General features: G+C 39.9%; 2 protein-coding genes across 3 annotated transcripts; one reads left to right on the forward strand and one right to left on the reverse strand.

Annotated features, from left to right (window-relative positions):
• The first annotated feature begins 5,251 nt into the window (after positions 1–5,251).
• Positions 5,252–52,503, forward strand: PKN2 (protein kinase N2). 2 transcript variants are annotated; one of them, XM_053469176.1, is made up of 22 exons: positions 5,252–5,605; positions 32,611–32,908; positions 34,680–34,834; positions 37,804–37,924; positions 38,516–38,661; positions 39,082–39,295; positions 39,592–39,777; positions 40,448–40,557; positions 41,152–41,295; positions 41,839–41,914; positions 42,204–42,378; positions 42,969–43,098; positions 45,164–45,300; positions 45,385–45,460; positions 45,552–45,643; positions 47,021–47,197; positions 47,318–47,380; positions 47,681–47,757; positions 49,235–49,377; positions 50,165–50,272; positions 51,221–51,301; positions 51,810–52,503. In XM_053469176.1, exons 1-22 carry the CDS (start codon positions 5,561–5,563, stop codon positions 52,011–52,013), a joined length of 2,958 nt encoding a protein of 985 aa, XP_053325151.1. In that variant the 5' UTR covers positions 5,252–5,560; the 3' UTR covers positions 52,014–52,503. The 2 variants fall into 2 exon arrangements, with proteins under 2 accessions (XP_053325151.1, XP_053325152.1); XM_053469177.1 differs by lacking the exon at positions 5,252–5,605 and adding an exon at positions 18,750–18,881.
• An 8,784-nt stretch (positions 52,504–61,287) lies between these two features.
• Positions 61,288–70,976, reverse strand: GTF2B (general transcription factor IIB). Its single transcript, XM_053469253.1, has 7 exons — positions 70,815–70,976; positions 64,751–64,857; positions 63,771–63,904; positions 63,157–63,303; positions 62,917–63,046; positions 62,489–62,770; positions 61,288–62,050 (listed from the first exon to the last, which is right to left on the reverse strand). Exons 1-7 carry the CDS (start codon positions 70,829–70,831, stop codon positions 61,917–61,919), a joined length of 951 nt encoding a protein of 316 aa, XP_053325228.1. The 5' UTR covers positions 70,832–70,976; the 3' UTR covers positions 61,288–61,916.
• Positions 70,977–72,089: the final 1,113 nt, after the last annotated feature.

Here is a 72,089-nt window from a genome sequence, read left to right on the forward strand (position 1 = left end):
AGGAAAGGAGTCACTTTGTATTGGTGACTTGGGTGGGTAATAAGCAAGTTGGCTACTGGCACCATAGATAGGCTCTGTTCCAGTGGCAATGGGGTATAGATTTGGGGTGGTTAAGGATTTGGTTTTTTTATAGCAGGCCTGTCATTTAAACTAAAACCTCAAGAATCTTGACGAATCCTTACAAGTTAGAATCTTGCTTTCTGGAAAGTGTCGCACTGAAGACTATAGTTGGTTGTTCACCATTTTGTAGTGGCTTCTGATTCTGCCAGGACATTAAGATACAAGGCTCAAGGTCCATCATAATCTAATGATTAGGCCAGCCTCAAATATTATCTGAAATGTGTTGAAAGCCTTGATTGCTAATTTGCATTATTTTATGGAAGTCACAGTTTTGGCCAATCATGTCTTTTTATGGAGGTTCCCGTTCTGTTTGGATTTTTACAAAATTAGATGGACTGTTTAGATACAAATGGAAAGACTGGTATCTGTATCTGGGTGGAGAATAAATGTCCCAAATGATCTGTTACTAGGAGTGAATAATCAGGAACACTATGTGTCATTAGCACATCCTCACATGAAAGAATATTGTGTCACTAGTTAACACATTTTCAGAATACTCGCAACTGGCATTTCCGCATTAACCTAAAGTTTACACTAGTCAATTGTAATCATCAAATTAAATGCACACTGTTGATGTGGTGGTGCAGACCATGCAAATGCAAAGGTAAATGGGAATTATGGCAAAAACATTTATTATGCATATTACCTTAATATTATGAAGAGGCGTCAGCCATTAGAAATGTTATAATTATAAAGGTATAATTATAATTGTGCAATGTTCTATGTATTTGAATAAATAAGGTCATTAGAAGTAGATTATATTTTGTAGACAACTATAGCTTTGGAATTTTGATTGCTTATTAAAATCATGTATTCTATTTTGTGGTGAGATTAGATACTAAACTGTATGTTCAGTGTACTTAATACACAGCCCCATATTATAAAAAGTAATTACCTCCTCTGCCTCTTATTCCATTACCTTCCCTAACCTTTCTGCACAGAAGGGATCCAGTGGGTACCATTTCTGGAAATCTAGTTAGGGAGCACGACTACCAGAACCTCCTCTTGTGCTCTGTTGCTGGGTTTGGCCCAGAGTTTTCTCCCCAGGTCTCTTGGCCAGTTTCTTCTTTCTCCAGGAACGAGCACTACCTTTGGACAAGCCCACTTCCCTCCCATTAAAGGCTGTACTCCTACACTAGCCCTGTCCCATCATATAGACAGTCCCCAGGGGAGGGAGCGCTCTAGGTAGCCTACCCTGGCAAGATCCCATGTAACTATGAGGAGCACAATGATATATGTACAGATTCTCACCTGGGGTGGGAGACCCAGATTACCAGTCTCCAAGAAAGGTAATTAGCAAATTTGTTGCACAGCATACAGTTTCCACATCTGATTGCAGAAAAGCATTTGGATGCCTCTTTAAAATAAGCCAAACTAATAGGTATTGGATGGGACTGGCCATCATATATGAAGATGAATTCTTAACCTGTAGAATTAATTGCATTTTTGGGTTGCCACAATTCACTTTGTTGTGCCCCAGGTAAAATAAGTGTAATAATAAGATTAATTAGGATTATAAAAAGAATGTCAGCTTCCCTTTAAGAGACAGAAGAAAAGGGAGGATTGTCAAAGACGCCACCATTCGAGCTTCTAGCACCCAAGGGATATGTAATTCAGAGCAGGATTCTTTAAGTACATAATTAGAGAAACAACTTAGTACAGGCTTGGGAAACATGGAAATGAATCGCATAATGCATTGCAACTCCCTTCATTCTCATCCACCTATAGGTTAGGCAATAGGACTTTCAGCTGGGAGTCCAATTCTAGTTTTGCGCAAATGGGCAAAACCATATTAATCAATCTGAAGAATAAATATCTCAAATTAAATAGTGTATGCAGGTGTTAGGCGTTACAATTCACATGAAATAAACAGAATGTTTTGCATATTCCCCAGGTTATTAGGAAAATGAAATCTATCTTAATTAATGAAAAGCTCACAAGTTCCATTAGTGATACCAATCAGATATTTAAATACACTTGGGAGCCGTGGTTGAACTCATGGTTTGGCTTCTAACACACCATTGCTACAGGCATTTAACTCTGCTTTTCCATTTGTATGAATAATTCACATATTATTTTCCCTTCACTAACCGTGTAACTGTGGTATAATATATTAGAAGTATTTATTTTGTTATTACATTTATGTTAAATTGGTTTACATACATAAAGAATGTGTCTCTATTGAGCAGGGACATTTTACTGCTGGGTCAGCTAAATTACAATGCAGGGATACTACAGGTAAAAATACTACTTGGACACCTATGCTACCATAGGGGAAACTTTACACCGAAGAGTAGTTCTGGTCTAACCGTACCATCGCCCCCTCAATATAACATTTAGTACTATGGATACATTTGTATCACTGGAATATTCAAACTACAATCATCACTTCAACCAATAGTTACTACAACCAATAGTTACTACAACCAATGGTTACTACAAGGGATTCACAAGCTCAGCTAAGGTTGAGTACATGTAAAAGTGCACTAGGACACCCATGCATCTGTGCTCAAATCAATCATTGTAAGATCCAAGCTACAACCAAGGGATTCTATGTACAACTGTACAGGGCTATACTAGAGCTATAATCCTGGGTCACATATATGATGTTAACCACTGGTAAGGCATTTTGAAACTGCACAAAAAAAAAATTTCAAGGAGGAAACTAAATACAGGGACCAATATATAACCTCCAAAACCAGCCTAGCAGTGCACATGGCAGATAAGATGCCAAGCGCAATAAAGCAAAAGAATAAATCAATAAACCATGGCAACACAACCTCAGTGTGCAATAGATTTATTGAAGTGCCATTGCCTTGATCAAGAGATATACTCTTGATGAATTTCTGTTAAGTCCTAGCAATGTTCAGAAATATTGCTTGGACGGTTATCCTTCAGGTGTCCAATAAGATCAGTCAAAGTGCCAGTGGGTATCCCATTCCCTACACATGTATGCACCGCCATACCATTCTACCTTTGTTGTTTGTTTGTGGGAGACAACAATAGGGTATAGGGAAAGCTAGTTACAGGAGTCCACCTGGTCTAAAAATCCACAACTTACCAAACGCTATACATGTTGGAGAGATCACCAAGTACTCCACCAGCCTAACAATAAAATACACTGTAGAAGTGTTTTAGCATTAAGACTTAGGTAGTTTATCAGGTCTGCAGGTAAATGACAAATACCCACCATCACGATCAGATTACTCGAGAAGAATTTGCTCCAGAGCCCCAGAAATGTGGAAGACCTGAAACTAGTCTTCACCAGTGGTGGTCAGGGAGGAGGAAAGGGGGGTTAGACAAGTAAGCGATCGAGCACATGCTAGAAAAAATAATGTCTAGGGCGTATCCACCATAGTGACCAGAGGAGTTGGTATGCTGTTTGATATTAAAGTAAGCAGTAATAGAAAGGAATTTAGGGGCCACAGGTATCAAAGACATGTCTGCTGGGATGTTGAAGTTACCAAGGATGGGAGAGGGGATGTAGGAGAAGAGAAAGTAGGGATAGGGGTAAGTTTAGGGTTGGTGGTGGCTAGTTGATTCTGCAGTATTTCTTTGGTGCCCATGAAAACTTGGTCTATAGCTACACTGTACTCCTACACATACCATACACTAACACCATAAAGTAACAGACATACACAGACTGACACCATATACTCACAGAGAACATCTAAAAGTAACATGCCAACACCATACACTATCACACTGACTTTATCACTATGCATATAAATATACATACACTGACTACTCTCCCATCATCTGTGAAGCTCAAACTGCTATCCTTCCATCCCTCACACACCCTCACTCAAACTTCTTGTGGAACCCTGTTTTCACTGCCACTCACATTTCCTTTGTGAGACAACGTCCTCCTACTATGGGTTATGCATTAAATGACCCCACCGGGAACCTCAGTTATCGGACGCCTGTGTGCTGTGCTCCTGTTTTTGAGTAAGGAGAAGAGTTTGAGAAGAGCCAATACACAAGGGGAGATTCCAACCTACTGTTCAGTCTTGGCTGTCTTAAGAGCTGAACTAGTGGCGACAGGGTTGGTAATGACTGTAACGTTTGGTGGATGGAGAACTTTGGGGATGGTCTAGGCTTTCAGGATTTGGGCCCCTTAGTTCCAGTTAAGATTAATGTTAATTCTACAGCATAAAAAGACATTTTAGACTTACAACTTCGTGGCACCAGTTTGGGGAAAGTCCTTTCTTGCTCCAGCATGATTATGCCAAAGCGAGTTTGGTCTGGAGGAACTCGAGTGGCCCGCACAAACCCCTTACCTTAACTTCACTGAACACCTTTGGGATGAACTGGAACGCTGATTGTGAGCCAGGCCTTCTCGTTGAATGAATGGGCACAAACTCCCACAGCCACACTGTAAAATGTTGTGGAAAGCCTTCCAAGAAGAGCAGAAGCTATTATAACCGCAAAGATGTGGGGGATTGTCCATATACTTTTGGCTATATAGTGTATGAATGTGCCCAACAGCCTACAGGTTGAGAGTGAAATCATTCTTATATACAAAGGTGCAACTATCACCAATATATATCGGTATTCCATTTAACTTAAATTTAACTCTGCTGCATAAATGAAATTAAATATAAAATATAATGTGTCTGACTGTATTCTTTGAAGGGGCCATAATGTTCTACATGCACAACAGGTGCAGCATGATTCAGACCCATCCACCTGCCTTATGCCTTTAAAGGACTTTTGAAATGCAGGAAATTCCATTAAGATGTTTTTTTTAAGTTCATAGTAGTAGATTTTAGTCATTTACATCCATTCAGAACAAAAAAAAAGTAATTTAAGATGTGAAGAAAGTTCCACTAGTTATACTGGGGGCGTGTTTAAGGAATCAATAAATAAGTTTTACAGTTTTATTAGAGGTTGGCTCAGAGTCATGGGAGTTAAGTGACAATACGAGGGAAGGGATTAACTATTTATTTAAGCAGCAGAAAGTTCCACAGTACTTTTAGTTTCCACCCGTCAGCAACACAAAGGCGGTATTAGGCACCGCCAATCTGCCTCCTCTACTGCCCCTGACCAAAACGAGGAGCATCACGTGACCGTCCAGGGGCGGTGGCCGAAAAGCACCCGTTTGCGCGACAGCGTGACACGCAAATCGGTACGACAGGCGCGGCATACGGGCGGCGAGAGTGAGAGGGGTCTGAGGGCTGCTGGGGCAGGGTGAGGGCGGAGGAGGCGGCGCTGCCATTCCCTGTGTGTGTGGCTGGTTTCCTGTATCCTCGCACCCCCGGCTCCCGCTTCCTCTCTCTTGTCTCCCAAGCCCTTCATGTGAGGAGGGGCCCCCGCAGCTCGCTGCTCTCGACCGGGGCAGAGAGAAAGAAGTGGGGGGAAAGGGTAGTTTGTTTCCCCGTGTGAATACAGAGCCTCCCTCCACTTCCCAGGTGCTCGGACAAGAGCAGCCCGAACCGCAATGGCGTCCAACACGGACAGGGAGATCATCCTGACCGACTATCAGGTGAGGTGGGGGCCCCTAGCGACCCTCGGACAGAGAACGGACCTGTTGCCAGATACCTTGCCCGCTCGAAGAGAGGTCCGCGCTCCTTGTGAGGCTTTGTACGCTCCCCAGACAGCTGATCCCCGGCTACAGCTGGCTCCGCGATCGGGGAAAATAATAAAAAAAAGTTTCCTTGAAGTGAAATATTTTTGCAGAAACTTTTAATCCCGGGCGAGCACCGAGACTCCGGCGTCGGGCATGTGTGCGCCGTGTGTAATATGGGTGTCATTCATTGATGTGCAAGTGCATTAAAATGCCACAAAGAACCGGATCTGTAACGCTGATGTGCAGATACACTAGCGCGGTATAGCCGTGCCGATCTCCGTGACCATTGACTTTATTCATGAGAGGGATACTGGAGCTCTGCTCAATGGAAATGTCTCAAGGAGTGTGTAATGTATGTGTGTGTGTGACACAGGTCTGTGTGCATGATTTACACCCAGGGCTACTAGAGGCAGATTGTGTAGCCAAAGTTCTGGCTGTAGATTGTAGTCATTGTTTGTGTTATTTCTCTAGTTGTCACACAGCAGAGGTAATTCCCAGCCCTACATGTTTGCTTAATGGCTTAATGTAACCTCTTTAGTGAGACGGTTGTTGTGTGCTTGGGGTTCTCTGCGTATCAGATCGGCTGGGTCGCATGCTTGTGTCAATGAATGTGAGACCTCTATGTTGCTGAAATATTTGGGTAGAAACACACAATTTGATCGCAGATAAGAGCTTGTAAAGACTCGGACCTTGATCAGTCTCGGATTTAGGATATCTTTATGCCAATCCCATGCATGTTTAAATTCCTTTACCGTGTCAATGTCTACTACTTCTGCTGGGTAGCTGTTCCATTTATCTACCACCCTTTCAATAAAGTAAAAGTTCCTTACATTACATCTAAGCCTTAGACCCTTTAGTTTTAGATCATGACCTCTTGTTCTGTCCTTTAGTTGGTAATTTCCCATTTTATGTGGTTGTATCGATATAGACATATGCTCTATACCCCCGATTGTAAACCTTATTTAGTGCTCTTTCTTATGCATCCACTTTTGTGCTTAGTATAACTGATGACCTGTTCTGAAAACCTAATCCTATTGAAAATAGCAAATGCAATTTAAGGATGAGGATAAAGCCGGTTCTTCTACGCTGCTTGACGCCTATCCTAAAGTCGGTTTGTCGGCACCCATCTTTCCAGCGTCTTCCATCAAATAGTATACCTTCTAATGAACCAGCAGGACAATTCCTTTTAGGAGATGCCGATCAGGGGTTGTTCATACCATATAAGTCCTTTTCCTGACCTCTCAGTAGACATCCCTGTCATGTTATGAATGGGCATGGCACAAAGACGTCCTGTGTAATGTTGTATTGGCTTTTCAGTAGCTGTCTGGTGTTTTTTTTTCTCGTTTTGATATTTTTGCTTAAGTTTCCTTGAGAACATTAAATGCTTTGCAGGGTTCTGAAGAAATATTTTAAATACTGAATCGCACTCATGGTTTGAAATAAAATGATTATACTTGGTGTTCAGTACGTGTTTGCTGTATTTTTGATATATTTATCCATAGTTCGGAAATGTACTTTCTTCCCCTTTGAATGAGATGTTTGGAAACCTTGGTCGTCGTGATGCATTTCTCATGCCTTTTCCGAGCGATGTGGGTTATTTTTTTGTTTTCCTGGTTTGCTGTGTCACGTTGACCTTGGTTAGCTGTGCGCATCTATCTATATCCCCACACATTTACATTTTTTTTCCAGTTTTTACCACACACTGAATTTCCTGTTTATTGTTGGCTGTAATTTATGGTTTCCTTGGTGTCTGCATGTCGGCCATGGTCCATTCAAATGGCTGACCTAATTTTTTATTTATTTTATTATGTGGGTATTTGCTGTTGTGGATTTGTGTACTCTTGTTTGTTATAGATGCCGCTAAATAGGAAAGCTGCTTCTGTTTTATACTCTTGATTCTGCCAGAAAACTGAGTTATTAGTTAAAGCAAAATTAGTGTTTAGCACTTGAATCACAAATGCATATTAGCTGCTTCTTTCATGGCAAATATTTGCTTATTATGGAAATGACCTGTATTTACCTGCCGCTGGTCTTTGTGTCGCCTTCAGGGGGCACAGAGACAAATTTTACAAAGGACTTATTACCGCTGTCTTTCTCTGTGTAATTGAGTTAAAAGTAAGTGTATGTGTGTGAACCTGTGTGTAGTCCTAAAATTCTTAGCACAATATTGGGTTTGATATTTATTGTCATTAAAGCGGTTGCCTAGTTTCATAAATTCTTTAAAGTGTCTACTTCCTGATAATTTTTCAAACTGTCTTTTAGTTGAGACGATTGCTCAAGCTTTTCTGAATTATTAAGCCCAATGTTAGAGGAACAAGTGGGTTGGCTTTAATGTGAAGTAAAATGTCCCTTGTTGGCGACCACTTGCCTTGCAAAATATTCCTGTATGTTTTCCATACATTAACCTTTTTAGCTTGGTAGAGGAAAAGCACAATGACCCTTCTTGAGTTTGAATGCATGCTCTTATTGCTGTGTATGTATGTATGTATGTATGTATGTATATATATATATATATATATATAACACTTGTATCCTGACATTAGGTAATAGCACCAGGTACGCAAAGAACTGCATTTCCAAGTGAAACGATCCTTGTTTCCTTGACCCAGTGATCCAAACAGTTTTCCACTGACCCCTAAATAAAGGTATTGCTGTCTCTTCGTGTCAGGGAACTCTTTCAGTGGTGTGAATAACAAACACGTTTATCTGTGAAAAGACAGCATTTTCTCCCCACTGTTAGTAGTTATATCCCACATTTCATTTGTTTCATTATGTAGAATAAACTGTCATCTTGTTAGGAACCACTAAGTCAATGTATGTACACCATCATCTGCTCTTAGCAGCTGTCACACACACACACACGCTGTCTTTTCTTTGTATGGTTCTAATAGACTGCGGAGACTTGTATGTCGAACATGCCCATTTTCCTTTTAATGACACTGATGGCAGAGAAAAATATTTTTGCGCATGTAACAGAAACTGTTCATAGTTAAACAGAGTTCGTGCTTAATGAAGTCCTGTACGCTTTGTGGGTGGTGGGTAGTTTTTTGCAACATTGATTCCACCAGCTTAGGTAGGGCAGTTACCAAGCCTGGCAAGTTCCACCTGCATGAAGAACTGAGCTGTTCTTGAATAATTCAATCCACCAAAAAAATCACTAATTCCACTAAGCACTGTCAGTGAGGTGAAACTGCGACTCATGCAGACTCCAACGTTAGTGAATAAACACTTTAGTGTCTGTATGTTGCACTACAGACCTCAAGCCCCCCGCTTGTTTTGACTGTTTCCGTGGAGTTATAATTTAACCATGGCTGGAACTACCTGTTAGCGTTTTGTTTGGTGCTGAAATCTGTTTGCCCAAAATACCAGCCTGTTAATAGGAAGAGTCAGCGGAAAGTGTTGAGAGTTGGGCCTGTCTAATAGATTGAGCTAGGAGGTATGCCATGCGCATAGCCGTAAATAATTGGCTGCCAATCATTACATACACATTAATGCATATAATAGCGGCACCATTAAATGAACATTTTCCTGCTATGCATGTATTTTATCTCGCCCTTACCAGTTCACATGCGACGTGTACTCGCTGGCAGTCGGCTTCAGATTGCGTCTCGCTCTTACCAGTTCACATGCGACGTATACTCGCTGGCAGTCGGCTTCAGTGCTCACTCGTGCGAGATTTCCTACTGGTAAAGAAAGCATTATGATTAAAGCTGCCCTCCCCCTTTAAATTTGCTAAAAGTGAAAGTATATTGATTACGACAGTCTACATCCATTTTAGTTATTCAATACCAAAACTGTTGAAGGAATGCAGTATTTACAGCTGTTTCCCATCCCACGTCTGCTGTTAATTCTATAAACTCTTGTTTCAGAGTCATGTCGAGCTGTATATAGCGTTCATTATTAACATGTTTTGAGCAATAGGAACAAGCCTCAATCAACTGCATCATTTTCTGAGGCTAAAATTCCAGCTGAACCCTCTCATGTTACTTATTCTTTGGTCACCTTTGAGTGACAGCGACCAGTTCCAGCTGAAGAGTGCGGTATTTGGGGTAGAGTCACACGGTTCCAGAAGGCTGAACTCCTGGCCCTTGTTAGCTCTCAGGCAGGTGGGATCTGTGTTCTGTGCTAAGCTTACATGTTTAAAAATGTATTGCCTGAGATGTATTTTAGAGTTTGGATCTATGAGCAAGGTAAAAAGGTTAGGAGCCAGCTTTTTTTTCTTCTTCTTCTTCCTCCTTCCTACTCGTTCATGTTTTTATTTTCCTGGCCCCCAGGTGCCCCAGCCCCAAGGCGAGCCTTGCCATACACTAACATAAATTGACACACTCGGTAACAGACACACACACTAACATCTTATGCACACACGAACACCTCACAGTAACATGCACACATGCTAACATTCTGTGCTCATGTACAGAGATGCTAACGCCATACTCTAATACGCAAACCCTAACACTATATGCTGATATACATACTCATGCTAATGAGAGGCCTTTGCCACTTTCCACACCCCCGGCTAAATGCTTTGCCACAGATTTGTTCGGTTAAACACATCTCCCTGCACGTTATATGCCTTCCTCCAGTCAGCTCCGATGCTGTCTCAGGAACGCTGCAGGTTGGGGTCTGCTCAGGCACATCCGTGCACACATGAGGAAAGCGCTGCTTTGTGAATACCCATTATGTAGAAGAAATCGTCATGCTTATTGGCATTTGAGGCTTTGGTAGGTAACCCCGTGCTTCTGTAGGGCCCAGCCTTGAAGCAGTGCACTTATATGAACTTTCAGTTAAATCTATAGGTTGTCTGAGTATTATTTACCTACGGAATAACCTTTTGGTGCATTTATGTAGGTTTTGAGTCCCCCTCCCCCACACACACGTGAGCATACGGCTTTCTAACCTACGAAATGTGCTCAGATTTGTTTGGACCGAAAATAAGGAAGAAGGGGAGGAAAAAAAGCTGAGCCTTGCCCTTTAAGGTCTGACATACTGAAGTTCTGCCAACAGCTGACATAGCTTTTTCTGGCAAGGATCAGGCACTTTCACAATTGTCTCAACAGAAATAGTGGTGGCTGGGAGTGCTGCTGAAATTCCAGGGTCTTTGACCTAACAATAATACACGAAGTGTACATTTAGAGACGGTCGAATACGAACGATTCCTTCTGCAATGCCAAATATTCAAAAGTAACAAGATCGTTTAAAAGCAATAGGTGCGATTTTCTTGAAGTTTTGCCCTTGCAGCAGTTAATGACCTAGAACCCCATTAATCTAACCTTCTAGGTATTGGATGGCTGATAAATTTTTTTTACTTGTGGATGTGTTGCTGAATCCAGTTGTGTTTGGTTCCCACTGATACCTGATGTGTATTGTCATGTGAGATGTTCTTAAATAAAGCTAACAGTGTCATCGCATGGTACTTAAGACCATCGCCTGAGAAATAAAAATGATTTAAAGTAGAAACGGAAAGTAAGAGGCTTTCCGAAAGTATCTGAAGTTTTGTTTGCTGGGTGGCTTGCTGATACAGTCTACAATTGTAGTTGCGTTCTTATACATTGTTTACATTCTAAGGCAGGGCTTGACAAATTTGTTGTGAATCTAGGCGCCAGGTAAAAAAGTTAGGAGCCAGGATTTTTTTAAACTAACACTTGGTCAGGAGTGATCTGATCATCATCAGCCCACTTACTAAACTCACAGCGTTTGACCTGGAAGCACCCTGGACTTTCAGGTCAGTGCTGTTTTTTTTAATTCATTTTTTAATTTTATTTTTAACTCTTTCGATGCTGATGTTCCATTGGAGCACAGCATTGATTGATATTTAGTCCCCACAAGCTTGTGGGGACAAATGTTAACCCCTGCAATGCCACAAATGTGTCATACACAATTGTGGCATTGAAGGGGTTAATGCTGCACTGTCGCTCTCATGGAGCGATCAGGCAGCAGGGGAGGGTTGGGGCTGGTCTCCACACTCATGTGGAGACCAAAGAACCCTCTCCCCTGTCCCTGAAGCTGCCTCTGGTAGCTGGGACTCAATTGCTGGTCTATAGACCAGCCATTGCAGGGAGGGGAGTCTTTGATGACTGCTGTAGGCTTCCATGCCTACAGGAATCATCAAAGGGCTTGTGGGGGCTCGTTTTTGCTGTTGCTGGTCTGCCTGGGCTTCTAGGCAGACCACCAGCAGCAGAGCCCCGTACAAAACGGGAATTAACCCCTAAATGCCGCGATCGCGGCACTGAAGGGGTTAACGCTGCACTGTCGCTCTCATGGAGCGATCAGGCAGCTGGGGGGTGTTGGGTCCGGTCCCCACACTTGTGTGGGTACCCAATCAACACACAACCCCCTTCCCTGAAGCTGCCTGTGGCAGCTGAAAACACGATTGCTGGTTTTGCAGCAACCGCGTTTTCAGCCTACAGGATCACTCCGTGGGAGTGATCTCAGGCTCGGGGGTGGGCTCAGAGTGGCTGTGCTGTCTGCCCAGACTCCTGGGCAGACAGTAGCAGCAGCGCCCCTGTGTGGTGACTCAGCCTCTTACATCCACAATTTTTTCTGGATGTAAGAGGCTGACAAAACCTAGGCGCCAGGACAAAATTCTCTGTCGCCATGGCGACCTGGCGCCTGGGATTTGTCGAGCCCTGTTCTAAGGTATAGTCTGCTGCCCTGTATAGCCTTACCAACCGTGCATGTATACTAAAGCACTTAGTACTTTAATAGGCATTTTTAACCTGTAAGAAAAGAAGAAACAAACTTTTACCTTGTTACAAGGTGGTAGTGCTTACTGCATGTGCGGGGTTTCTCATCAGAGCCCCTGCAAATGTTACCCAAACCAGCGCGGGAGCTGCTATTTGTAGTGTTTGTTTCTGTAAAGACCTACCTTTTTGTTTGTACTATACTCAGAGGAGACAGATTTTAAGATGAGCCATCCCTGCGTTCCTGCAGCATTCCGTGAAAGTCTGCTGTACATCGTAGAGCCGGTATCAGAGTGGGCTGCGCTCCTCGAGGATCTTACAGAATTCATGTGTTTAGCTATTTTTGGAAAATACTGTGTATTCCTTGCCAAGTTCTGACCTCATTTTTAGACTTTATTTACTGAATATTTTATTTTTGTTTCTGTCTTTGGAATGGGCTCTTTTAGTGAAACATGGTGGTCACACAACACATGTAAAACTGTAACTCTGTAAAACATAATTAGGAGTTCAGAGGAACAATCTCATCAAAATATCAGATTTTCTGCATACTGGGATCTAAGATTTAGAGCGGTTTCATTGTACATCTAAAAGTAATGTTGGGTGTACAATACACTTTATCCTCTATCAGCAGTTCTTCCTTTACGAACACGAAACGCATGATGCAATCTCCCCAAATTCCAGATATTCTAGTCACTGCAGTCGAGGACTCCAGTTCAGATAACTTGGAGCAAGAGGAAAGTATAACAATGAGCTAATCTGAGCCTTTTTGGCAGCATGCGCTCATGGTCAGCTCTGCAGCAGTTGTGAGTTGTCCTCAACACAGAGCAGTTCCAGGTTTATTTACAAAATCTTGTAGTTCCAAAGGATCTTTACAGAGCGTTGACGTCCAGCCTTTGTAAAATGTCCCTTCTGAAAGGAAAATTGTTGTTTCTATATGACTCTTAATTGAGAGCTTTCAGACCATCTGTGCCTTTTGTAGTAGTGATTGCTTCTTGCAGACGTTCATAAACTATTCATGGATCAAATTGGTGCTGATATTTTGATCTATAGGCAAGATTCTGTTTGTGTGTGTTTTTTGTTTTGTTTGGTTTTTTTTATATACCAATGACATTACAAATTAATGTGAATTGTTCAGAAATGTCCCTTACAAACTAACTTTCAAACTAAAATTCTATATTTAATGTAAAAAAGAAAAAAGGTTATAGATGACCACATTGTCCTGTGCTTTTTATTGTGCCAGCATAAGAATTAGTAATCGCGTAAGCTCTCGAGACCTTGGATCTCTCTGCTTCCAGTGGAGTCATGGAATCTTTTGTACTGTTGGGTTTTCGGAGGTCTGGTCTTTCTAGATATTTGTGGGGGAAAGCTTTTCTCTTGAGTGCGTTTCATGGATGCTGCCATGTCTGGGCTGTTACCTGATATGTTACCTGGGTGGTATTGTTGTATGTGTGTCACCTCGAGTGACGCGTTTCTCTTGGCATCATTTGTGGTTTCTGGAAGGTCAGTGAAATGGATCTTATCTGCCTTTGCCTGTGCTGAATAATGTGGACTGTTGTCTTATTTCCGAAAGCTGCTGGAATCGGTTTGTGTAAAATGTTACTTCTGAAAATCAACACCGTGTCCTTGCACATGAACAATAACTCTCTATATTATATACTGCTATATATGTCGTATGCTCGGGTAAAATAACTTTGGTGCAGGATCGATAGAATGTGATATGAACGTTTGTGATGGGTGTGTGTATAAATACGTAGTTTGGTATATAACTTTTTTTGGTTGCTTACTTAAACAATAGGAACAATTTCGGGAGTGAGCCAGCTCTGGTCCTTATTCACTTTTTACATGTGAATTATTGGGTGTCTGTCAATGATCTTGTGTTTATATTCAACCCTGCTGAGCTAAGTGAGACGTGAGTGTGTCTGAAGTCTTTTCTATATATATATTTCTAGCACATCTATGATTTTTTTAGCTCTTTTATTAGATCTTTTAACAGAACCTAAGCAACTGGAATCATAATTTGGGAAAGAAGCCTGCTTAAGAACGGTCAAGCCCATGGTTCTAGTTTGGTTGCGTTACATACAGCCTTTCGGCGCTTTTATGGCGAAGGTAATCAGATGTTTAACGTGCAGCGGTTTTTGTTCTTTACCTAATTAGCCTTGCACTTATATCATGAAATGGCTCATGGTTACTATTGATTAATGAATGTCTGTTGGTTTATTTGCTGAAAAGCTTGTTTCCAAGAGACCCTTTTTTCATTTTTGTGCTCCTAATCATATCATCCTCCTAAAATAAAGGAGGATGTGATTGTATGAGGAAGAGTTAATGGGCTGTTAGGGAGGAAGGGAGGAACTTGCTGATGGTACCGGATTTTACTTGGTTTAACTAGCCAGAAAGCCCCAAGTGGCTTTCAGATGGCTAATGAAACCTCAGCTTTAATTGTCTTAAAGGAAGGAGCCTCCCAGTCAATATTTAGCTTTTAGCCATTCAGGGTCAGCATGAAATGTGCTTCTTCTGGATGGGGCTCTTTCTGCCCCTGATGTGTGTGTGTGTGTGTGTGCGTGTGCTTAGGGTAAAAGGTCACGTGTGTATATATATAATTAAAAGCAATGTGATTGTCACTGATTGAAATCACCCCTAGAAGTAATTAAGAGAATGCATGCTTCAGCAGCGAGTAATTAAAGGTAGAATTTACAGTAAATGATATATGTGGTATTTAGGAGAAGACGTCCTGAGCACTGGTTATAATAAACTTGTGTATCTTTTTACCTGTTAACTGTCAAGACTTGCAATCTGGTTAAGAGTCGGGGGTTGCTTTTAATGAATGAAAATGCTACCGTGTGTTTCCCTTTCCACCCTTTCTTACAATGAAGGGAATGTGCTTGTATTCGCACTATGGAAGGAATGTGTTTCACAAGCAGTCAGAATAGGGAAAGGTCTCTGCATAGAGTGCGCTGGTGCCTCGGACTGCCATAGCTCGGTGTCTGAAAAAGCCATTACTGTCATACCTGAGCCAGTGTTTCAATGGTATTGGTTATAAGGATCAATACTCTAACTTTTATGTTTAATTACCTTATGGGCAGTGTATGCAGGCAAACTACATCCCACACGGGGACAGATGTTTTTATATTTTACCCGGAGGCTACAAATAGGGAGGCCCTTCTATTGGCGTCTGAAGGCTAGAAACCAGCGAGAATCCCCACCTCTTTGTGCCAATGTTGCCATATGAATTAACCTATTTGGAGTTAAAAGAACAGTCGGTGTATAACCCTTCAATATAAAAATAAAAAGCCTTTGCGAAAAATCCCTTTTGCCCCGCACCATACGTGATGTGTAAATGGCTTCTGTCTGGCGTTGGCACCCTGGACGGTTGTTGACATGGGCTATTACTTCAGTCGTGACGTAAAGAAATCCCTGGGATACCCTGCCTATTGAGTGAAGTGTGAGCCTCTTCTTCTTGGACAATTGTGTCTGAAATGTGAAGGTATTTTGGTTCTCAGCCGAAATAAAATCTCTGTAGGCAGTCACAAAACCCATCACGGTGCACCTGCTTTTAAGTAGAACCTGAAATTTGATATTTTTTTCCTCTTCCTCAAGGCACTAAATATGTAAAACAAAACTTACTGCTAGTTATTGATGTACGAGGCTTACAAGACAACCTGCACCTCGGCAAACCATAATGTGTAGTGGTTGCAATCACTTTTTGTCTGTCGCCTCTTCAAACAAGCTTTTTTTTTTTTTTTTTTTTTTTTTTTTAAATAGAGGAGCCGCTCGATGATTAAGGTTTGAGGGTTACTTAAGAGATGGCATTTTAGGGATAAAGGATCAATTGCGTTCAGTATTTTTTATGTAAAATCTATAAATATATGCTTTTGAGAACTGGTATCAGATTACTGTATATGCAGACATGCAGTGTGCTGGTATGGGGTAGACAAAGTAACTTGAGCTACACAATGGCAGATATTGAGCTAACCTTAGAAGTATTATTAACACTTTAGTGCCAGTAAAAGATAAAAAATAGCAGGCCTTCTTTTGGAATATATAAAAATTGACTTTTAGTTGTACATTTACAGCAGAACTCATCTTGTGATGTTTTGGGTTCCAACACCACAGTGAGCTGATTCTTTATGGCGATGCTAATAAGGCCAATCCTTCCATAGACTTTCCCATGAGTTTTGGACTGTTTTAGCTTCTGGTTACCCTTCACGCCGCAGCAAGAGCCATTTTGCCCCTTTTTGTGATATAAATCATTGCATGATTTGTTTCCATCTGTTTGAAAACCAAAACCTTATTGGGAAAAACCAGCACTGCACCATATACATATACAGGAAAATGATATAGTATCTTTCTGGTTGTCCACCTAAGAAGTCATTGGTGTTGCTTCAGGCTGTCTGCTACGATAGACAAGACAGAGTGGGAATCTTCTAGACCTTGAATGGAGAATTGGAACCACTCAGACATTATTGTTCCCACTGACCTTCTCAGGTCCACAGCGTTAACTAATGACATAGGCAGTAGGATATATTCAATGGAACTACACAACCACGTTGTGTGCGCTAATTTTAAGTCAAGTTGAAGAAATTATGTACCAAATTACCTTTTTTCTTTATTATGGTTGCCTTGCCCAATAGCGACTTAAATGTGGTGTCTTGCTTCCTCCTATTGTTTAGGGGTTATTGATTTTTTTAAAAAGCTATAACATCATAAACCTCACTAATGGCTTCAATACAGGATGGTTTTGCCTGATTTTAAACACCAAGATGAATGTGACATAGCAGAATGGTAAGTGTCACGACACACCAAATTATTTAACGCCTCGCATATATGTGTGAAGCCTGCCATGTATTTCCTTTTGAAGGTGCGGAAAGGCAGAAATCAGCATGAGGTGTGTGTTTAGCGTTAGAGCTCTTAATCTACAACGTGCCCCACTTAACTTACACTTCCTGCTGGTATTCAGCCTACATACACCTTGCTGACAATTTTCACCGATTCACTTTAAGTACTTCTGTATTGTCATCAAAATTAGACTCCTTTCAGTGGGGCAATCGTATATATACAGTATGTGCTCCTGCATGGCTTCCCTGCCGCGCTCAGAACCTGAAAAACTGGTTTTCATTCATCGAAAATCAAAAAGTGAAACTGCACTTTGTCCTTCTAGGCTTTAGGGTAACTTTTAACTCGGTTCCCAAAGCTGCTCAGAAAGCAAAGAACGTTATGAAAGGAGTCATGAAGCTGCAGACGTGTTATCGTCTGAAGGCTCTTAATTATTCATTGGAATTGTAAATGGACAAAAGCTGCATCTCTTAGCATCAGCTATACCGTTTCAATAACTTACAGAGCAGCGCAGGTTTGTTGTTGCTTTTATTGCATTCTCATCAATCAACTTGGTTCTCCAAAGGATTAGGGAGTCTGGAACATCATATAGAGTAACATTTAACCTTTTCTACGATCTTGCTGTGGTGTTGAAAACCTAGTACCATTTTAATTTTCTCAGATCTGTTCTTCATTGCAACGCTTTTTAGCGTCCACAAGTCTATTGTAGGACCGTGGAGGGGTGGTTTCGTGATATGTATTTCAAACACATGGAATAACTCATTGTGAGATCCCTTTTTGCACCTAACTTGTATTTAGTTGAGGAGGGTGACTGTGACAACCTCTCATCAGAAGTAGTAGAGGCTAATATAGTGAGCAAATTTAAATACAGACGGGCATAAAGCTATCCTGAATTTAAGATAAGACCAAGGACTGATTAAAGTCTGAGTCTTTACATCATGGAACATGGGAATGTTTTCGGTGTGTTATAGTTAACACATTACTGTTTGGATAATGTTTTGTTAAACATTAGACATTTGTAAATAATCTTGTAGGACACGTTTGTTTGGTTTTCATTGTAACCATTTCTATAAGTAAAACCTTCGTTTGATACCAGCTTAAACTGGGAGTCACCTCTGTCACTCACACTTTAAGGTGACCTGCCAACTTGCTATAAGGTACATTGTTTTGAAATTCCATGTTATTAACCCTACAGACTAGATGTCTCTTAAAATGAGCATATTTTGTTCACAGTTAAGCTCCCCTTGGTAGTCTAATTTAAAGATGAACCTGCACTGTCTGAGCTTGGAGCGGGGTTGCTACTGGTGGCAGACAGGCAATAGATGGTGTAGAAGTACTCTAAATGTTCTAATATTTGTGGGCGTAAATCATTAGTGATGTATAGATGTCACATAGCGTATTGTCTTGGTCCTAACCTGCTACGCAGGGCTTTGTGACCCTTGCGTACATTAATAGCAGCTTGCTGTAGCTAGGTGATACTCTCAGAGCAAACAGTAACTGGCCGGGTGGGTGTAGCCTCTATATTTAGCCAAGTCCGGCACAGACTGTCGGTTACGGCAGGGAGAGAAGGAACGCGGGGATTTGAGTCTCCTGTCGGCCTAATCTCTTATCGCAATGCTGATACAACAGCGGGTTATTCAGTCTGCAAACTGAGAGGCCGTCAACATCGAAAGTCCAGAAAGGTAGGAATAGATGTGTGGAGGGCTAATAAAACCACTTGGCCCATCTAGTCTCCTGCTTTAATGACTCAAACACAGATCAGTCCTTGCCCCCAAATAATTATTTATAACCCTCTGAATAAAGCTTTGTTGCTGGCCGCTCTGTGTAATGCAAATCAGTTTCATTGCATTTGTTTAATGTGTAGAGTGTAAGTCTGAGCCATTGTATCGTCTGCTTTGGTGTTTGAGAACTTTGTCTCCTGGATATATAGTTCTAGTTGAATTTCCTAAACTGGCACCTCTATCAAACCATTTTTCATCAACAAAGCCCTGGAGCCTTGCACTCATTTGCCCGTTTCCAAGTGCTGATACGGGTGGTGTGTGATCTTGAGTGCATGAGTTCTGAACGTGTCTCTTTGAGTAGACCCCCTCCCACCAAGAATTTCTTACAGCACCAAGAGACGCTCTGCTGGAAGAGTGTTTAGAGTTAATACTGCTGTCTTTAAATGCAGTCTGACCTTTGTGTTGACCTTTTGTGTTGTAAGGCTGTGTGTGACCACAGGTAGAGCAGCTAAGATTAATGTAACTGTGTGCTGATCCACAGATAGCAATCAAAAACCGCACTGTTGTATGCCCTGGGAGAAAGGGGTTGGGAAACACCAGACTAGGCTGGGATGAGGCCAGAAATAGAAATGGGAGGGAGCACTTTGAGTATGGGTGAGGACACTAGTTCTTGTTTTACTCACATGGTGCTGTGAATAGACTACCTCCAGTTCTGCGTTTCCGGATTTATTTGTAGCATGATGAGTCTGTGATGCGTGTATTTGTTTGCTAGAAGTCAGCAAAGTAAAGCAAGTCTATTCTAGTTCCTGATGCCACGATCTTTTTGTAAAGTTTCGTGTAATAGAGATTTACCTTGGTTTAGAACACACAGTAAAAGTGATTACACGTTTAATGTGTTCAATTTTCCTGAAAGCATATTATAGTAAACCGTGCTATGATTTTGTGTGTGTGTATATATATATATATATATATATATATATATATATATATATATATATATATATACACCAATATCGATCTTAATTTTGAATTCAAGAATACAGATGACCAACTTAAAAAACAAATGCTAAAAAAAAATATATATATCTTACAATTTCCCTGAATGATTGTATCATTTGTATTCTAGCAGTGCAAGGTCTGAATTTTCAGTGCTAAACAAGTAAAAGATGAATAAAGCAAGGAATAAATATATCATGGTATGTTCTTATCCTGGACTTTATCCTAATCGGTTTTTGTGGGAGTTTGGCCAACTCGTTTCTTGGCCAGCTTGTTTTCACATTTCTCCAGCGATGGAAGTTTGCAGGATCTGTGAAAAACAGGTGTGTCCCCTGGTGAGTGAGTCATTCTGATATCAAGGAGTAGAGCCACCTCTGTCAAGCAGAGTCCCTAAAACCTGCCGTGTGGCTGTCGGCTGTCAGAGGGTGTGTGCTACTTCATTAATAAGCCGTGTTCTGTCATTTAGTGAGCAATAACATTCTCCGAACAAATTACACTAATTGAGGAAAAAAAATGTAGCCTGAGTATCCTATGTGATATGGCATATGTTTGAATTATTTTTGGTCAGTAGAACCATAAAGAAAAGACACTTGTTAGGTCCATAGTATTTGCGTACAAATGTAAAGCTTTATACTGCAAGCAGGGAGTTTTCAAACCATTCTATGCGTATGAACTGTAATTTAGTCTACAAGAGAGGGCACAAATCCCCAGATTTTTCTCAATGTGTGTGGATATATATCATTATACACCCACACACACACACATATATAATACCATATTTGCTCAATTATAAGACTTTTTTTCCCAGCGCAAAAGCTCTCAGAATACCCCTCGTCTTATAATCAGGGTCGTCTTATAATCAGACCTCAAATAGGTCTGACTATGACACTAAGATCCAGATCCCCTGCAGCGCTGCAGGGGACCTGGGCGCTCCTATAGGATAGTCTTATATTCAGGCTTTTTCTTTTTTTCCTAAATTAATATTCAGGTTTTGGGGGTTGTCTTATAATTGAGCAAATACGGTGTATATATATATATATATATATGAGAGAGAGTACATGCCTAAAATCCCACAAAATGTTCATCTGCTTGTCATGGGTTTGGAAATAGCTCATATTCCTTGGGTTTTTAATCATCGTTGGCATTTCCAGGCAGATATTAGAAGATGAGTGTGACATTTTGCAGGCTGATTTTTTTTTTTTTTTTTTTTCTTCAAATCTGCTTTGCTGTAGTATTGAAAACCACTCTCAGGTTCCAAAGCCATCCCACAAGTGTGTATTTCTGGGCTAGGCTGTTACAGAGGTCTTTCTGCCGCTTTTAATGCAGACACGTCCCCATCAGTCATTCCTATGTGTCAGGGGTGTCCAAGTTTTCTTCTGCAGTGGGCCATTTCATTAGAATTGTATATGTGCGAGGGCCACACTCATTTTTCACTGTAATTTTTAGCCATTAAAAAATATGCAGATTAAAATAAAGTGAATGACACAAAACCTTTACTTTTCCTCTCACTGATTTCTAGGCCTAGAAAGGTCTTATTCAGTCTCTTGTACTGCACAGAGGAAGTAGGACTGGATGTGATGTGTTCCGCTTCCTCTCTGCAGTACAAAAGACCCTCCCACAGGTAAGCAGCAGGGCCCTTGTGATCTCGGTTGCCCTGGCCGCCGATCTCACGCGGGCCGCACGTTGGACACCCCTGCTATATGTGTTAAAAATAAAATGGCGTATTTCATACACCCTTTACAATTTAGATGCTCTGCTGAAAACACAAAACTTAACATCTCCTGAATCCTGCAATACACCATGTTTATAGGTTTATACTCTATATGTTCTGATTGGATTAAAGGGCTTTGTAACATTTTTATTTCATCAAAGCAGTAGGATGTATGGAGTTTCTTAGTACTATTTATGAAAATATATAGATTTTTTTTTTTTTCCGAGATAAAAGCGACATGAATTGATCCCCTTGGGGTCTTTGTAGACACTGGGGATTTCTTGTAGTTTGAGTGCACCCTTAATGATTTCTTAGTCTATTCACAGGGGACCATTAAATATTTATGTATTTGGGTGGGCAAGACTTTAACCAGGACCTGCTCATGCTTAATGATCTTGTGGTTTTAAGGAGATGGGATTGATTTTTGTTTTAGCCTTGAGCATAAAACACAGTGCTTTATACAGTAATATAGCATTGACAAAAACTTGGTTTTATTTAATTGTTCCAATAAATGTCCTTTTTTCTATATACCTAGAGGGTGCCTTCATCAGTTGTGGTATTTTGAGTGGCGTTCCTCACTCAAACACCACACTGAGCCAGTTCTTTAGGGCAGTGCTAATGATGTCCATTGCTTCATTGACTTTAGCTGGGTGCTTAAGACTGAGCAATTCTATTGTTTATTACAAGGTATCATGATAAGTGTTTTGGATAATATAACAGAGCTAGAACACAGGGAAGTGGCCCATGCAGCTGCCGGAAAAACCTTATTCTAGTACTAGTTGTAAAAAAATGATGGGAGTTCCCCTTAGTTCATTTATTTGTTTCATCCCTTTACAATGTTTGTTTTATTTTTTTTTTATTCACAGTGATGTGTAAATGTGTTTTCTTTGTTTGGTTTACAAGTATATAAATTGGTTAATGAAGTAACAGTCACTCGAGCTCTTGGGCTGCAGTTAGGTTAAGCGTTTGTGCACTTCTTTCAGAATTAATGGTCCCTAAACCAGAGGGGAATATATTTTGCATCTTCTAAATAACATTCAGCGTTAGTCAATAATATGGGAAATGCTAAGCTATGTTGCATGTTTGGTAGAGAAGTGTTTCTCTTCGTTATGGTATAGTCTAGTGAATTATACATCACCCCATTCTCCAGGGTCGGCCCATTCCTATGGAACATAGCAGAATACTGTTGATCACATGCATCACAACGTCTGCTATAGCATTCTTGAACCGCTGCCCATTGTAAGATGTTTGCCATGTCCTTTAATGGACACATGTTTTCTCCAATAAGATCCCTGTTCATCACCACCTAACCAGTGTAGCCTGTAAGTGAACTTTATCTGACTGCTATAGTATGTGTAATTTTATTAATACAGATTAACCGCCTAACGGCAGGACAAAAGCGTTTACCGTATTTATTGGCGTATAACACGCACTTTTATAACTAAAATAAGAAGAGGAAACCCTACCTGCGTGTTATACGCGTATAGATCACCAACTACTTAAACTGAAGGTTTTAACGTTTTTAAGGGGTACAGCTGTGCTACTTGGTTATTGTAGGGTACCTCAGACCATTGTTAGGCCAAAAGACTTCCCAGCGCCCCCTCTTGACCCCCCCCCATTCTTCAGTAGCATATAAAGGAAGGTCATTGCGAGAGTTGTTTTCAGTTTCAAATGTCTCAATTTTCTCTTTCTGGTAATGTTGGTTTGTTGTACGGGCAAGCCTAGCATCATTGGTGTCTAGGCTACAGTATTTGATAGGGATGGTTAAATATGTGTGTAAACCCCCCACCATAAACAGTGTATGTAAATGTTTTTGTTTTTTACTCTTACAATTTTTTTTTGTGAAGCTAAGGCCCTAGCTTACCATTTATTTTAACTGGCAATCTAGAAAGGACCTTATCTAGCAAGAGTGAAAAGGGAGATCTCTAGTTTATCACATGTCCTCTTGGGACCTCTAAAACAGGTAAGAATAAGATAAAATGACTAATCTACTCGCCTCGTGACATCTGTGCGAAATAATTCAGCTGGGATCCTTGGAGAACAGCTGGATCTCTGGAACGTAAGGAATGGTCACATCTGCTACCTGTAACCTGAGTTACACTACTACTTTATATAGATGCATTTGTCAGGACAGCCATAAGTGTTTATAAAGAGATCGTGTTTAGCTGTGCACATGATAGAGGTAGTCCCGGTTACGCAGCATTCAGGAAAACATGGTTCCTTGTAACAAGGGCAAACGTGTTAATGTATTCATGGTTTTTTTAAAAAATATATGGGCATTTTGTGTGTAATCTTATTATATATTCAACTGCCTATGTGTAAAAAGCAAGCTCTACACATACAACCAATTAACTTCATCTGTAATAGAGAGGTTGACAAAAAAAAAACAAAAAAAAAAAACTTTGTATAGATGGATGAGCCAGCATCGGGCCTCAGCCCAACTTCATGCTCGGTACAGCCCATGGTTGGTGGTAGAATGTGAGCCAGAGCCAAGCTGGCTCTCAAACGCCTCCTTCGTGTAGTGTTTTGGTCATCACGTGCGTCTTAGTGCGCTCCGGGTTTATTATGTCAAGCTGATATTTTCCAGCTCTCCAATGAGTCTTTGCTGTCAAGAGCTACTTCACACGGACCTAATACTGTTTGGAGATTGTACACCTGTTTTGAAAGTGCTTTCCATTTAAATTGCAATTTGTTTCCGTGGAATACACATGGCATGTATTCAAAATGTAAGCGTTTGCCTCTATGTTGTATCTCAAAGGGTTGGTCAATTTTTGGCGGCTTAGCTGCCATGCAAGGTTGCATTGAAAAAATGGGTCTTTCTGAAGAGCTCAGTGAATTCAAGCATGGTATTGTGATAGGATGCTGACTTTGCAAAAACTGTGCGGCTTCGTGAAATTTGTTTCCACGGCCGAGCAGTTGCATGCCAGCCTCACATCAGCAAGTACAAAGCCAAGTGTATCGACTGGTGTAAAGCACAACGCCGCCGGACTCTGGAACAGTGTTCTGTGGAGTGACAAATCACGATTCTCTTAAGTCTCAAACGAGTCTGGCATTGTGCCAACTGTAAAGTTTAGGGGAGGAGGGATAATGGTCTTGGGACCGTTTTTCAGGAGTTGGGCTAATCTTAATGCTTCAAAATACCAAGACCATGATGGACAATGCTATGCTTCTAGCTTTGTGGCAACAGTTTGAGGAGGGCCCTTTTCTATTCCCCCAGTGCACAAAGCAAGGTCCATAAAGACATACCGTGTTTCCCCGAAAGTAAGACAGTGTCTTACTTTCTTTTTATCCCTAAAAGCCCCACTATGTCTTACTTTCGGGGTATGTATTGGGAAAAAATTGAGAGTGATGGGAGTTATGATGTACTTTTAGAGCATAATTAGATCATGAAAAAGACATTGGAAATGGTACAGCATAACACCCATCACTCTCACACACTTACCAATCAACACGTATACCAATCCACACGTATACCAATCCACACACATATACACCAATCCACACGTATACACAAATCCACACACATATACACTAATCCACACACATACACCAATCCACACACACATATACACCAATCCACACACACATATACACCAATCCACACACACATACACCAATCCACACACATATACACCAATCCACTCTCACTTAATGCTTTCCTACCTTTCCTTTCTTCTTTCAGCTTCTTTTCCTCCTCTTCGCTCCTCTTCTTCAGTTCTTGTCTCCTTCCGGGTCAGAGGGCACGGACAGCGGTGGGCGCGGCTTCAGTGTTGTGCGCCGGGATCTGACAAGAAACCCCGGCGCACAACAGCTGTTGCCGCGCAGATCACAAGGGAGCGGTATCGGAGGTCATTAACAGACCTCCGGCTCCCTTGAGTGATTTTAAGCCGGGTTGAACCCGGCTTAAAATCACTCAAGGGAGCCGGAGGTCTGTTAAAGACCTCCGATACCGCTCCCTTGCGAGCCTGCTCCTCCAGCGGCGGACATTACTGTCCGTCTCTGGAGGGGTGCCGGGTGCCGCAGGTTGGCACCCCCTGGAGTGTGGCGCCCTGTGCGGTCGCACACCCCAAAGGTCGGCCCTGCTCTAAGGGGCCGGCCTTAGGGGTCTGCGGCCGCACAGGGTTTAAATAAAAACATCGGGGGTTTTTTTCAACTTTATTTAACATCCTCCATGTTAAATAAAGTTTTTTTTAACTTTATTTAACATGGAGGATGTTAAATAAAGTTAAAAAAAAACCCCGATGTTTTAATTTAAATCCTGTGCGGCCGCAGACACGTAAGGCCGGCCTTGGTGGGGACTTCCCGGCCCCTTAGAGTGGCGGACCCGGCAAATTCCCCGTGTTTCCCCGAAAGTAAGACATATGTCTTACTTTCGGGGTACGGCTTATATTAGCTGACCCCTCTGAAACTCCCGATACGTCTTACAATCGGGGGTGTCTTACTATCGGGGAAACACGGTAGGTGGATACGTTTGCTGTGAAAGAACTTGACTGGTCACACAGAGCCCTGACCTCAACACCATCGGACACCTTACAGATGAAGTGTAATGGAGATTGAGCCAGTCCTTCTCCTCTAAAACAGTGCTTGATTTCACAGATGCTCTACTGGATGAATAGGCAAACATTCAGTGGAAGCTGTTATAGCTGCAAAGCTCCAACAGCATATTAATGTCTGTATTTAGAGTGTGATGTGATAAAAAAGTCCCTATTGGTGTAATGGTAAGGTATCCCAATACTTTTTGTCCTTGTGGGTTATTTGGTATAGGCTTGACTTATGTGTGCACATTATTTCTGGCTGTACCTCCTTCTGGCTCCTAACATATAACCCATTTTGCAGAGGGCCTCGTTAAATGCTATACTTTTTTGGCTGAGATTGGCTTTAGCCACATTTGACCCAATTGGAGGATCTTGATTTAGTGTCACCTTTAAGCCATGACCTTTTGGGCTAGGGTTGGGATCATTTGTTTGTCATTGATGATTTACCTGCAGAGCAGAGTCATGTCCACTTGCTTCAATTGAGCATCCACAGCTCAATCTTCCCCCAGTCTTCCATCCCTTGTGACTGTTTCAGTGAGGAAGCATGGCATCCTTCCGTCCGAAAGTAGTCTGCCCTCCCACTTTACATACCACAGGATGTTAGGAAACATCTAAAATTCACCTTTTGGCATTTTGTTTCAAGATTACACTTATAGCTCTTTTGCTTTGAAGACTGTTTGGAGGTAAATAACCAGAGTAAAGATTATTTGTTTGTGCCAATAAACTAGTCAAAAACTGTGTGATGGCCTCTCTGGCTCCCCTTCTCTGAGGATCTGTTTACATGGATTAAATGGGCAATAATATTGTTCTTTGGAAGTTGCCGTACAAACCACAGCTCCAAATGTAATCCTGCAGCCTTTCATTTTTAAGCACTTGAAATAAGCAGGTAGTTATTAACAAAAATAGCTATGTCTGAAAGAGTGTTTAGAGAGCGCTTAGAGCATGGTCACACAGACCTTACAATATGTCGCAAGAAGAAGGGGCGATTATTGAGTAAAATATTGTGCAGGGTGCTTAACTTGCAGTCACTCTTTCTGTCCTGGTGTTTTGTGCCAACAATGTCTACGTACACTGAAATTCACACCGCTACCCCAAAAAGAATATTTCATTGAAATTGGCCAAATGACTCAGTGGACGGTGCTTTTCATTTCAATAGCCAACTTTATGATGTTCAAACAGGCACCTTGTTAAAAATGGAAATAAGGACCTTTCAATGGGATGAAGCCTCCGCTTTCACATTCTCCCTGTCGCCTGCTTAAAATGACTACGAGAGAGGACTCAGGACTTAAATAAAAGCAATCAAATGTAAATCTAGGGGTTATTGGGTGGGCACCAACACCAATTGTTAATGGTGAACGACAGGTTCCTTATTCCAGGTCATGAAATGAAAGCAAACGGTAGGAAAAAAGTACAAAGGGTAAAATGCGTGTCTGTGCTTTACCTTTTTTTTTTATATATATTGAATTTAAAAAGCATGCAAACCTGTCTATTAATGATGAACGGCCTTGTATGAGGCTGTATTTGTGAGCAAGAAATCGGCTGGACAGTACAGCTGCCTGTATAGCTCTTAATTCTTATCTTTATGCCATCAGTCCATAAGTGAAAAGACAACCTAATTTCTTTGAAATACTATAAATCAATCCTTTTGATCTATACACTTATGTGTGGTTAGAGATGGAGAGTGATGCTCTACATAAAGGAGCCATGTTATTTTGCATGTCTGGTTCATTTTACTAAGGTTACATTTCCTTGGCGTGGAAAGAATTGGTTCAACACACGGCTCGGTTCATTGTGTCTTTTAGAAATGGGGTGCCACACGGTTTTGTGTGAAGATCTGTCTGGATGGAAAATCAATAGTTTACCTGTGACGTTTAATTCACCTACTTGCTGGTACATTAAAATATCTGAAATACCTGATTGAAATGGATCTATAACTTTAACAAAAGTATGACTTGACATCTGTTTTTCAGTTCTCTGATATAGCTATAGGGAGAGACTTTTTCTGTTCAGATTGATATAACGCATTGATAATGTGAGACTCTTTACACATCAGCGTATTTGTATGTCGCTTACGGCCTGTTAGGGGTATTATTTAGTGTTCCAGACTCCCCCTTCTCATCTTCTTAGTGAAGATGCCATTGCATGCCTTAAGTTTTTAACAAGGAAGAATTTGCAGAAGAAAGCAATAAGAGCGAATGACCTATGAATGCTGCTTCCCAAGATATAAATTCATTTCCTGGTCAACTTCCTTTAAAAAAAAAAATTAGACAGGAACAGCAGAGGAAATGACGCGGCGTTACGGAGACACCTCGCAATTAAGCCGACATCCTTTTCTTTAAATATAGGTCCACAAGCAAAATAGATGAGCGCGGCAACGCATCTTAGTCATGTGATCTGTTAAGGACTATCGGTATTTATTACATTAAACAGAAAATATAGGAATACACAGCAGTAATGGCATAATGGAATGCGTAGTTTCTAATTGCATGTATTTTTTTGTGATTGATCTGTTGACTGTTGACATGCATTTGTTTCATAGAACATATTTTGTTTGTTTCTAGAAACCATAATTCTTACTTTACCAGTAAAGTTGTCTTGTGATGTAGTCGCCATACTTTTGCAGTTTCGGCACCATGATTTAATTACGTATTGATCGATACATGAAATTTGGCAAGCATCTTGTTCAGACTGCTGCCATAGCTTATTGTCATGTTATTGTTAATGTATCCTCCTCTCATTGTAATAATGGCATGGAATCTGCCGATGCTCCCTAAATCAAGTCGTCATTCAGCATTCAGAACGTTTATTGCTCGTGTTGGCATCACCCAGCTTCTCATAGGGTGTTGGGTTATCAGCACAGTGTTAAAAATAAAGCTTGATATACCTGATACACTCGCTTTATAATTACTTGCACTGAGCGAAGGTTTAGATATGTCGCAGGCTACTTGGCTTATTAACATTTTTGTTGTATTCTGTCTTTCCTTACGCCCCATGTGTGACTAATGATCTGCAGTGATGCAATGAATGTTGAGACGAACTCCTTCCTCTGGAACCTTGAATTACATTGTTGTAGAGTTTTGTGTTTTTTGGGTCTTATTTTTTTTTTTGAGTAGCCTTTGTGAGTGTTTAATGGGCCTGGTTAGTTTAAGGAAGTTGTGGAATTATTTCCTCTATTGCTTAATATACCATAATATATCACACAAAGATTAACCCAATTTAGTTTGAAAGAACATAAGCTAGAATGTTCCATCCCTTGTAATGTCTATTGTTGAATTGTAAAGATAACAAGAATCGCCCACTTTTAGATTGTAAACTTATTATCCAGGGCCATCATCACCTAGTAAAGGTTTGTCGTTCTCTGTCCATTCTAGTTTTGTCTGCGTGAATTATTGGTGCTGTTTATAAAAGCTATCGCATATCCTTACACGTCTCGTCAAATCATTTATTGGTGTAATTTAGAAGAGTAATAAGATCGGAACTCCATAAGCCTGGTTAACACCTATTTTTGGGCAGTCTGTTAAAAGTCCCCCCCCACACACACACACTCCTTGTATTTCTATCCTTATTTTGTTGGAACGTGGATCTTAAAATTCCTTTGGTATTCCTGATTTTACAAAAATATTTTTTTTCTCCTCATGGAATGCCGTGTATTAATGTTTGATGTTACTAAATATAACTTAAAGATGCTGCTACCATATAAGCATATACAAAGACTTTCCCATGTCATACCTTTAACTAGTCAGTTTCTCTTGGTAAGATTGAGAGATTTCTTAGCGCTACACTTTATTATTATTATTATTTTTATTCTCTTTAATGTATTCATATGCAATGTAAGCGCTAGAGATTGCTTTACTCCCAACTGCTTATCTCTCCTCTAGCATGCGGGAGGCACTTGACACATTCTTCCCAGTAGGGCATATTTTTAGCTTCCTCTGCTCATAAACTATTTAATAAATTTAACAGTGTTTACATACATGAGTTTTAGTGGCACTCTTTACCAATGCGTTCAGAGCCTAACACTAATGCTTCAATAAGTTATATGTTATGGTATCCGAGACCATAGATCCTCCTTCTGTATTTTTCTTACTGTGAATTTTACGACCGCTTTATGACGCATCCCTAAGATTTTGTTTAACGCCTGCTTCTGTATCTGTGCAAACAGTGCAGGATCTGCAGTTTGTAAATCAGACAGGGCCGCCTCTGCTGTAACCTGGAAGTGACTAATATTTTACAATACTTTTAATTTGTTTTACGAGTTCCCTCCAAGACCGGGTTGATATATCATGCCAACAAAGCACAGTGATGAAGCAGACAGATAGTCTTTGCATCCTTTAACTTTGACTCTACAATGGAGAGGATGGATGGATAACTTTTGATTGGGTTGGACGAAATGGTTACTGGTGTCTTCAAAATGACCCTCAACCTTGGAGGCCAAACTGTTTCCAAAAAAGGTTATTTCACCATCAAGGGCTAACGGGGAGTCCAGGAACAAAAATCCAAGGTATTTCATGCCACAGGCGTTTACTCGTAGGCACTCCTCAGACTTGCTGGTTAAATAAAGCTTTTGGAAGCCTACAGATGGTTGTAATTGTTCCAGAGTTGATGGGTTGATCAATCGTTCCTCCAGTTTTGCTAAGCTGTATTCAGTTGGAATACTCTGTTTTCATCCAGTGCCAATTAGTTGTTTTTTTTCATGTGATTTGTAATTTTAAATTGTGTGCCAAACCAGCATTTCTTATTGGGTGATGATGAGTGTATTTTGCTAGTTTCACAATAAAATGAAGCTTTACTGTTAGAATTCAGAAGTCAGCAGTTCTTCGACTATAACGCTCAATGTCTACGTGTTAGAGCGTGATCGTGTGAAGATGAGATAATAGGGGTGCAAGCAGTGTGTGAGATTTATTTACACAGGTAAACCCTTGAGTCTAGGGGTTTTTTTTTGGTCCGCACACAATGCCTAATGCATACACATTGTAAGAGGCGGAGGATAACCTCAACACTGTTTCTGTAATCCCGTTTGCGGTGTTGTGGAATGAGTGATAAATAATTGTGATCCCTTACACCTTGGATAACACGGGAAAACAGAAATTAAGCCAATGAAAGGTGTGGACGTCTACCACTGGCTCTGGCTGACAGGATTAGCAGGGAATATCCAGATAAATCCATGGTGAAGTTGATGACGTTTAATGCTTGCCTTGAGTCACTGATAATTGTGGTGTTTTTGTGGCCCCTTTGCGCTCTAGTTGGGCTGACATGTTCCTGGAAGTCTTGTATGTGTTATCAAATTGTGGAGTTGTGTTTTTTTTATTTAATGTGACTTGTATGAGTGTCACAATCCCAATTTTGTCTTTTTTCATTGGTGACACTAGACTGTCCCTTTCTTTCAATGAAAACCCAGTTTAGGCCCCTTTTTTGACAGTTTGTGATGTTGAGAGGTATCCATATTCTGAAAACCCTTCTGATGCGCATCTGGTGTAAGGATATCAGGTTAGAATGGATTTGTGTCAAATAGTAAACCGTGTTGAAAGGTACTAACTACAATATCTTTGTTTTTGTGAATACATTGCGTTAAGCCTTTTTTTTTGTTTTGTTTTTTTTTTGCCCTGCAGAAACATAATTTTTAGGTTCTCACTCTTGCATCTTTGCTTGTGTTTTTTTTTTTCCTTTCCACATTTCTTTACACCATGCTGGTACATCATAATAAACACCTTTACTTGAGCAATATAAGACATTTGATATGAGATCCCAAGTTATTAAATATTTATTTAGTCAGCTTTGGCTTTAATATTAATGAAGGATAGTTTAACGCATCCTGAGGACCTTGAAGGAACAATTTAGTCTCCAGAATTGTAGTTTTATATTTAATGCATGTTGGTGTCCAGAATATAATGAAGGCCTTCTGACCATGTTTAAGAATAACATGATATGCTTTCAGTATTAAATGAGACCGAAAAACTCCAATCTGCATACAATTAAGTACACTGGAGTCCGTGTAATATTGACTCCAATGTACAATCATTGATGATTATCTCAGACGATTACAAGTTAGCATTTTCTGGGTACAGCTAATGCATTTTTTTATTTTTTGGGGGGGGTGCAGTACAATTAATAACACTATTATGTTAAATTCTATGACAATAGAAGTCTCAGATTTTAAAGCTGGCCTTTATAGCGATATGGCTGTCAAGGCACGTCTCCTATGATGTACAGGCTCAATCAGCATTGAGAGCGCTGGCTTTTGTTGCCCAATGTTCGTGTTAGCATACACCCTCCGCTCCAATATGGTTACCCAGTAAAATTCACAGCTCTTCTGGCCCAGTGATTTTATTAATCCTTAGACCCTTCATTTTTCAGTCACCATCTGAAACTGCTTTGCAGTCTTTTTTTAAAAAAAATTATCTTATGTAGTAAGCCTATGATTTCTAATTTGTTTCCTTTTTTTGTGCAGGACACCCGGAGCCATATGTCAACTGAACACATGGGTATTCACCAGAAAGTAGATTTTTCCGACCCCCAGACTCAACCTAATTTGGATGAAATCAAGGACCAGATAAAACGTGAAATTAGAAAAGAACTTAAAATTAAAGTAGGAGCTGAAAACCTGCGAAAGGTCACGACAGACAAAAAAAACTTGGCTTATGTGGACAATATTTTGAAAAAGTCAAATAAGAAGCTGGAAGAATTACATTATAGTCTCCAAGAGGTGAACGCGCACATTGTTGTGCGAGAAGCAGAAGACCTTCCAGGTACAGTAGGAGGCTGCTTTATACTTGGATTCAGCTGCTGCATTATAGCGTACAATCCATGAAGTTGCCAATTATATCTTATGGTTACAAGTCTCTTATTTGTGTATTTACCACCGCATACTTCTCCTGCCTAGTTTGTTTTTTGCAAATCTTTTAAGACATGCATTACCACACTTTGCAACTAGCTTATGTCTAAAATGGGATCTATGTACATATTTTAGATTTGTTCAGTCGTTTGAGGTCAATGTCTTTTACAAACTGCCTTAGGACATATTTTATCCTAAGGGTTTGCCTGGAGTCCCCCCCACCCTGTCAGCAGGAGCCAACATCACCAACACACAGAATAAAGAAGGGTTTCCTCATTACTTTGCTGGGATAGCTGACTACCTGCTACTACCCTGCTGGCTGATTACACGTACTGCAATCAGCATAGCCCTGCTTCCTGATCAGTGTGGGATCAGGGTGAGAAGAGAATCAAATGAAATAAAAAATATATTGTGGAATTATAGTTAAATGCACAAAGGCAAAATTAGGAAGAAAGCTAGGTAAAACCATTGTCATGAAGGGAGTTAACGTTGCTTTAATCTGCATATATGAAATGGCCTATAGATTTTATCCAATCTATTTACCCTAATTGTTGATATTTTGGAGTTGTTGCCATTCCTATAGGAGAAAATGGCTGTTTTTTATCTTACATTTTATTTATGGAGTGCTTGCAAATCTGTGTTCTGCCTTTTCCAGGGTGAAAAAAAATGTTAAATTTTCCTTGAAAGATATAACATGACTGAAGTATGGAAACCAAATGTATTTGTGAGCAAGCTAACTTCTAGCATAGACCCAGGGATTTTTCTGATCCTGACTATGGGTTAGACATGCTTTCTTATATCATGCTTATGTTTTTGCTAGCCGCAGTTTTAGGGATCGCTGGTGTCGTGGATGTGACAGTTTTTCTCTCGTTGTGCCCTTATTTCAGTGTAGCCGTATGAGATCGCTTATTTTTTTTCCTGTGTTACTGATGGTGCTTGCTGCTGTTTTATAGCTAAAACATCTTATGGTGATAATGTATGTATCGCTATAATTTTATTCTAAGGGCAAACTGGAAAAAAAAATAATTTGAAGCAAATAATGCAGAAAACTGCAAGTATATGTATATTTTGAGAGTATAAAATTTAATTCCAATGCTATCTGGGCACTTTTACCCTGTATCGACGTACATAGAACTTTGTTTTACAAATGCATTTTACACTTATTTTAAAGCCATCTATCTACCCAAAAAGTAAAATCAAGAAAGTTTGTCCATACAGTTTGTGCTAAAATTGGAGCTAATTTTTCCTTATTACAGCCTTTCTGCGTTCATACCAGCGTCCCTGTATTTTCTTGTCTGCCCCAAATACTGCTGCATGTCCACTCATCATAACTTTTTAGTTTGCTCTGTAACAAATGTAACAGTAACATTTTATTTATGTTGTACAAGATCATGTACCCCCAGGACTAATGTTACATTCCACTTTACCTGCCAGGGAGCTTGCTAGTTCTGTGGTACATGCTGCTATTTTGTGTCATTTGCACCATTCATAGCAACTGAAAGACACGTCATTGTCCTGTTTACTCAGAACTTATCTGTTTGCTTCAACTTTTCTTTTCCACCCATTATTTAATCCAATGTTAACTGTTACGCTGCTTTCACGACTTGTTTCAACCGCCAACTGATATTGTTTAATATTGTTAGCCTTTTTTGTGATTCCAAGACTATTTTGTTTGACGTTTCCAGACTGTCCAAAGACACCAGACACTCCTAAAAGCGAGCCTGGAACCTCAACGAACAATGGGAAGTTAACGGCTTTGCAGAAACAGTTGGATATTGAGCTGAAAGTGAAGCAAGGGGCAGAAAACATGATTCAGACATATTCTAATGGTCCATCTAAAGTGAGTAGTGTTTCATTTTTTTGGGGGGGGGGTAATTCAACTTGTGTGATTTGAATATTAGCAACATTCAACATCTGTTTTTGTTGATGCCTTTTGGAAAAATCTGAAGAATTATAGAAACAAACAACTTACTGTTATATTAGTGTGGGCAAGATATAAAATTAACAATTAGATGAACACCACATATACTAGTACAGAAGTGTAAGAGGTTCCTCTGAGATTGCAGTCCATTTTTATTTACATAATCTAATTCAAAGAAGGGGGAGGCGGATTTTAAGGGGCCTTTTGAAAGAGGATGATTTGACTGTAGCAACAGGCATAAGCAGAAGTCAATGGCCTGGAGATGTTGAAGGATGAAAAAACAGGTGGTTTCTTCTGAAAATACACGTTGTGTGTATTCTGTGTATGACTCTGAACCGGTGGGGTTTTGATGAGTGTTAGAATAAGTTAGAGGAATGTCAGACAGAACAAGGTATGGAATTCCAGAGTATATTTACAGCACAGGCAATATTCCAGAAGCACAAGTGGGAAGACGTGATAATGGTTAAGGAGAGCCACAGGTTGTGGGCAGAGCGAACAGGGTAGTTAGTGTTTAGAGATAAGAGCAGAGGTAATAGGGCTGCAGTGTTAAACCCCTGCCTATGATCTAGTGATTGGCACAGTGGGGCAGAAGACAAAGGGCACTATAAGATCAGTGTGGCGGAGGTGTTCACAATGGAGCAGAGTGTGGAAAGCGGGAGGCCAGTTAGTAAGGCGTTGTAATAATCTAGACTCGATACCAGATGAATGAGTCCAAAAGCGCTATATAAATGCCTGTCGTTGCCTGTTGAATTAGTATTTTAGTAGTGTCTTGAATGGAGAACTGACATATTTAGGACATTTTGCAGGTTAAGGCATGAGGATGTACTTCTTGTCTGGTTGTGAAGGAGAGTGTGGAGTCAAGTGCAACACCAAAGCAACAAACATTTGGTGTTGAGAAGATTGTGGAATTCCCTTATGGTGATATCAGGACTTTGGGGTAGAAGAGTGAATGGCCAGTAGCTCAGGTTTGGAGATATTGACCTTCAGATGTTATACCAAGAGACGGCTTGATAGGTGAATTAAAAGGTCAGGAGGGGAAAGGTAGATGTGTGTGTCGTTGGCATGGAAGCAGAGAAATTTTTTTTTTGTAAGAATTAAGGTGTAGATAAAGAGTAGAGGCCCAACACCAATGGGTGTGCTGGAGGAGACAGTTATACTGGATAACATGAGGGGTGCAAACAGCTTCATGAGAACAGACGTTATCTGTAATTTGTTCTATGTATTTTTTTATTTTTTTTAAAATGGTTAGCCAGGTCTTAAGTATTTAAGTTGGAGAAGAAGGTAGCCACCGAGAGACAGTATTAAAAGTGAAAAATAGTAACTGAAAGTTGCAGAAATTAAGTCCTTATCAAGGACTGGGCGGTTATACAGTGCAGTTGAACCTTTTGGGCACAAAGAGACATAAAGGAGCGATAGAAGTGTGTGTCATTGCAGAGATGGGTTAGGGGTATGCCAAGGTTGCAGGTAAGGAGGCGGTGATTGGACAGAAGGAAGGTGGTGCTGAAGAGGTGGAAGAAGATTAGGGTGGGTTTGCTCCTACAATGGTTGAAGCGGTCCACTGTGTGTGACCAAAGTAGAAGGTGAGGGGGTCAAGAGGGAGGGAGAGCAAGAGTTGTGCAGCAAAATGATCAATATATATTGGTATTCAGGACCAGGGGATCTGTAAATCACCACCATGTGCATGGCTATAAAGGAAGCGAGCTTCAAAAAGAAATTGGTGGTGTCCTATGAAAGGTGTTTTGGGAAGAGAGAAGCATATCAACACACCACTTTATCTCCAGGTCTACGTGTGTGGCAAAAGTGTAGGCAACCATAAGAAAGAGCAGCAAGTGATGCAGTATCAAAAGATGAGACGGATTTCAATGACAGGTGGTTGAGGCAGTTAAAAATAAAGAGCTGAAAAGCTATAAGTTTATTACAGGCAGAATCATGTTATATCCCTTAGATCTTAAATAGTTTTTTGTTTTTTTTTTCCGGTGCATGTAATTTTAACTTTTTTTGTCTCTTCATAACTAGTATCTTCCAATCCTCTTTACTAATTTTGTAGCCCTCTTCTGCACTTTCTCTAGTTCCATAATGTCCTTTTAAAAGACCGGTGCCCAGAATTGTACCGCAAATTCAAGGTGTGGTCTTAACATTGACCTGTAAAGAGGCAAGATGATATCCACCTCCCGTGAATCAATACCTCGTTTTATGCATGCCAAAACCTTATTGGCCCTCGCAGCTGCTTGCTCCACTGTTGCCAAGTCTGTTGTCTACCACAATTCCCAAATCCAGTGCTTCTCATTGGTAATGTTCCCCAGGGATATTTCATAGTATAGCTTGCATTATTAGTTTTACCCTAATGCATAACTTTGCATTTATATATGCTGAACCTCATCTGCCACTTGCCTGCCCAGTCTCCAACTCTGTCTGAATCCTCCTGCAAAGAAGAAACATCAAGATTTAGTCTGAGTTACCCGTCTTAATTTTGTGTCAAACTATAATCATCCTTCCTGTTTGCTAATCTTAGTCTCTGCTTTACAGCTCTGTACAAATGCTGTTACCAGCCAAAATCCACGTGTGCATCCTGAACCCCCCCTCCGGCCTATACTGCGTATTCTTCTGACTTTAGAATTTGACAACTATATGTTCACTTATGGACTGTCCCTTCACAAGTAACTTGAGGCTCTATACTTAATATTTGGCATTTTCCATTACTAATGAAAATTGTACATATTTTACTTGAACTATGTGCTTTGTGTGCCTGTAAACCAAGAGGAGCATATGTTTTTTTTTTCGTTTTATTTTTTTGTTTTTTTTATAACTGATAATTAAACATTAAGTATTTAACTCTAACACTTTTTTTTTCTATCTTAATGCATGTGACTCTTTTTTACATTTTGCAGGATCGGAAACTTCTTGGCACTGCCCAGCAAATGCTTCAGGATAGCAAGACAAAAATAGAAGTCATACGCATGCAGATTCTACAGGCTATGCAACAAACCCATGAAATGTCTTTTGATAATGGTAAAACATTTAAGTACTGCCTGATAGGAAAGAATTTCAAATTGAAAATTATTTTTTTTCTGCTGCTCCAATGAGCATAAAAAAAAGCACAATTCACACGCAGGCACACACACGCACAAACACCACCTTGTGAGATATAATAATGGTATGATACTCCCGTTTATTAGCTGCTTAGGTATTCAGTGACCTCAGCGTTCTGTTGCCTGCTGGACTACGTTTACTTCACACCGGTCACGTGAACTCGCCTGTCCAAGTTCTGTAAAGGAAAAGATTGGAGCCTCATATCTCTTTTTTTGGATGCCAGTTGACTCACCTTTTATCTAAATAAGCAATTAGCATTCCATTACATATTGTAGTCCATGACGGCGACTCGACTGCACAGCAATAATAGTTATAGGACGTAGAAATTAGAATGTGCTTAATCAGCGCATGTACTGTAATGGCCTTTTTTGGAATGATAAAATCGCATTTAAATGGGTAACCCTGCTCACAGTATATTGAAATAACAGATATATAGATCACTGCTGTTTTTATGGACAATCTTGCATAGAGAATTATTATAGATGCAGTGCAACATTTGATTTTCTTCAGCAAAACCTGTCATTAGTCCACTGGAGCTTCGACTGGAAGAGTTACGGCACCATTTCAGGATAGAGTTTGCAGTTGCTGAAGGTGCCAAAAATGTAATGAAGCTGTTGGGCTCTGGAAAAGTTACAGACAGAAAAGCTCTTTCAGAGGTACGTTTTAGTAGGCCCCCCCCATAATATGTACGTTAACTGCGAATATAAAAGAAAATGGCTTATTTTATGAAATGCACTCTATCCTAAAATATAAACAATTGTGAGTATTTTATGATATATATATATTAGTTAACTTTAGCTCCCTAGAGTAAATTGTAAAGATTACCTGGCTTATAGGAGGACGGTGATATAGTAACATTTTTATATGTAATGTTTTTCTCACTGGGGATTAGTGTGAGTTTACAGTAGAGTTTAACTTTAAACTTAACTCCACTATTCAAAGAACGTTTCACCAAGAAAGTTTGACCCAGTATGATAAGTGGTGAAATTTGATGTTACTTTACAGCTGGTCCAACGCTTGGTTTTGTGGTTTTTGCAATGTCCGAGAAGACATTAGAAACTAATGTTTCCCAACAGGCTCAGTCGAGATTCAACGAGTCAAGTCAAAAGCTGGATCTCTTGAAATATTCATTAGAACAAAGGCTCAGTGAACTTCCCAAAAACCATCCCAAGAGCAGTATTATCATTGAGGAGCTCTCCCTTGTTGCCTCTCCAACTTTAAGTCCACGCCAAAGTATAATTTCTACACAGAACCAGTACAGTACGCTGTCCAAACCAGCAGCCCTAACAGGTTGGTATCTTAGTAAATATCCTGTACAACATTTTCTTTTACCCATCCAAAGGAGCTATGAGCAAGATGCACAAAAACATATTGATCTATGTTGAGAAATCTACTTTTTAATTACAGCCCTATCATTGAAATTAATTACCATGCCAATTAAAATAGAATGTACAATTAAATTACAGGGTTGCAGATGATCTCTAATAAACCAGTGACCTTCTGGGTTCAGTAATAACTTTGTGTTGTGTGTGTGTGTTGTGAATGCAACCCCATGTGTATTCAGGCTTTGTATCTCTGTTCTACAGGCACTCTAGATGTTCGCCTCATGGGATGCCAGGATATTCTAGAGAATGTCCCAGGCAGATCGAAGGCCACCTCAACCACGCTGCCTGGCTGGAGTCCCAGCGAAGCGAGATCCTCATTTATGAGTAGGACAAGTAAAAACAAAAGTGGCAGCAGTCGGAATCTTCTGAAGACGGATGACATTTCCAGTTCAGTAACTTTTGTGCATTGTCTCAAACATTTTAGTCAGATGAGTGTTGATCTACCATGTCTGTGTATATCATGGAATTTTTTTTAAAAAAATGCCACCTTATATTAGGTGTTGTATTCAGTCGGATGGGTTTTGTTTTTGTAGGCTGGGTCTTCGTAACCCATTGAAAGGTTGTGGAATTGGTCCACACGTCTTTCTGGTTCATCCTTAGGTCAGAGTAACACAGACGATTAGCAGCATTTTCATATCAGCAGATGACGTTTTGACATTTTAACACATTTCTCTCTTCCAACTATCTATTTTGATATACATAAGGTTGTTGTGCGCATTTGTGCTCAAATGCAGATTTTTGGTGAGTGATTAAATGGCTCTTCCTTCAAATCTAGATTCCTGTGGGTTTATGTGGTTTATTGACCTTGGCTATTGGAGAGGCTTTAACTACAATCCCAAGTAAAGAGAGATTAAAATCTTCATCTGATTGTAGAGGAAACCCTGTGAATGTGAAGGCAATTCATACATTCATAGAGCAGTGCTTTAGAAAAACATCAGAAATACGCTAATCTTTTCTTAAGTAGATATTTCTTTGTCGCAGCTTTAAACAGTGGGGCTTTTTGTGTTTTCACAATCCTCTTTGCCGTTTAATCTGAGTTTCTGTAATTTCGTTACAGATGAGGTTTGTGCTGTGTTGAAGCTGGATAACACTGTAGTTGGTCTAACAAGCTGGAAACCGATTTCCAATCAGTCATGGGATCAGAAATTTACACTGGAGCTGGATAGGGTAAGAGCGATATCGCGAGACAGGCTTGTTTTCATCACAAGAAAGGCTAGCTGCTTTTTGTTTGTCTGGTTACATTAATATATATATATATATATATATATATATATATAATATATATATAATATAATATAATATAATATATATATATATATATATATATATATATATATAATTATATATATATATATATATAATTATATATATCTCTCTCTCAATAACTTTTTTTTTTACATTTTGAAAGTTTTGTGAAATCTCCAATTCAATATTTACTTTGTAAAAAAGAAAAAGCTATTTGGTTTTGGTATATGAAACACACCATAGTAATCCAGTAAATGGCTACCCAGTTCTGTCAATTTTATAGATTGTTTAGTGCAATCATTTTAAGACGTGACCATGCGGTTTCAGATAAATGTCCATCCTGGTTCTGGTTTTTGTCCAATTAACTTTTACTCAAGTTTACTCCATCCTCCACTCTGTACCAACATAGCTAGAATGTCATGGTGTTTGAAATGTATCCTGTGTGGCGTAGGTCTGTAAACAATATTCAGGAAAAACATTTTTCCAACACTGGTCGATATGCTTTTTTACATCTAGTCCCGGGAGCTGGAGATTTCAGTGTTTTGGCGTGATTGGCGATCATTGTGTGCCGTAAAGTTTCTGCGGTTGGAAGATTTCTTGGACAACCAGAGACATGGCATGTGCCTCTACCTGGAGCCTCAGGGCACCCTGTTTGCAGAGGTAAGATGTGCTAACCCCTGCTAACCCCTGCCAAAATATTCAGGATCTCCTCAGACAAGCGCAGATTACCAGTTTCTGGCCACCTGTTATCCTGTATAGAGAAATAGGAAAATCTCCTCTAAATCCTCTGCAGTTGAAGTACCGGAGGCAAACAATATGTATAAGCTGCTTGATGGAAGATAGGTGGCCTGCAGTGACCAAAATGTTGCTTTGGCTGGTAATGCTTATGAAAATGATTTAGTACATGGCTGCAATAAAATAAAGTGCCAAGCAGGATGAATTTTGCAGAAGTATTCCCAGCAAAAGGAGCCATCTAGTGACCCTAGACTAGGCTAGCCTAGCAGTGTTTGTTCTGGAATTGAATGTTCATTATACATAAAGTTAAAATAGGTAAAGAATAAATTATTTAAATTGGTGTTTAATTGTATATATTGCAAAATCTCATGTTCTTGTCGATTAAAATGGTCGCAAATTATGGAGCACTACTTTGGAAGTCGTATGATTCACATTTTACCAAATAACATTTGAATATGTTTTAAACAGGTAACCTTTTTCAATCCAGTTATTGAGAGACGGCCAAAGCTTCAGAGGCAAAAGAAAATTTTCTCAAAGCAACAAGGTAACATCAAGGTTTAACATTTTTTTGTTAACGAGCAGGAGTTTTATCAGGGCATCTTGTAAGTGCTGGTGTGGCGCACTTGTTAATTGAAGATTCCTCATCTCAAACTACCTTTAGATTTGGAGATGTCTTTCTTTATTATGGTTGGGTAATCATGGTAAAAGTAAGCAGATATTGTAATTGTCTTCTGGGTGCTTATTTCTAAGTGCAGATGAGATTTTATTTGTGTTACTGGTTTGACAGTGGATATTGAATTCATATAATTTTTTTTGTCACAACCTTTTTGCAGGAAAAACATTCCTGCGTGCTCCTCAGATGAATATTAATATTGCCACATGGGGCAGGCTGGTGAGACGTGCAATTCCAACAGTTAATCATTCTGGGACCTACAGCCCCCAAGTTGATGTTCCAACGTCGGTGCCTGTCTTGGATCCACACAATCTGGAACTGCCCCCCTTAGCCTGGTAATATATTCTACATCATTTTTGTAGTGTTCATTGGCATGTGAGTAGAGGAGTCCAGGCCCAGACTGGGACAAAAAATAGGCCCGGGCATTTAAGACTGAGCAGCCCATTTTTATTTATTTATTTATTGTTAAAGCCCATGTACCATCTTTGCATTTTCCCCAAATCACTTAAACATTCATGATAGACACAAACACTTACTCACTCATTCACACATGCTCATTAATGCAGTCTCACAAATCATTCAAGCAATTCATCCACACATGAATTCATTAATTCTCATACGCATTCATGCACTTCATCCACACATTTACTCATTCATTCTTGTATGCATTCACACTACCCCCTTCCCCATTTCTCAATATGTACCCCCTCTCACTATCTAAATGCTCGGTGTGCCCGATGGCCATTCCGGGCCTGGAGGAGTCCATTTTCTATAATATTTCTTTCTTTGGTATTCTTTCTTCAGTTTATGACTTTCCATTGTTTTCTATGATGCCGTTTTTGTATAGTGTACATTTGATATAGTAAATTGTGCGTAATACCTAAAGATGTCATTGATTAAATGTTTTATTTCTTCCTCCTCAAAGTGAGTCTCCTATCACAAAGTTGGAATTTGAGCTAGAACCAGAACCCCCCCCTGCTCCACCCCGGACATCTTCACATGGTGATCTTGATCAGACCCCTCAAGATGTTAAGCCATCGCATGTACCAGTTAAGGTAATGCTTCAAAATGTGCAGTAGTGCTAATTAAGGCATTCAGTTCCCTATGGACGTACCAGTATATCCAGAAAATCTATCGTAAGATGCCCCTATGAATGCCCTGTTAGGACATCTCCCTGCCACTACACAGAAGGCCAGGCTGTCTTTGACAGCTTGGACTACCCAAAACAGAAACCCTCATGCCAGCCTGCTGACTGATCATTTGCAACAGCTGTCAGCATGAGCGCTGGTAATCTGTTGCATGAAAAATGCCCGATCTTGCGATCAGGCATTCCTTTCAAGGAATAGTCACTGCTGACTAGGGCTGCAACTAATGACTATTTTCATAATTGATTAGTTGGCTGATTTATCTTTTCGATTAATTGGAATAAAAAATATGTACATTTATGTTTATTTAAAATAATGAACAATGTGGGTGTAGAAAGAAAAGAAAAAAAAAAACAGAAAAATGCATTTCTTGTTTTTATTTCCCAACCTGCCCCCCCCCCCCAGTTATGCACATCTGAGCCCAGGCTTGCTGCTGTGCCCCGGAGATATGCCACTCTGCCCCTCTTGTATGCTACTAAACGACCGCCCCCCCGTGCGCCACACTGCCTGGTGTCTAGTGGGGGCAGCCAGTGAACGCCTGCATGATGCGTGTAGACAAACCTCTGCTGCTGGCCGGCACTTTTGCTGAAGCTTCTATGACTGAGCACCAGAAGGTCATGTGTAACGCCAGTGCTCTATCATAGAAGCCCAGCGGAAGCGGAGAGCAGTAGCGGAGGACAATCACCGGCTGCCAGACAGGAGGATCCAGGTCTCCTGCAGCGCTTCGGGGATCCTCCTCTCTGTCAGCTGTTAAACGTTACTTGATGCGTGCAGTCAACCTCCACTGCTGTTTGCCGGTACTTCTCACGTGGCGTCTGTGGTGGAGCACCAGAAGTTCATGTCACGCTGGTGCTCCATCTTAAAAGCCCCGGCAGAAGTGGAGGGTAATAGCGGGGTGTTGTCTGCGCACATCGCACAGATGTTGACCGGCTGCCAGAGAGGAGATCCGGGTCCCATGCTGCGCTGATGAGGGCTTTTTCCAGAGCATTTTAAAAAACCCTCATCTTAATTTTGATAAAATTGATTCAACTAATCGATAATGAAAATCATTGACAACGACTTTCATTATTGATCATTATGGATTTTATTGATTAGTTGCTGCAGCCCTACTGCTGATCTGGAAGGTCATCAGAGGACAGGATATCCCTGCACTGTCTGTCTAGACCCTGCCGAGATAGCAAATTGCTCCTCCTGCTGGCCGATCACGTGCAGTGTGTTCCCCAATGCAAGTCTAGGGAGACTAGCTTGGTGATCTGTGTAGGGTGGATTTTAAGGGAGAGTGAAAAACAATGTTTCTCCCTCTTCCCACAAAGGGAAAGAGTAAAAAAAAAAAAAAAAAAAGTTTAGTGATGTCATTTTGCGCTGGCATGCACCAATATTAATAATACCGCCTTATAGGATCTTATGTAAGGGATGGATGTGGCCATCTAGAACATACAAAAATATGTCTGTAATCGGGGTATGTTGCCAAACATAAATTCGGTCATTGTTTAACAGCGGTACCTAATGTGTAGAAGAAATTCCTAGAAAATGTGAAAAAAATTGATTTTATTTTCCTGGGGGGGGTAATTTAGTTTTATTAGGGTTTTTTTTTTGTATGTACTATCAGTTATTGTTTCTATGGCTTTTGGAAACCCTATTTGTTCTGGGGTAAGGGTGTATAATTTGTGTAGGTACATCACGGAATCTTAAACCCACACATGGTAAAAATGGCAAAATAGCTCTGGGGCTTAAGGTACGAAAAATGTAAAATCTGTGTATTTTTATCTTCCTCCAAAATAGGAAACCAGCCTTTTATTGTAAGATAACACCAGTTCACCAGTTTTTGTGTCATTGGTGCTTATCTGAAGTGTTCAGCTGCCCAGTTAGATGGAGCTGCTACCTATCTGTGTGTATTGTAAAATCTTGCCTGTGATTGCTACGTTTTCATGTAAAAGCATCTCCTGGATACATGTTGCGTGTTTTTCTCTGCTAGGTTTCTGACACAAGTTATGAATATCCAGACAAAAGAAATAATAGAATTTCAAAGCCTACAGTTGAAATACCCAAGGAACCAGACATCATGGTGTCAGACCTGAACTTCAGCGCTGCCAGAGAGGCTGAGAACCGGCTGTAAGTTACATTGTGTTTGCAGGATTATAAAGACTGTATTTTAAATGTTACCATGATTAGTGATACACTTCTGTTTTCCTGCAGAATTCAGCAAAGGTTCCAGTTTGGCCTGCAGGATTTCAGGTGTTGTGCTGTCCTTGGTAGGGGACACTTTGGGAAGGTACGTCTGGTAGTGAGCAGGGCCCGTTTGGGATGAAATGTATTGCCTTTTAACACGCGTAGTAGAACTGAAATTGTTTTCCTTACTACAGGTTTTGCTTGCGGAATACAAAAGTACACATGAAATGTTTGCCATTAAAGCACTAAAAAAAGGAGACATTGTTGCACGAGATGAGGTTGACAGGTCAGTCAAATAATAACGTTTATATGACATGTTGGTTTCTGTAACCTTACCTGGTTAATTAGAATAATAAGAAAAATCTTATTAGTTCTAGTATTTAGATAACATGTACAGACTTTAAAAGGTGTGTGAAATTTATGAGTGTGTGTGTGTATATATTATCTTTTATTTATATAGCACCAACAGTTTACGCAGCGCTTAATACAATACATAAATTAAAATATGACTATATATATATATATATATATATATATATATATATATATATATATATATATATATATATATATATATATATATATATATATATATACCGTATTGGCTCGAATATAGGCCGCACTTTTTTCCCCCACTTTAAGCCGAGCAGGCAGCGGGGTTAGGATACAGATCCCCCGCAGCGGTGCAGGGGACCTGCATCCTACTCTCGGATGTACTCAGACAGCCTCCCCTGCCAGCACTTTCCACGGGGGGGGGGTGCCGGCACGGGAGGTTGTCTAAGCGCATCGTCTGGACGGTCACCGGCTGCAGCGATGCGGGTAAACAGCCTCTGGGTTGTTTACCTGCATCGCCGCAGCCGGTGACCGTCCACACGATGCGTTTTACCTCTGCCCCCAAGACTTACCGGAGCAGACTCCCGGGTGTCTTGCGGGGCGCCGGCTGGGGACATCTACGCAATACGCGTATACAACTTCCGGGTGTATACGCGTATTGCGTAGATGCCCCCCGCCGGCCCCGCAAGACACCCGGGAGTCTGCTCCGGTAAGTCTTGGGGGGGGGGGGCAGAGTGGCATATCTCGGGGGGGGGAGGAGGAGGAGGACAGTGGCAGCATATCGGGGGAGGAGGACAGTGGCTGCATATCTCGGGGGGAGGACAGTGGCAGCATATCTCGGGGGGGCAGTGGCAGCATATCTCGGGGGGGGGGAGGACAGTGGCTGCATATCTCGGGGGGGAGGACAGTGGCAGCATATCTCGGGGGGGGGGAGACAGTGGCAGAATTTTTTTTTTTTTTTGGTGCTTTTTTAAAGAAAAAAACTTTTTCTTTAAAAAAGCACCAAACTTTTAGGGTGCGGCCTATATACGGGGGCGGCCTATATCCGAGCCAATACGGTGTATGTATGTATGTATGTATATATATATATATATATATATATATATATATATATATATATATATATATATATATATATATATATATATATATATATATATATATATATATATATTATACGTGCGTGTTTCGCTTTTTTTTTTTTTTACTGTTATTGAGCAGGATTGGATAGTTGATTGCAGTTCCTCAGAATATAGTGGCATAAGGACATTTCTTGGCTTAAGATCTTATTGCAAAACCTAAACTTAATTATTATCTTTTTATTTTTCAGCCTCATGTGTGAAAAGCGCATTTTTGAAACGGTCAACAGTGTAAGGCACCCATTTTTAGTCAACCTTTTTGCCTGTTTCCAAACGCAAGATCATGTATGTTTTGTAATGGAATACGCAGCTGGCGGGGACCTCATGATGCACATCCACACAGATGTATTTTCCGAACCTAGAGCTGTGTAAGTAATGATATTGGCCTTGATTTTTATTTTTTCAGGAAAACCGCAATACAATGTTCTTACAAAGTTTTGGAGAACTGCTTCGCTGTAAAGCCGTCTGAATGTTTTTCTTATTCCCAGGTTTTATGCTGCTTGTGTTGTTCTCGGGTTGCAGTACTTACATGATCACAAGATTGTTTACAGGTATGTTCACATGGCATCATATGTAAATTGACAAAACTATATATTGATCCATTTAGTCACACATATATTTAAGAAGAATCCCCTAAACATTCATACCTACTTAACCCGTGTGTGTATGTATATATGTGTATATATATATATATATATTTATATATAAATGTGTGTGTGTGTATATATATATATATATATATATATATATATGTGTGTGTGTGTGTATATATTCATTACTCCTTTTAACCCACCACTGCCTATAAAAATTGTAACCTGCGCTGAACTTTTTCCTTTTACATGTTAACATAGGGACCTGAAGTTGGATAATCTTCTGTTGGATACGGAAGGATTTGTTAAAATTGCAGACTTTGGACTCTGTAAAGAAGGTAGTACTCTTTTATGTCTCTCTCTCTCTCTCTCTCTTAACAAGATGTGACCGCTTTAGTTTAAAACTTTGTGTTTTACCTTGTTAAACCTTTTAACATACTAAATGAAAACATTAAAACTGCCCATATTCTCGGTTCAGCTATTCCACCTCATTGGAAACGTTTGGCTCAGGCTGTTTGTGTATGTTTCAAGGGAAAGGGTGATGCAGGACAAAGAAAAGACAGTTTTGCCAAAAATCTTAGCTTTTCTATGATCAAACATGTATCGCCATAACTATTTTAACAACAACAAAAACAGGCCTTCGTCTATGGGGGGGAAATTCTTCTCGAGCATCAAATACAGCATGGTAAACAGTCATATATAGGTAGCATTCACAAAAAATGCGTTTTATTTAATTTTGCTTCTCTTCTCTGCGGACCTGGAGACTGTCCGTTATCGACCATGTGATATTTTGGATGGCTTTTCCACCACAATAAGCTGATTATGGCAATGCTAATGAAGTCCGTCCCTCCATAGACTATTGTTAGTCAGACTGTCAGACTGGGTGATTAAGAGTAAGCCGATCTTTTGTTTACCACAAGGTCATATGATTAGAGTTTAGTGTGAGATTGTGCAACTAAGTAAGATACAGCTATCTAACCATTATTATGCAAAAACTAGAAATGTAAAAAAATCTGAATACTTTTGAAAACACTTTTTATCTAATAGCAGTAGTAATACAAATTGTGTGAATCCCCTTTATGACTGTAAGCTTGTTTGAGCAGGTTTCTGTAAGTCAAATTGTTATGTTAGAGACCACTTGTAATGTCCTATTTACCCATTGTACAGCGCTACAGAATTTGATGGCGCTATATAAAACAATACACGATTGCTGCTTCCACTGTATACACAAGAAACCCGTTCTCAGATATATTGTTTATTGCATATGTTATGTGTGGGGTTATAGAAGGTGACAGGTTTGCTTTAGCCTTTTAACAAACGGAAAACATACCATACTCTACTAAATAATCTGCTACACATATAATGGTATTAAAAGCAAGGCCTGTCATAAAAAAAAAATGAAAACATAGTATGTGTGGCTATGCTATACATGAAAGGAGATTAGTTTAATAATAGCTAACTTAATGTTAACATGGTTTCTAATATATCAAGTTTAGTAAATACAGGATTTGGGAAATGTGGCAAATGTTCTTATTTAATACTTTATTCAGAATATCTAGAAAGTACACATAATTAACCTGGGTGGTACTAAAGAAGCCCATCATTTACGCTCTCAGCTTCATGCATAATGTATTTCGTCTCAATAAACCTACTCCATTTATTTATGATCACATCTTGTATCAAGGTTTTATTTATTATTTTTCTTAATATATTTTCATGCATAAATCCCTTAGTATGTAGACAGACACTGAATAGTTAATTAAGGCCAGGCATCGGTTTCTAACTAGTAAACCATTTTCTTTTTCTGTTTTCAAGGAATGGGGTTTGGTGACCGGACGAGCACGTTCTGTGGAACACCGGAGTTCCTGGCACCAGAAGTTCTAACGGAGACCTCCTACACCCGAGCTGTTGACTGGTGGGGCCTCGGTGTGCTTATTTATGAAATGCTTGTTGGAGAGGTAAGCATTTACAGCCACTTAACTTGAGAAAAGATATTGTTTTCGCAACAAAAATAAAATTGTCCTTTCCACTTGTGTCAATGAATAACGTCAAAGTAGATATAGCCACAAATGTTCTTTTATAAAAAATGTGTACCAGCCTATGTAAAAAAAAAAAAAAAAAAAAAAAAAAAAAAAAGTAACCAGCCCCCCCAAAAAAAATTATATTGTAGGTATCACAGTAAAAAGGAGTTCTCAAAATATACAAAATGTCTTTTTGTTTGTAACAGTTGTTAGATAATACAATGTAGACAGTTGTATATTGCTCATGTATATGTGTTCTAGCTGCTGTCTTAGTCAAGTCTACTAGACAAGCCCATTGACTCCACTCACTACCTTCTGTTAAATAGTAGTATAGTGTAGTGTTTGAGCAGGGAAAGTCACCCAAAATCTCACATGACTGTCTACAATGACGGCCTCCAGGTCTACAGAGGAAGACGTCATGTGACTATTAAAGGAAGTTTAATGGGGGGGTGGTTCTTTAACACTAACCAACATTATTGTATGTATGGCTTAAATATAGGCCTTAAGACAGGGTGCAGCCTTCCATATACTTTCAGTTGATTCTTAAACTACATTAGCAGTGTCTTGCACAATTTAGAATATTTATGCTACCCCCTGTACACATGCTTTATACTTATTCAGGGACACGATATCCCCAATACACCTGAATACTCTGATGGTTAATGACCAATGATAAGAATAAGCAGTGCATTGCATACTATTGAATGCCCTTTTTCTTCTGCAGTCTCCCTTTCCAGGTGATGATGAAGAGGAGGTATTTGATAGCATAGTCAATGATGAGGTCAGGTATCCACGGTACCTATCAACTGAAGCTATCTCAATAATGAGACGGGTAAGTCGCCAGAATAATGTTTGCCGGTAACTTCTGCATAGATTTTGTTGCGGTTAATCCGTTCCTTTTATACAGTTTTTCCACAGGTGCTCACTTAAGTAATCGTGTCATTCATGAAGTGACACAAATGACCATTAGGCTAGAACAGAACATTTTTCCACCAGTGGGAATATTTCCCTACTTGTATATGAGAAATCAGGCTAACAACTGTATGAAGTTTCTACCTCTTTAAATAAATAAATAAATAAATAAAAATAAAAAAAACAGGCCACAGTGATGTCACCATATAGAAAACTTAAATAATGGAAAAACTAAACAATGAAAAGTTACCCAAACCCAGGGCCGGCCGAAGACTTAACGCCGCCTGGGGCGAAGTTTAAAATGCCCCCAGACGGCACTTTAGAAGGGGCGGCACTTTGCCGCCCCAAGCGGTTTTTTTTTTTTTTTTGAAGCGGAGGAGAGAGAGAGGGGCACCGAGTGGTTTTCGCTTACCCGCTCGGCGCCCCTCTCTCTCTCCTCTGCGGCGAGTCTCCCTGTTCGGTCTCTGTGCCGGCTTGTAATGCAGAGCACCGGAAGTGACGTGAATTTCCGGCGCTCAGCATTACAAGCCGGCACCGTGGCAGCACAGGGAGACTCGCCGCAGGACTGTTTAAAGGTAAGTACCGGAGGGGGGTAGATAACCTTGACAAGGGGTTAGGGCCGGCCCTGCCCAAACCCCTTGTATCCCTTCCAATAGAAATTATATAACCTTTGCTGCCCTCAACTAGTAAATCATGATTGGTCAAACATATGGTAAAATTGCAAACAAAAAAAAATGTGTTCTGTTACATATCTCTATTCTGCTCATATTTCAAGACAGTGGCTCATTAAAGGACGATTGGAGGAGATTGACTGCCAGTAAAATGCAAAATCTCCTGTTTATAATTGGAGCTTTATTTTATTTTACAGCTTTTGAGGAGAAATCCAGAGAGGCGTCTAGGGGCAAGTGAAAAGGATGCCGAAGAAGTGAAGAAACATCATTTCTTTAGGGTATGTTCACACTGTTTTTCATGCACCCTGAATGTGGCTGTATAAGCAGTTTGGTTTCAGTATTATGTGCCACCAAACACTAAATCTGTTCCTAAGATATTCTAGCAAGCCAGATTCCTATTATTCATTGCCATTGTTGATGCAACCCTCCCCACCTTAACAAAAGGTGCATAGGGTCCTTGGTACTAGAGCTTGCAATGCAGTGGTCAATCTTTTCACCCTATGGCCTGGTAGTATAGTGTGAGTTTACAGCCATATTGAATCTTCGCGTTTCAGAAGCTGCCCAAGAGGCTAGTTCTGTTATAGTCCATTGTCCAAAGCATCTCAAAGCCAGTCAAGGAAATTGGGAAAATAAAATGCATGAAACAAAACACACACGTTCTCTGCAATAAGTATTTCCGATTTAGCATATGGCTCTTTGGGAATGGGTCTTGTGTTTTGGGTTTTTTTTTTATTTAAATTTGCATTTCTGCTTAATTGATTCCCTGCCTATTTTTGGTTCCGACAGCAAATAGATTGGGAGGCATTGTTGGCAAAGAAAGTGAAGCCTCCGTTTGTACCAACTATCAAAGGACAGGAAGATGTGAGCAATTTTGATGATGAATTTACCTCCGAAGCTCCCATTCTGACACCTCCCCGGGAGCCAAGGGTATTAACGGAGGAAGAGCAGGATGCATTCAGAGATTTTGACTACATCGCAGATTGGTGTTGATTGGAAAACTGTGAAACTGAAGAGAACTGATTGTTTTAGGCAACCGGTGATATCACGAATACAAGACAGCCCTAAACGCCTTGTGCCATCTTCAGTCTATGATTATTTTTATTTTTTAAATCACATGAAGATTCTTTTAAAGTGTTTTTAAATATATAAACTCTGCTCAAAAGTGGCCACTTTCGGTGTATATATGCCCATTGTTTTTTTGTTTTTAATTTTTTTTTTCTAACAGAGCACTGGAAAACAATTGTATGTCTGGTCCAGATGATCACAAGGATGTATTCTCTCACATTCATATCAGTACTGTACCCTTTGTTGTTGGCAGATAATATGCAACCACTTGGTGTTGCTGACATGCAGATAATGATGCTTTATTCTGCATATTTTTTACTCCGTTTGAGCAAATGTAATCTTTTGCAGTAGCCTTTCATTTTCGTTCTTCTGTACATTGGATTCTGTTGGCCATACATATGTGTATATATGGAAATAGTTTCTGTTCTTTTTTTTTTTTTTTTTTTTTTAATGCTTGGTTTCATTTTTCCAAAAACAGTTGACTGGTAAGGCACCATTGAATGATTGGTTTAAGCCTCCAAACAAAAGTAAAGGGAACTTAACACATCAAAAATATATTATATTCAAAATTCATATCATGTACTTGCATCAACCGGCTGTGTGAGGTTAATGATCAGTACTGTAGGTGACTCGTGTGAGATGGATACCCGCATGTTCATGACATATTAAGATATTTACAGTTGTTTGCTGGGAGTAAAGAGGTGTGAGCAGGGGATACAGACCATGTGAAAAGAAATACAAAACACTACTACACTTTTGCTATCCTGAGCAGTCAACCTTCAGGTTCTTACTTCCAGACATCATTTTGATACACAAGTGTGTGTGTATGTATATATGTATATGTATATGTATATATATATATATATATATATATATATATATATATATATATATATGCACAGTTTATGAAGCCTTACCCTTTGTCAAGTTCTTTGTCCTTGTTTTCTGAACCTATTATGTACAAGTTGACGAGGGACCATGGGATACCTGACCTTGCCCTAAGGCTTTTGATAACTAAAAAAAAAATTAATGTAAGGATTATGAGTGATCATTCCATGATCCTCCATTTGGAACCATTGGACCAATACAGAGACAATTCAATTAGAGGCCTATTCTCAAGAAATTAGTTACTCGCAAATAATCGATTGTGCTCACTGCTCCCCCATAATCCTATTGACCCATAACTTTAGAGAACAAACATCACAATTCTTTCTATGTAAAGGATATTTTGTTACCCGAATCATGCATTCGCCAAAACATGCATGCTGCTAGCAGGCCTTATTTATAGCAACTTACATGATTGCATTTGGTAATTAATGTTCGTCAATAAAAACCCTCTAAGGTTTCACGGTTACCCCTGCTGAAGCAGTTACCTGTTGTGAAGTCTTCAGGGGGGTAGGAAAGTATGTTTAATGCACACTTTCAGGTTAAGCTGCTGAATGTTCTGAAACCACCCATGTTAAAAGCTTAGACAAGGCGAATGTGGTCCAGCGATGATTCCTGAAAGAGTCTTCCTGCAAAGAAATGATCTGCCAGTTGGTTTGCAATCGCAGCAGGTTATTGTCTGTTTAATTTTTGTGGTATGTTACTTGTCTACTATTGTTCTTAATGCCTTAAACTTTACAGACTACCGTATTGAGAAATCTAACATTACACGTACCAAGAGCTCTTGCTAATCACTCTTTGCCTTGGACTTTTAGGATGGGGTGTTATTCGCTAAATGGTTAGTTGTAAGTATGTTGTGAAAAATTATGTAGACCCAGCCCAGGCAGGTGTTCCTTGCAAGAAGAATGAGATGCCTCTGCATGATCTTTAGATCCTTTTGAAGCCAGAGGTCCAGAAAAAATACTAAAAAGTTTGTTTTTTTCCTCTCAGCCATTGCATAATGTAACAGCAAAATACAGGGGGTAGCAGTAAACTGGCAAGGCGATTCAAAAACTCGCTCTACATATCCTCTTTTGATATGTTCAAAGTGTCCCTTCAATAATGGCGACAAAAGGCTTTTTTTCCTTTCTTGGTAGCCTATAACGGATGCTTTGGTGTAGAAGCTTGTTTCAGGTTCTCTTTATCACATGCGTGTATACATATATGTATGGAATTTGTCATTTTGTTTTATGTGGGCTTGTGACTGTGGCCACGTCAATACCAGAAAACTTCAGTTTTGCTAAAATTACACTATTCAACTGCAAGCATCTGAGGGGAAACACAAAGTGTAACAGAATGTATAGATATTTTTGATAATGTATATTTTATAAAACTATTGTAACACTAAATGTAGCTCAAAATTTGAAGAGCGAAACCTGTATCGTTTAATGTTATGAGGCATCTATGGTGGCCCCCCCTTCTTCTCAAGACCCTTCCATCGTCTCACTGAAATGTAAAGCCGTCTAGCTATTGACTGAATATAACTTCAATCACTCTCAGGCCAGGAATTATAATTGTACTTGCACAGTAGCTTAAGCGCTGTAGCCGTCTAGCCAAGTATAATTCTCAGTTTGTGTTTACTAGGGGCATGTAACTAGTAATCAATGTTATTTTTGTACGCCTAAGATTTTTCTCATATTTCCTTGTTTTTTGTTATGGAAAATGAAAGTATTGTTATCTGGGGTGTTTTGTAGATGGTGAAACACAGTACCTCAAACTTACAAGACTAGTTATGTTTTCAAAAAAAAAAAACAATCAACACTACATTCATTGATTAACATACTAAAAATGTAATGTTTTTAAATACAAATCAATGTCTCTATATATGTATATACATACAGATTACTTTATAGTAAAGGCACAGTAAATCAGCCATGTCTGACTTGTGAAATCAAATACTTGTATACAAAAGCTGGCATTGCACGGACAATATCAACTTTGGCATGCTTTGTACATATAAATGAAATATGAGCAGGCATCGTGTACTGTCGCTAGAATGTTTGCTTTTTAAATGTTATCCTTTGAGTTGTACTTCTTGTGTTTGATGTAGTATGGCAAAGGTTTGCAAGAGGTTTTTCTAGAATCTTAAGTGACAAATTTGCAACCATGTAATGTACAGAACGTTTAGTTTATTAAAATCACTAAACCTTTATAAGCCAGGGTAAGTCACAAAAATGTAAGCTGCAAAAGAAGCACTCATTTTATCTTTTTAGGTATAGTTTCATTTTTTTAAAACAAATAACTATTTTTAGGCAAATTATGATTTTAAACTCTAGATTGTAAATATATTTTGCTATAGCTGTAAGTGGCTGCTGAAGCACTTTGTAAGTAAATTAGATTATTTTAGGATGGTACACTATGCATTGATATTAAATGTGCCTTTTCAGAAATGTCCTTCTAAAGCAGAGTGTTTTTGCAGTCATTAAGTCATGAATGCACAAATTAAACGTTTCAAATAGATGAGAAGCTTTAAGGCTGTGTTGTGTTTTGTTTTGTTTTTATATATACACAACTCTGGTTACTACTGTCTTGTCCATGGAATCCTGTTAAAAAAACATTCTTATGGTGCTCTAAGTTACTAGGGCTGCTAATCTGGAAAAATGGGGATGTAAATAAAGGGGAAATAGTGGAAGCAAAAATAGTTCATGTTCAGAGGTGCTGTTCTACTCGACACATCAGGTTCTTTAGAATGTTCTAAAGGAAACCTTTCAGTGTACGTACAATTTTATTCTTTCTTCTGAAGATTTAATCACAGAAAAACTGCACTGAGACTTTATTAGTGCCAGGTCTTGCAACAGTTCTGTTAATTGATCCAGACAACCCTTCTTAATAGTATTAAACAACCTTGTTAATAACCTTGGAATTAGGAAACCTTGGGTAGAGCAGCTAGGAATAATGTATCTGAATTAGCAGAGGACATTTAAAGTCTGTTACTGATCCTTTAGTGGTGCTAAGGAAAAGTAAGAATCCTATATTAAACACACTGAGCGTCAGCTCATCACTGGCGCCCAACGTTTTACCCAGGGCACAAACGTAGCTCAGTGCTCTACGGTGGACACGTACAGACCTGGGAGCCTGTGATGCGGCAGGACTGGAGGTCACAGTCTTGAGGTAGGGACATAATTAGAAGCCAAAGGCCCCAGAGCTTGAGTAAGCTGAAGTCCCACAGTGCCATCTTTTTCACCAAACCACCAAGTTGCCCCACATTGCCATCTTTCTCCCCAAACGGCTTGCCTGTGCCATCTTTGCCCTCAACAGCCTGTACCCTTGCTTACACTACTTACCTGCAGGAGTGACGTGCCTCTCATCCTCCCTGCTGTGTGTAGACTGATTCAGCATGTAGGAAGTGACATCACATCCACTTCCTGCATGCTGAGTCAGGCGGGGAGAGCGTGGGAGTGATCATCTGATCTGTACACTCTGTGCCCCCTGTTGACATAATGGAGCCCTTGGTGCAATTATTTAATCTCACCGAAGAAGCCAGAGTAACTAACACTCACATTGCTTATATAGTTAAAGAACTTTTCTTTGTTAGGGCTGCCAATTTAGCTTTTTCTATTCAACAAGAAAACTAAGAGGGAGCAGAGCATCTAATCGTTCAGGACCCCTTTTGAGTGTATTTACTCTTTCTTAAAAAAAAAAAAAAAGAGTAGGAGACCAATTACCCTATGTTATGTCACTTTTGATCAAAGGGTACTCCAAACGATAAACGGATACTGTATAAGAAAATATACAAGAAATGACTCCTCCCCTCTTAATTTTCAATTCTCTAGTAAACCGGTAAGTTCAAGACAAAGACAAAGGAGCTGCCATAATAGTTGCAATATCCCTCCTGTATGGGTTATATTTTTCTGCACAGCCTCCATAGTGTAAATAGACCAGTCAGGGAGTTGCCTTATAACCTATTGTGCAGCGGGACACCTTTACAAATGGGACTACTGCCCCCCCCCCACCACCACTGATCTACCATCGTAGGCCTTGCATACGTCACTGCTTTAACCTTATAAATCAATACAATAAACGTTGGCGCAAGCAGCTTGGTTCTGAAGGAACGGAAATTCATATGTTGGTTTTAATCCATCATCTTCCCTACGGTCAAATTGTCTCTTTTAAACCAAATCTCCATAACTATTACACTAATAATTGGAAAGAACACACACAAACTACAACCTTTTATCCTAATATGTTAACCTTATTTTGTAGCCTGAGAGGAAGCCGCCCCATGATATGATCGAGCATTTTGGTAATATACATGGGAAACTCTAATGGCATATAGTTAAGTGTCGCCATTTTAAATGTTTGCTGAACCAATGCTAGTTTGGAAAACTTCAAATTTCCATACTATACAATAATCCCGCTTCTTCCTGTTTAGAAATGTAATGTGTTTCGGTTCATTTTTATGATCAGTTATTTTTGTGCTTGCATCTCCATCTTGTGGCTTTTTCTATATCGTCCCATCTACAATAAACCGTCGTAAGGTGTAAATCTACCATGCTGTGAAATCAACCTTTATTAATTAACTGAGCGTCTTACTTAAAGTAGCTTTTAACCATAAAAATCTGGTAAGTGAATCTGAAATATTGTCTAGGCTAATATGGTGCCAAATCTCTTGGTCAATTTGTGAAAATGAAAGCGGTTGTTTGCTTGGACATTAGATTAGATTGATATTGGTGTGAGATATCATAAGATTTGTTATTTTTAATTCCTAATGTAATATGTGAAAACTGATTTTTTTTAAATGACCTGCAAACCTCCAATAGTCAAAATAATGTGGGGGTGGGTGAAATGGCAAGGCAGATGTTTAATTGGGGGCCATATTAAAATCTATTGTCAAATCCATATCCTCCCCCTATAGCACACACACATTGGTCTGATCCTCTGACCTCCCAGCTAACCTTACAGGAAGTAGTTTAAAGCTTTCTTTATTTCACAGCCAGCAGTGTGGGATAAGGTACATTAATATAATGTAATAAAAAGAAAATGTATAGTGAAGGAAAAAAATATTTGATCCCCTGCTGATTTTGTATGTTTGGCCACTGACAATTTTTTTATATTTACTAAGACAGTAAAAGCATTATTAAACACTAAACTACAGACACCAGACAAGCCAGAAGGCTTGTTTTTCCCTCCGAAATCTCATGGCGCTGCCACAACCACAAGGGATTCTGGGTAGGCGCATGCAAATAAAGTCAACAGTAATCACCTTTTATTAAGCCAGTATCACAACCTCATGCTGACGAGTCCATTAAGGACAAAACAACTGTCCATGAGTGGTGATCTGGCTACTGCACCTCTTACCAGAGTTTTGTCTAAAGGCTGTCTTGTACAGCGGGCAATTACTTTCAATTACTTTATGCGCCTACCCGGAATCCCTTGTGGTTGTGGCAGCACCATGAGATTTCAGAGGGAAGAACAAGCCTTCTGGCTTCTGGTGTTTGTAGATGAGTGTTTAATAATACTTCTACTACCCCCTTAATTTAGTGGATAAGTGGATAGGTTTTCCATCACCTTTACCCACCATAACTTATGTAATGCACAATTTCTCCTAACACATCAAAGCACAAGAAAAAGAAAAGAAAAAAAAGGAAACATAAGATATGAAAACAATTACACACAATGGGTGAACATAAATAAAGGTAAACAATATTATATATCTTAACAGGTAAGGCTGATCTCATATTAATCATTTCAATCCATTATATTTATTTTTAATGACATTTCTTAATATCATTTGCACCAACTTTGTTGGACTCAACATTTGTTGTTATTCTTTACCTAATATTCTTTAAAGAGGGTCCACTATTTGATTTATGGCACCATTATATACATATCCATTTTCCCACTCCCTATATCTGGAATTATTCCAATCTGAGTTATATACAACCCCTCTTTCCATTTTACATTGAATTATCTGTGCTTTAGTTTTTGCCCAGGGATCAGTCTATAATTGTAATGGTACGTTTATTTGAACAGTGAGAGACAGCATAACAAGAAAAAATCCAGAATAACGCAAATACGGTTTAAATCGATTTGCATTTTACTCAAAGAAATAAATAAGTATTTGATCACCCTCTATTAAAGGGAGTGCTCCTAATGTTAGCTTACCTGTATGAAAGACACCTGTATACAGAAGCAATCAGATTCCAAACTCTCCGCCATGGCCTAGGCCAAAGAGCTAGTCACCAGAATCAGGAATCTGCACACACTCCCCACAGGAACTCAGGTGCTTAGCTGTGCCAGGAAGGGCCAGCTCCCCAGTAAATCAAAATAGAAAAAGGCTCCAGGCACTCAAGGGTTCCATCAGGCAGATTTATTGAAGGAGAAGGACAACAACGTTTCAACCTCACGATGAGGTCTTTATCAAAAGAGCTGTCCAAGGATGTCAGGGACAATATTGTAGACCTACACATGGCTGGAATGGGCTACAAGACCATCGCCAAGCAGCTTGGTGAGAAGGTGACAACAGTTAGTGTGATTATTCACAAATGGAAGAAACACAAAATAATCTCCCTCGGTCAGGGGCTGCATGCAAGATCTCACCTCGCGGAGTATCAATGATCATGAGAACGGTGAGGAATCAGCCCAGAACTACACAGGAGGATCTTATCAATGATGTCAAGGCAGGTGGGACCATAGTCACCAAGAAAACGATTGGTAACACATTTGGCATCAACTCAACTCGCTGTGTTTGCCTATGACCCCAAGAACACCATCAAACATGGAGGTGGAAACATAATGCTTTGGGGGTGTTTTTCTAAGGGGACAGGACAACTTCACCGCATCAAAGGGACGATGGATGGGGCCATGTACCATCAGATCCTGGGTGAGACCCTCCTTTCCTCACACAGGGCATTGAAAATGGGTCATGGGTGGCATGACAATGACTCAAAACACATGGCCAAGGCAACAAAGGAGTGTCCAGGCTCCAGATATTAATCCCATGGAAAATCTGCAGAGGGAGCTCAAGGTTCGAGTTGCCAAACATCAGCCTCGAAACCTTAATGACTTAGAGAGGAGTGGGACAAAACCCCTCCTGAGATGTGTGCAAACCTGGTGGCCAATTACAAGAAACTTATTCGAACTCTACCTGAAATCATAGGAGTCACGTAAATGAGCAAAGTAAAATGTTATTTTATATAAAGGAAAATTTCCAGGGGGCAAATGGTAATTTATATCATGCCACCCTATGCAACTCAATTAGCTTTTAAATAAGAAAGTTGCATGAAATTTAACCACTTTCATACAGATAATACATGGTATGTAGATAGCTGTAAAGCAGTTATTTAACCTTTCACATAGATGCCACATATAATTAAGAATAGAGAAGGTCCATCTCTTAACTAGCTTAATGTTATTTTTGAGGAACATCAACACTATAGATTTTGGCACTATAATCAATCTACACACTCATTTATGAAATGGTTGCTGGTGAGGAATAGTATTTTGACACAGTATCCTGAAAAAGCATTCAGACCCCTTAACCCAATCCTACTATTCTAGCGAATTACAAACGGTGCATTGAAATATTTTAAGCTTTGCACTTTGCGACTGATCATGTCAGACCGACATGAGAACTTTCACTGAGTGACTTTATAACACTCACTTTGTTTTGTCCGCTCCACTGTTATTTTGGCCTTCTCATCATAGATAAAGGTGAATTTTCAGTATTTTATTGGATGTATGTTTTTACTATTTTCCTGTATTTTGCTCCAACCTCTAGTTTTAACAAAACACCCTGCTGATGAGAAACAGCACAATGCATGATTCTTACATCACAGTAAGGATGGTGTGATTTAAGGGCATAGGCACTGTTTTTGTGCTAAAAAAAATAGAAGTTAACACAACAGTATAACAGGGCCTGACAAATCCCAGAATCCATGTAGCTTTGGCTCCGTTTACAGTATTTATATTTTTCCCCATGTCATTCTTTCACTTTAGGTACTGTGCCAGCTTAGCTGCTATTTTGTGCATTTTGAAGATCTCCAAAATCATTATATTGACTATAAATCAAGACACTGTTTGCAGCCTTCAGTGTAACCAAATTTAATAGACCTAATGGCCCCGCTTTCCCATTAAAAGAGAAAGTGAGACCATGTAGTAGTGCGAGGCCAATAAGCTTTCCTGCTATAGAAACTTGTGTTAAGATCTTTAGAGAAAAGATATGCAAGAACCACCCAGCTAAATGCGACTTGACCCCTCTTAAAGGTTTATGAGGAATAGCATAGTTGATCAAAGTGTTGGCTTTAACACGAAAACAGATTTACAACAGACAATGTTAATGCAAACTGTTTTACTACAAAGCCTTGTAAAATTTCATGAATGCAATGTAATTATATTTCAACTTCATATAAACTACATATTACAAATTTAACCAAAATTAAATAATTTACCCTTTTCACAAGCTGAACGCACACTAAAGCAAGCTGTTACAATACAGTCAAATAAATGCGCCTATTAAAAACCTCACAGTAGGTCATTTGGCTTAAAGATTTGAGTATATATTAAATAGAAAACACAAAACTCCACACGTTCATAAAAACACATACACAAATTACATGTCCACTGTAAACGTTGTTGTACAATACAGTAAAATTGTCCAAATCAAATATTGGGTTTAGACTTTACCCAACACAGCCCCTTTTTTCTGCAGAGGCAGAACCATGGTTTCATAGAACACTAGTTCCCAGGAAGATGTACAGCGATGCTTTTGGAACATTTTATTAGGAGTCAAAAGATAGAAAGTATTTGCAAACTACATATTGGCGAGAGGAGAAAATGCAACCTGAGCAACGAAACACCGGTCTTGGAATGTGGTTTATCACAACTTGCTGTAGAGGTTTCTTCAATTATATGTTGAGGCTCAGTATAGACACGGGAACAAAAAAAAAAGTCAAAAGTTACATTTTATAGCTGTGGCAGCTTATCAACAGGTGTGTCAAATTTGAAGTCTGGAGGAAACAAATCTGGAGCTCGTGGATATATCAGTCTGTACGATTGTCTGATGGTAACATCAGCAACTCCTGCAATGTCACCGATTTCTGTTGAAAAATAAAATTGCAAAAATGGTTTAAAAAAGCAAAACAAACACTGCTAATTTTGGGATAGATCATTTGGACCGAGATGTACAATACAGGACACCATCATGTCATACACCTACACAGTTGATGTCATAGCAATGTCTGTAAAAAGACAGGGGCCTTTGAGGACTGCCTTGGAAAGAAAGCACAAGCTTTGGCCTGGACCTACTTTGCCCATTATGGTGTCATCTATGTGCATAACATGGAAAAAATCCCTCTGCCTCAGATCTAAAGTCAATCTAAGCATAGATTAATTTGAGTTTATTATTTTGCTGTAACTGCAAAGAACATAGAATTCACAGAATATCAAAGTTTCCACATATGGTGGACTGCTCCAAAACCTATGATGCACTAACCATTACAGGTCATCATTGGTCAAAGCAAAAGCAAATCACTCACCCTTTTGTGTTCTCTTTTCAGCAGATGCTTGCGAGGCCATGTAAATTGCAGCAGCTGCCACAGAAATTGGACTTCTACCGGGAACTAAATCCAATTCCACAGCTTTGCGTGCAATGAAAGTAGCTGCCATCTGCACTTGTTTGGTAAGGCCCAAGTTTGAACAAAATCGCGACATAAAGTCTCCAGTTGTAATCAAATCCACATTTGTTTCCAGAGCTTTTAGAATAAGCTTGAAACACCTGCCAATTTCCTTCTTGGAAATCCTCGACACAGCACAAATTTCTTCAAGTGAAAGAGAAAAAAAAATTAGTCTGCTGATGAATTTAGACATTCCAATATCTACGAATATATTGGGAGAAAGAGGGGGGGGCATGCAAAGCACACATGATAGTTTGTAAAATCCAGATTAAAAATGTAAATTTCCTTACCTTTAAATGTTCTGGGTACCCCTTCCTGTCTGCAGGCAATATAAAGACATGCTGATGCTATGGCATCATTACTCCTTCCTTTCAGACTTTTTTGCTCGTATACTTGCTTAAATAAATTATTGGTGCGATCCTTGGAAAAACAAAAACAAAAAAAAACAAAAAAAAACTATGCATTAGCATCAGGGGACACTCCTATATCAAGTACCTTTGTTGCTATTTTGCAGCGGTGACTTCACTTACAACTATATTACGAGGAAGGTTGATTCTGTCTGCCATATTTGTTATTTCTTTGAAGGCATTCAGCATTGCCCTGTCAGAACTGCTCATGGTCCTGCGATTCTGGTACTTTGAATTTCCAAATTCATCAAAACTTGCTGAACCAGTACCCTGTTCGAAAATAAAATATGTGCAATGAAGAGCATTGTTATGTGTGGTGTAACATGCTTCTGTCACTGCCACTGTGTACTGTAACAGTTTGCTTTGTGCAAAATTAATTGCAGGTTTCCAAATTGGAATATAAAATATATACAACTGAAGAATGTTTAAGGGCAGCGCACACTTCTACATTCCAATAACTGGAACAATTATGCAAGCTGGATTCATAACAAATACCAGTCATTACACAAACTAATTTAGCAGATTGAAAACAAGATGTTTTACTGATTGATGAAAAGGATATTAAAATAACTAGAGGAAGCTCACATGTAAAGCTCCATGTGTGTGTTTTGGGTGGGGGGGGAGCAAACACACAATGCCCTAAGGTTACACCATCACATTCAACTCTTATGCTAAGTTTGCACAGTGACAATGCTATGTACATACGTCCACAAACAAACACCAAACTTGTTTACTACCTTGCCAATCATTGTACTTAAGTCTCCACCACTTAACAGAGGATTCTGTGTATCCCCCACTCTTGATGGATCTTTTGTAGCTTTGTCATTACTAAATGTTCTCCATTCAGACCCAACATCAATTACCCGATCACCTGGAAATACAAGTGTTGAAAGAGTACAGACATGAGCTACGTGGATTATTACACCAGACATCACCCTTTCTATGAATAGTTACTCATCACCACGCAAGATTTTAACATCAGGAAAGGCAGGGCATACCCAGAGTATTTTCATGAATTGAGTGCTTTGTTATTTTTAAATACTGTAATTTATGACCATTACACCCACAGAAATTTTATTATCTAATGTTCATTCCAGTTTAAAGTCTACAACAAAATATAATTTTGCATCTATCTTACCACGTTCTATGATTTTCAGTTCTTATAAAGCTAGGCAATGTTTTTGGCACCCTATGCAGGATCTGTGTATTTTGCAGTTACAGCTCTACATATCATTGAATCGTAGTACACCTTGTGTTTGTTGGTTTTTGCTTGATTAAGAAGCATTAAGCCATAATAAAATAAACAAAAACACACAGTATTGGTGGGTTTGGTAAAGTACCAAACACTAGAATTGCTGTTTGTTTTACAGCAAATCAACTAAAAGATAACCAATTTCAATATCAGAGCAATACCTAAGGGGGAAGCAATAGTAGGACAATAAATAGCAAAGGAAATATAGTTATCAAATATTTGGTTTCCTCCTTGAAGCTTTGACATTTTTTATTATAGTGTTTAGTGTTTATCAACGCGAGCCTATGTAACAAAATTCCCACAAATGCCAGTAATTTTTTATTTATTTTTTTTTTTTTGGGGCCACATCTACTAGGATATGCCCACCACCAAGACTAATTTTTTGATCTGCATGTAAAATCCTTAGGAATGTAGGTAAACAAGTTTAACAGAACGAGCCAGACGACAGCGCTTCACTAAACTTACCTACAACCAAGCCACACTCCGAACATATCATATCCCCAGCTCTGTAATCCTCCACCAGGAGTGCATCAGGATGATTTGGACAACTTACTTTTGGAAATGCATCCGCACTAAGGGTACAAAGAAAATAAATGTAAACATTACTGTGCATATACTTTGAAACGCATCAGTTAATGAAAATGGCTCACTAAAGCCAACTGACTAGATGTTAGAGTTCCTCCGAATATCTACATGTAGTCTCTAGTCAACTCTGACAATTGACGTGCCAGGACCATCATGTCTGTAAACGGGTGCAGAAAGCGATCTACATTCGCTTTCCGCACCCAAACGGTGTTGCTGTAATGCCTCGACCTTGAGGCATTCAGCAACGCCACGACCGGCACTAGGGGCCATGTCTGGCCCCTCCCCAGGGCGTCAACATCCGCCATACATTGTATGGCGGCGGACGCCCGTTTTAAAAGCGCTTAGGAGGCGATCAACGATCACCACCTAAACTTAAATGGTGTCGCTGGAATGCCTCGATCAGGAGGCATTCAGCGACAAACACTTACCCCAGGGTGGGCTGTGACCTCTCTGGAGAGCGGTCACAGCCGCCGCTGCAAGTGATCTTCGCCATCTGCAAGATGGCGGCCGCCCGGGAAAAAAAAAAGATAAAGATGAAAAAGTTCGCTAGATGGTCTCCAGACCCTCTAGAGAACTCTGGCTCCACTTGCAGGTTGAATACAGGTACTGCATTCAACCATGCAAGTCAATGGAGCCCAGCTTTCTAACCACAGTGTGATTAGTAAAAATAAAAAATTAATAGTTAGAAAAAAATAGTAAAATGTTAAAATAATTTCCCACCGATGTCACTATGTTAATAAAAATGTAAAAAAAAAAAGTTAAAGGCAAAAAATATAATATATACATATATACCGTATTGGCTCGGATATAGGCCGCCCCCGTATATAGGCCGCACCCTAAAAGTTTGGTGCTTTTTTAAAGAAAGTTTTTTTTCTTTAAAAAAGCACCAAAAAAAACATGCTGCCACTGTCCTCCCCCCCGAGATATGCTGCCACTGTCCTCCCTCCCCGAGATATGCTGCCACTGTCTTCCCTCCCAGAGATATGCTGCCACTGTCCTCCCTCCCCGCGATACGCTGCCGCTGTCCTCCCTCCCCGCGATACGCTGCGCTCCCTCCCCGAGATCCGCTGCCCTCCCTCCCCGAGATCCGCTGCCCTCCCTCCCCGAGATCCGCTGCCCTCCCTCCCCGCGATACGCTGCCGCTGTCCTCCCTCCCCGCGATACGCTGCCGCTGTCCTCCTCTGCCCCCCCTCCTCGACTTACCGGAGCAGACTCCCGGGTGTCTTCAGGGCCGGCGAGGGACATCTACGCAATACGCGTATGCAACTTCCGGTACCGTTACCGGAAGTTGCATTTGCGTATTGCGTAAATGTCTCCCGCCGGCCCCGCAAGACACCCGGGAGTCTGCTCCGGTAAGTCGGGGGTGGGCAGAGGTAAAACGCTTAGATAACCTCCCGTGCCGGCACCCCCCCCGTGGGAAGTGCTGGCAGGGGAGGCTGTCTGAGCGTATCGGGGAGAAGGATGCAGGTCCCCTGCACCGCTGCGGGGGATCTGTATCTTAACCCCGCTGCCTGCCCGGCGCCCGAATATAGGCCGCACCCCCACTTTAAAAACTTAAAGTGGGGGAAAAAAGTGCGGCCTATATTCGAGCCAATACGGTATATAAAAAATATATTTTTGTGAGCAAGTACTAAAATTAGCACATTAGCTTAAATCAGTTCCCACATGGAAAGAGTTAAAATACTGGCATATTAAATGCTCATGGGGTGTCTTTTAAAAAATGTATGATCTGATGGGGTAAATTGAATTGGCCAGGTTCAACAATGTCCCAATTAACATGGGGGGGTGGCTACACATCTAATTTCCAATTAGAAAAATGCACACGTCCCAAATGTGGCCTTTTAGTTCCCCCAAAAAATGACAAACCCATGCATGTGGGGTATCACTGTAGTCAGGAGAAGTTGCTGAACAAATATTGGGGTGTCGTGTGACAGCGGCATATACCAGGAGCTGTAAATGCATACATAAAATAGGTGTGTGGGGGAAAGATTACACAAAAAAATACTACTGCAAACTTTGAAAAATGCTGGTGGTAAAATGTGTGCATGCAAAGAGTTAAAATATCAGCATTTAAAATACCCTGGGGTGTCTAGTTTTCAAAAATACATGGCCCGGCTCAAAGATGTACCAAATAGTGGATTCCCAAATGCCAAAGTTCAACATTGAAAAATGCGCATACCCCAAATGTGCCCCCCCCCAACAGCCAGGCAAAATCATTCACGTGAGGTATCGCTGCACTCAGGAGATGTTGCTGAACACATATCGGGGTCTTTTATGATAGTGACATATACCAGAACCTGTTTATTCATACCTGAAGTAAAATGTGTGTGGGAAAAAAAAAAATTACTACCATAAAGTTTGACAAAGACTGGTGGTAGATATGCATGGAAAGTTAAAATACTAGCATTTGAAATGCCCTGGGGTGTCTAGTTTTCAAAAATATATGATTTGATGGGGTAAATTGCAGTGGCTGGCTTCAAAGATACCAGAAATGGCACATGGGGGAAGAATTACCAGATTTGGGAAAAAATGGCTTTGAGATAGCAAAACGCTACCTGTACTTATTGCCCCATAACGTGTAAAAAAAAAAAAAAAAAAAAAAAACCCCAAAAACATTGGGTATTTCTAAACTCAGGGCAAATAGTAGAATCTATTTAGAAGGTTTTTTCCATTACCTTTTATAGATGAATAAAAGATTTTTCAACTAAAAAAGTAAGTCATTTTTTTCAAAAATTTTCACCATATTTTATACTTTTTTTAATAGTAAATAATATGATACAATCAAAACAATGTCATCTAAAGAAAGCCCTTCTTGTCCTGAAAAAAACAATATATAACTTGTGTGGGTTCAGTAAACGGGAAAGAAAATTACAGCTAAACACAAGCAGCACAGAAGTGTTAAAACGGCCATTGTCACGAAGGATACAAAAAGTAAAATCAGCCTTTGTCACGAAGGGGTTAAATTCCCTAGGGCCCCTCTGCCAAGTCTATGCTGAATTCAATGGGAACCGGACGCAAGAGAACCCATAAGTGTCAGTAGATCGTACACTTACACATCAAATACAAATCTGTAAAGTGAGAATAGACTGAGGTTGAAGAATCTGTGGTGCATGAAGCTCCAGGTAAACATAAGGCTCACTAAAAGCCTGACTAACTTCTAATCTGACAATCATTACAAATGGCGACTACCCCTATACCACGAAACTGATGGATATTTACACAAAAAGATTCTGGTATAAAACTATGAAAATCGATCTTTTGTCCCCACTGTATATATAATCTCATGTTATTAGTTATGTATTATCTCACAAGTACTTTACTACTGCACTACAATTTGCAGCCAGAATCATACAACACAAACTTTGCTCTGCTGGACAACATATATTTCCCAAATAGCTGAGGCTTTCCCCTTATAGCATAATCAATCTACTTTCTTACTGCAAGAACATCTAGAGCTGCTAGCTATTAGGGCCACCCTAGCCAAACAACAGACAACTCTTCTAAAGAATGCATATTACAATATACATCATCCGGGGTGGAGGGAACCTACCTGATGTAGAAACTGCAGCTGTCATTCTCTTCTGTGGTCTGATGATTCATGCCAGTGATTTGCTGCTTGAAACAATGGCAGGAATCATTCACATTGAAACCAACGGGAACACTTCCTTCACATGCTTACAGGGGTCTGAGACCCCTGTCTGCAGCATTCCCTGGGTCAACACTGGAGCTGAGCAGAGGCAAATATAACTTGGGCATGGACATTAATATGTGCTCACTCACACACCTTGCGCATGGAAGATAGTCGGAGGTGGGGGATTCTGTAGACTATCCATTCACTTACAAGGGGGTCGCCACAAAAATGTTAAGGGACCCCATCACTACCATATGCATTAAAGGGCATGATAGCTGAAAGGTCCCCTTTACATTTTCATGGTGCCCCTTTAAAAATGCATGCGAGGGATTATGCAGATACCCTGTATTTGCACTCCTCATGCTAGTGCCTCCTGTGCCCTTGTGTGGAAAGCTGTTATACATGTCAAAATATAATGGCAGCTTTCCCATAAAGTACTTTTAAAAAAAAAAAAAAACCCCAAAAAAAACAAACAAAAAAAAACACATGAGCTAGCAATCTCCCATTCCCAAGTCTAGAACAGAATGCATACAGAAGACTGACTGCAGCGGCTAACCTCAAATTTATTTCATCAACCTTTTATATGATCCTACAAGTGAACAAATGATACCATTACTGAGCTGTCACAAGATTAAACACCCACTATATAAACTGTTTAGCCAAGAACTCAAGCTGGTCAGTGATAACATTTAGTTTCTTCACCATGAATACACAGTTCTACAAGCCAGATTATTTAAATTGTTTTCATTCCTCACACCAAGCAGGCAAAGCATTTAAAGAAATAAAAGGTAGTTACACGACACTTAGGCCACATAACATGTAACACCACTCTGCATCACTACAAAACATTGAGGAAATAGCTTGAAGGGAAAGCTAGTGCATAACAAACAAATATTTCCATATAACTATATGGAAGATTGTCAGTTAGTAGGGTTCCCGTACAAGCCACAAAAACAAAAAAAATATTTACACAGCTATAGCCTCCTACATACCTACAGCACCAATGGCCATTTTCTATAGTGTCCTGAATAAGCAATAGTCAGCAAATTCCTGGTGCACTTGCTCCACAAACTGCAAGAACATTCATGTACATCTGCTTACTGATCACATGGGAATCTATATATCCAGAGTGACAGAGCAGCATATATGAAGACAGAGCAATTTGCCCTTCCTAGAAATGTTTAGGTAGCCATGAATAATTACCTTTCATGCACATTTATAATTACAAATGTATGCTTTTACTACTCTGCTCATTTTCTGAAGGCCTAGTAAAATGGACATTTTTAACCATTTATTCTACTGAGAGATGAAACTGGCTCATCATCCAGATTAGTAACTCTATAAATTCAGAATAAACTATACGTAATCTATAATCTAATGCAGTGTATGTTAGGTACACAAAGTGATCATGACCCGGCTGCTCTGTAAACATGAATGAAAGATTTAAAATGTAAGACTCATACTAAAACTATAATTCCCTGCATTTGCAGGCAGCCCTGTAATGTTTGTAAAATAAAATAAAAAAATAAGACATCTTATTAGGCACAGCTTTGAACAGGTAATAAAAACTTTATTTAAAACCAATATGCTCAAATTAGTTAAGTACAGTATTCCCCAATGTTCTGATTTTGTTAAAAATAAATATATCTTTATACAAACCACTCGTCCAGAGAAAACTGGTAACAATACGTTTTTTCTAGTTTTAAACTAATATTACCCAACTGTACACCCATGTAGGTCAGTTCTAAGAACCACGATATCGCTTAAGCAGGTTTACTAAAACATTTTTAAGGGCACAAGCGGGCTAAACTCGTTAACGCTGCGTTATGTCCCTAAAGTATTCTTCGTCGGTTATGGTGTTTACAAGTCACCTTCATCCAGTCAGCCCTTGCGCATCCGTTAAAGAATTACACGTATGCAAGACATCCGTTAATATACGTTATGGTACGCCGTGTAGAATACAGATCTTTGAACGTTTATAGTTTGACTATAGATTTTGCACACGGGCCTTTCCCGACATGGGCTCTGCCATTGTGTCTGAACGGCAATACGCTCTGCAGACATAAAGCCATGGGAAGCTTCTTGTAAGCAGAGCCTATATGAGGCTAGCTGCTGGCACTATGGGGCCAGTCCGGCCTTGGAAGGTGCACGTAGACTCTCAGTGGTGACGTCCTCGAAGCAATTCTCAGCTCCCTCACAGGCTTCCGGCACCAAATGAGAAACCAGATGGCAGACTGCCTCCCAACGTATTGCCACGGAACCACTCAATCCACGAAACCGTTAGCGCCTTCATTAAAGCGGCGAGACACTCACCGACTCGTCGACGCCATGCTTATAAGTTTAAACCGCCGACTGTGACGAGGAGCGACTCTTATAAGCGGCACGCTCTTCCTTTTATATGCTCACTGGTCACGTGCCGAAGGGGACGCGCTCAACGCAGAAAAGCGACTCATTGTTAATATCTGCGTGTGCGCGTGACTCGACTGGGGTTGGTCACCACGCATGCGTAGTGTAGCCGAGTGACGCAGTGTCTTGGCGGCACGCTTGCTTCTCTAATGGGAAGTGCGACGTTTCCTATATATTTATTAGAAAACCAACGCAAGTATGTTTTTGTCGAGCGGGGGGTACATTCAATCATATACAAAATACTGCCAGAAAGTAAAGCATTAATTTACGAGGACCACTTGTTTGTTACGGGAGTAAAACTGGAGTTGATAGCAGAATAGTACTGTTCTGGCCTGTATAATGCAGCATAGCTAAATCAGGAAATGCTTCACATTTTAATCACTCATTGAATTATACATTATACAAGCCCAGCTTAGCCATTCACTGAGGAAGTGAGTCGGTAGTGTTGGCTTATCCTTATGAATAGTAAAGTGAAAGAGTTTAAACTACAGCTCTCTTGAGAACTCTATAGTGAATAGCCCCCCTATGTGTCCATATCTTTTATGCACAGGTGTGCGCACTCCCTATTTATTGTATGTACCATTCTAAGGGGATAAACTATAAAGATGCAGCTAGTGTGTGCTGAGTAACATATAAATAGTTGCCACCTTATATTTGTCGAGGCTGCAGTGATATCACTACTATATTTATATATAAAGCATACCTCCCAACATTTCAAAACGTGAAAGAGGGAGACTTTCTTTTTTTGAAATCGCTCTCGCGGAACTTACCAATACAAGCCGTGCTTGTATCGCCACTTAAAACACGCTACATTTTAACTCAGATTCATAAACCGATTGGGAGGTACCAATTCCAAAGCATTAGCGGACAATGCCAAATAATTCTGGCATTTCTGTTTAGACAGACACATCATCCTTCGGGCCAGGTACCTACCCGGTTTATCAAACACCATTGCCGGCTGGAACTCTCGTTTCCTCTTGGACCTCAGCGATTGGATGTTGGACCCAAACATTTTTCATCACATATCTTCCCAGTGGGGCCCATTCAGCATAGATCTCTTTGCATCGAGACTGAATCGCCAACTCGAAATCTTTTTCAGTTGGCGTCCAGATCCCGAGGCAAGGGGCCAAGATGCCTTCCTCCACTCACGGTCAGAGGGAACCAACTATGCCTTTCCTCCAT

Source organism: Spea bombifrons, chromosome 6 (assembly GCF_027358695.1).
Source record: "Spea bombifrons isolate aSpeBom1 chromosome 6, aSpeBom1.2.pri, whole genome shotgun sequence".
In the NCBI taxonomy this organism is placed as follows: Eukaryota; Metazoa; Chordata; class Amphibia; order Anura; family Pelobatidae; genus Spea; species Spea bombifrons.

Bases quoted from the DNA above. Each gene is read 5' to 3' on its own strand.
- GTF2B (XM_053469253.1), bottom strand. The intron at 63,047-63,156 runs GTAAGTGAAGTC...TGTTTTTCCAAG, and splicing joins ACCTTCCTCGTAATATAGTT to GATCGCACCAATAATTTATT. The intron at 62,771-62,916 runs GTAAGGAAATTT...TTTCACTTGAAG, and splicing joins GGTACCCAGAACATTTAAAG to AAATTTGTGCTGTGTCGAGG.
- PKN2 (XM_053469176.1), top strand. From the start codon at position 5,561: ATGGCGTCCAACACGGACAGGGAGATCATCCTGACCGACTATCAG. The intron at 34,835-37,803 runs GTGAGTAGTGTT...TACATTTTGCAG, and splicing joins ATTCTAATGGTCCATCTAAA to GATCGGAAACTTCTTGGCAC. The intron at 47,198-47,317 runs GTAAGTAATGAT...TCTTATTCCCAG, and splicing joins TTTTCCGAACCTAGAGCTGT to GTTTTATGCTGCTTGTGTTG.